We start from the raw sequence: 72,089 nt of genomic DNA on the forward strand, positions 1-72,089 counted from the left end.
GATAATCCCACCTGTTGAAAGTATTTCTCACATCATTTGTCAGAGTATATGATGATTGCACTAGTTTGACATTTATAATCATTTCCAGGTCTCCCATTTAGTGTTAAATGTTCTATAGGAAAATTGTGCCTAACCAGTAAACTTAAATTAAAATAAATAAATAAACAAACATTCAATTCAACCATTCTTAGCACAATTATGATACACAATGAGGCAAGATTTAACTGTGTGAATGTCTTAATCCTTTCATCCTCACAGTCTCTAACACAGAATTGGTGATGCGTCCTGTCAGCGGCTTATTGTCTGGGAAGGTAACCCTTCCATGTCACTTCTCCATCAACCCCACTGTTGCTCCATTCAACAACACAGCCCCAGGAACAGATTACTTGCGCATCAAATGGACCAAAATTGAGAGGGAAGTGGAGTCGACTGTTCTTGTTGCCCAAAATGGCGTCATTAAGATTGGTTCGGGTTACAGAAGTCGCGTATCAGTACCTAGTCACCCGGAAGATATTGGGGATGCTTCTCTGACAGTGGCGAAGCTAAGGGCAAGTGATGCTGGAATTTACCATTGTGAAGTCATGTATGGGATTGAGGACACACAAGACACAGTCAATTTGGATGTTGATGGTAAGATTTGTTGGTGTTATTTAGGTCCTGGGTCCTTCTAAGTTTAGCTTCCAATTACATTTCTTTCTGAAATTTTCACAATTTTGGCTCTCTTAATTTCTTCCCTCTGCGTGGATACGCTATGATGCTGGGACACAACTGGCTTTGGGAGGCTGATTTATATATAGGCCACGTGAAAGGATGTGATGGGTCAACCTTGAACTGGAAACACAGCACCACCCTGCTTTCAGCTTAGACACACTGCCATTTTAATGAGATCCATAACTCATTTAACTTCTTTCAAAGAGACAATTATGGGGATGGATGGAATGTACCCTCATCCGAATGAATGTCCCAACCATTACTTGGTTTATTAATTTGTTTACAAGCAACTTGAAACCACCTTCTGTGTATACAAGGCTAAAGCAGTTTGAGTGGCTACATATCTATGGTAGTCACTGACATCAATGACTGTAATGCATTACGCCCCCATGTAATTAAATTGACATATTTAATGTAAATGGATAGAATGGTGTTTGTACGTTTGTATTCAGGACATATAAATTGTTGTTGTTAATCTTGTTTGTTCTTTTAACAGGCGTGGTGTTTCACTACAGGTCCAGGGTCAGCAGATACACCCTAAACTATGCTAAAGCTGTGCAAACCTGCATTAATGTTGGCGCCACAATTGCTACAGCTGAACAGCTGAGAGCAGCTTATGAGGATGGTTTTGACCAGTGTGATGCTGGCTGGGTAGCAGATCAAACAGTGAGGTAAGAAGCAACACACACACACAGACACAACACAAGACTCACACAAACTGTTCATATACACAAACTGAAGTGGTTGTGCTTCCATTTCTCCTTTTGGCAAACTCTAAACTAAATGAAAGTAAAAGTTCATCCATAATTTATGCACCCTAATGTTTTTCAAAACCTCTTTGACTTTCTTTCTTATGCTGAACACAGAAGCTTAAAAAAGGTCTAATAACAGGGCTGAACGATTTGTACAAAAAGTCATATTGTGATTATTTGTAAACATTTTGCTTTTGAGATTTGAACTGCGATATGGTAAACTAAAAATGTAACCAAAATTTGGTAATGTTTTGTCCATGTTCTACTGCCAATAATAAGACTTTCACTATTATTTAAGGGTTCACACTTGAGTCCTCTTAAAAAGAACCAAACTCAGACCTTTTCACTTTAACCACAAACAAACAAACATATAACATAAATAAATAAAAAAGTAAAACAAAGAAAATAATAATAATAAAAAGAAACCTTTGTATTCAAATTGCACCTATCAACCGTGTACATATTTTGTCTACTTTGTGATAAAGTAGAGAAGAGAGAAAGAACAAGTGAATGTTTGTGGCCTCAACAGGTGCTACTGTTAATGTAGTTTGCACGGAAATAATTTAATAAAGATGTTTGAATTATACCTCATCTTTTATCCTATATTATTATTATGATACCTGTTCACGGTGGAGACTGAGATTTTGCTACGGCAGAGGATATTAAAAACCGTTTCATCCGGGACGTGCCGGTTTCCCTGCTTTGCCTAAAAATAACACACCCAGCACGCGTACGCAAACAAAACCGATCTTGGAGCAAATCTGTTACTCTGAGCAAGAGATGGAGTTGTGGAACACAACGCCGCTCTGAAAACACTGTATTAATGCACTAACATAATACAAACAGGATACAGCATCGCAAATATAGTTTGAGGTAAGCGCCACATGCAAACTATTTATTTATTTCATTAAATCGTATGTTTAATAATCACACAAGGTCATTTCGCAATTTCGATTTAAATTCAATTAATTGTACTGCCCTAACTAATAAGTATCATAAAATGAGTCAATGCGATTCGTATGTCATAAGTCTTCTAAAGGCATGCAATAGGTTTTGGTTAGAAACAACCAAAAATATAAGTTTTTCATTGTGCCACTGTGAATGAGCTTCTCTCATGCACTCATGAATGTACAATGGAAATGATTTTCACAGCAAAATTACTTCAATTTATTTTATTAAATTTTTTAACCAAAACCTATAGTATTGTAGGCTGTAAAATTATGCACATACCACATGGACTATTTTGTGTGTGTGTGTTTAAGCTTTAAAGTGAGGCATTGTCCACTGTCTTTGTATTGCAAAGAAAGACCGAGATATTCAATAAAACGTCCCCATTTGTGTTCTGCATAAGACAAATACATACTGGTTTGGAATTAAATGATGGTGAGTAAATTATGATAGAATTAAACATTTTCGTGAACTATTCCTTTAACAATTAGTACTAAACAATACATCAACATGTTAATATAAATATGAAAATGCAAAAGCTTTACAAATTATAATTTTGTATGTTTTTTAACACTTGGGCAATGAGAAAATTCTCCTCATGAGTATTACAGTGTTGATAGTGTCAATCTATCTGTAGATATCCAATCACTAGACCAAGGCCTGGTTGCTTTGGAAATTTACCTGGAAAGCCTGGTGTCAGGTCATATGGCAAACGCAATCCCACGGAGACTTTCGATGTATACTGCTATGTGGACAAGCTTGATGGTATGTGTTTCACTATGTAATTTCTTACAACTTTACTCATATAAATGCAAAGATTTTTAAAAACATTGTTGAAGGCTGTACATTTGGTGGTGTTATCTGTTGTATTTGCTCTGTGTTGACATATTTAATGTCGTTTCAGACCAAATATGCATATCAGTCATATTGGCCATGATCATCTGTGGTATTAAGCATTGAAGGGGACGCATTCAATACTTCTGCTGCCACAGAATAGAAGTTTAAGCTCTGCTATTTATTAGCCAACCATTTTCTTTCTTTCTTTATTCTTTTTTTAATTTGAGTTTAATGTTAATTAAAAATAATTAAAAAAAACGAGAGAGAGAGAGAGAGAAAAGGTGCCATTTGGTCTTTGTTGCTTGTTTGACTTGTCTACCTACATTCCCCCAAAATACTGTTTAGAATATTCTCATTTTAAAAATGGCATTCCTATATGTAATGCATAAAAAAACAGCTAACATCAGAAACAGCTGGCAAATGGATTTCTGAAATAAAAATTATTTTGTATGTTGTGGTGTTTAATATGCCTCATTCCCTCATGAAAGAAGATTTGAGGATGTCTTTACTGTTTTACTGTTGTAAATGACTAAGACGTCATGAAAACCTCAGCACTATTTTTGAAAGCAACACCCAGTGTTGGGTAAAAACTCTCTTTTTACCTCAGTGTGGTAATGGTGATGAATTTTTTTCTTAAATAAATAAAAATGTTTTAATGAATATGCAGTAATCATGTTATTTCAGGATTTTCAGGAACTCCTACCCACATATAAAATCTGGATTTTGTTAAAGTGTTGTTTTTATGAATATCAAAATTTAGCTCATTTCAGATATTATTATAATACTAAATCTGTCTTTTTTGTTTTTGCTTCAGGTAATGTTTATTTTGCCTCTACAATGCGTAAGATGACCTTTGATGAGGCCAAGGCTGAGTGTGAAAGTAGAAATGCAGTGCTAGCCTCACCCGGACAACTCCATGCTGCCTGGAGACGCGGCCTGGACCGATGCGATTATGGATGGCTGTCTGATGGTAGTGCCCGTCACCCTGTCTCAATACCCAGAATTCAGTGTGGTAGTGGTCTGCTGGGTGTCCGCACCATGTACCGCTACCGAAACCAGACAGGCTTCCCAGATCTCAATACGAAGCTAGGAGCATACTGTTTCAAAGGTAAAGTCTATACACTGTGCTTATGTTGTGTTTATGGTGCTATAAATGAGTGGTTGAGAGCGTAGAATAGCAGTCATTTTGCCAGCTCCTCTGCACGTTGAAGCCATTTTTTTCAATGTGTGCATTATCAAGCCCCCACCCCATGACACACATAGCTATTAACAGTCCCTGGGTTACTGTGATTTTTACGAGCAGTAAATCAAAGCAGGATATTTGTATGTGCACCACTACACACAGTTGAATTATTTTTATAGTGTGCTACTTTTTGTTAATTTAAGTTTCTTTAAGTTGTGAGGCAGAGTATGGAAAAGTTTACATGAGTGGAGCTCATTCTCTAGTGATTCACTGACCTCACTCGTTTCTACAGAAACCAAATTGTGCTTGGCTAACAAGAGGGTTTAAAAACTAAGTTCACTTAGCCACTGTTGTGTTTTGTGGCTAAAAGGCCATTTAATAAAATTACAGATGCTTGTCAAACTTTCTGTGTGGTTTTACAGGTACTTGCACTTCAAAAAGACTGAGACCATGTTCCAGTATTGCCATCAACTTAGATGATCTCATCATAATAAAATTATGCAAACTGGCAGCCGGGTAAAAAGAATATGCTGTGCTTGTGTCCCCTACCATTGACAAGCATCTTAATAAACTTAACTTGCAAAACTTCCTTGGTCAACAAGCATCACCAGAGAGCTCACTGGTCAACCAGCTACTTCACCTAAAGTTTGCTGGTCCACTAGCTGGTCCACTAGCTAGTCCACCAGCGCTAAACAGCATAAACTAGCCTGGAAGAGTATGGAAATTCATACTGGTCTGAGTTATTCTTTTCAGCAGGGACCAGTATAAGCTAAATGTAGTATTAAGATGAGTTTTAAATTCACAGAATATTCCTTTCTTTTTATAACATTTTGTTAAATAATGCTCATTTGCAGCAACTCAGATGCAAAGAGCAGATCTATAGCAATCAACAAACATACAAAAGTGCTTAGGTGTTACCTGACACTTTTTCTTGTTTGCCTCTTTCCGCTGTCAGACTCCCCACTTCCTGTCATTTGCACCAGCGCTTATCTGAACAGACATGTAGATAAAGGAGAGAGCTACTACTAGAGCTCTAAAATCAGTGGGTCTCGCTAACCCCTGACCTGGGGGGGGGTTTATCTTTTCAACTGGGGCTAATTTAGATGACCTACTCCCTGCCAGGCAGGGCACACACCTAGAATGACAGCCATCGACTGCTGTGATAAGTAATGGACCTGGGGTTCACCCTGAACTGGATACTGTGACCTCTCTGTTTGTTTGGCCTGTTTCAACTCTGTCAATACTATCTGATCCATGTAAGATTGCTGTTCAAGTGTCTGCTCTTACGTGGTGGGTTTCTCTCACATGTGTCTGCCTTGTAACGCCTATGAATGTTAGACGACAGTGACAGATATGCATAGAATCACATCGAATCCATGAAATATGATGACACATGTTGTTTTTTGCACATCTCACTACACCTTGTTTCTAAATTAGGTTCTACCTAAAGGAAAAAATTAAGACATTCACACATTCTAACATCCCATGGACAGTCAGACAATGCATCACATGGATGAGGGGGATTTTTCTTAAAAGGAAAAAGTACTTCATGACTGACAACACACATAGCTGAATAGAGAGGACCTGTAGATAATGCAGAACAGCTTGAGTGTTGGCTTTTGGCCTGTGGTTTTAAATAAATGATGACGTTTAAAGATGTGTGTGTTTTCCCTGTGAACCTATAGGCTAATTGAAAGGGCTAAGCTGTCATTAAGACCATGTAAGCTGTTCAATATGAATGAAATTAAATTTACTAAGTAATGGTTAGTTTTTTAGAACTATTCTGACATTTTTCAGATAAAAGTAGTCTGAATAGCTTGAGATATACAGATGAGTTAATCTGATGTGCCATTCACTGTTAACATTTAAATATTTAAACCCAGACACTGCATACATTGGGATGTTAGATGAGCTGTCTGTATCTCAAATCATTTTATTGCTACTCAACCATATACACAAGCATTACAGTGGGTGAAAGACTTGTGTGCAGTTCCGAGCAACATAGCAGTCATGACAGTGATGAGACATATACCAATCTACAATAAACATCACATTTACACAACACAATTTACAAAACTAATATACACATAATTACACAAGACAAGTTACATATAATAATATACAATGTACAGTATACTATACACACAATATAGAATACACAATATACAGTACAATAAAAATATAAAGTAGGTTGTATAGTGTTGTATTGACATTGAGGCTGTCGGTTTAAACATCTACAGTAGAAAGCTTGTAAAAAGGACAAAAATATGTGGACGTCAATGGTTTAAAAACCTTTTACAACCATAGTAAGGAATATAGGCTGCAAGAGCACTGCCTTGTTTGAGGAATACTAGGATGATGTTTCATAATAATTTAATTATAATATTTAGAAATTATAAAATGAAGCATAATGTTTCATTAGATTAACTAACAGTGCAAGCTGCTGTGACAAATGTCCCTAGTAAATATTTATCTGGAGATGCTGTTTATATAATCTTGGAAATATACACTTAAGTAATTAATGATTGTAGATAGTCCCAAGTAGTCCATTTAGCAAATCTGTGTTATTATTTACTTGGCCTTTTCTTTTTGACATAAGAAGTTAAACAATTTAATGTTTTTCTATACTAGAGAAATCAGATTTTCTGATTCTTAGTCTTAGTGGATAGTGGTGTTTTATACTAGCTGATCACTTTGGGACATCTTTGTTGTATGGAAAACCAAAAACAATTTCTACATTGCAATAGGAAGTGCATATTGGATTTATTTTACTCAAATCTACTAATCAAAAGGGGAAGGTGTCTGTAATACAAAATGCTGAGGAAACATTATACATAAATACTGACAGAATATTCTGTTTGTTTCTTTTAGGTTATAAGCTTTTAATCAAACAGTCTTCTTGGGTGGATGCCACAATCATGGATAGTACTACTACAGCACCCACCAACAAATTCTCCACCACAGCCCAGACTCATTTTCCTGACTCTAGCCTCTCTCAAGTGCCTGGAGTGTCACAGGCCACCTCTGATGATGACCAGCACCTTAAAAATACTTTTGAAAGTCAGGCCCCAACAGCAAACGTTCGAGGAGATGTAGTCCATGGAGAACCTGCTACCTCAGAGGCACCAATGGAAGAAGATAAGAATATAATTGAAATGGGCACCTTTCTACCTGACAATGTTCTCTCAGACTCTTCAAGCACAGAACCCATGTTTGCAGTTGGGAAAACAGAGGAAGCTATCCTGGTAGGGGTTACAATAGACAGAGTTTCTGACCTTGAGGACACTGAAGTCGTCTCTACTGTAGAACTAATGGTGACCAGTATCCCTCCAGACTCAAGACTCCAGACAATGAAAGTGTCAAAGCCCAATACTGAACAGACAATGGGAACGACTCAGCCAGTAACATCAGTTAACATTAATGAATCATCTTCCCTCAGCAAATCCATCACCCAAAGTTATGATGATAAATTCCCAACCCAGATTTTGACTCAAACAACTAGTGAGGCCAATACCGGCAAAAATGAAACTGAATCACCTGTTTCCACACTGTCATCATTCACAGCAGCGACAAAGGGTACTTTTCTAGAGAGTGCTAAATCTACTGTGTTCTCTGAGTATGATGATGAGATTATCAATGAAGGTGTTATTATGGCAGAACCTCCAATTCTGTTTACAGAAAGTTCCACCAGCCCAGAACCAGAACTTTCAGAGACCTCCAATGGAGTGACAAGCACTACAATCACTGACTCTACTATTACATCAACGGTTTATATGTGTCACACACAACCTGGAGAAACATCAACTACAGAAACCTCTAAACCAACACAAAAAGAGTTACAATCATCCACTAGCTATTCAGAAAGTGGAACAGTTGAATTGACAGGCCATGTTACCAAGTCACCAGGTCGGACTAAGCCCAGTTCAAGCACAGTTGCTGCAGGAATAGCTTCAATTACTTTAGAGGCACCCAAGGAGACACTAACAGATGGCAAGGACATCACCACATATGTTAATGCCAAATATCTCCCATCAGGTACATTTTCCTCTACTTTGATGTTCACATGTTGTCTGAATAGAGACCTCAAATGACATTTGAGTCCAGTTGCTCATTGTTAAGGTTAAAGGAATGTTCCGAGTTCAAAACAATTTAAGCTCAGTCCACAGCATTTGTGGCATAATATTGATTACCATGAAAATTTTAATTAACTCATCCCTCCTTTTCTTGAAAAACTAAAAAAATCTGGGTTTCAGTGAGGCACTTACAATGGAAGTGAATCGGGGCCAATTTTTTAAAGTTAAAATACTCACTGTTTCAAAAGAATAGTAACAAGACATAAACAATATGTGTATAAACATGATTTTAGTGTGATCAAATCACTTACTAACCTTTTCTGGGTAAAGTTATAGTACATTTTACAACTTCGTTACCATGACGATGTAATGTCAACAAAATGACAATTTAAACACCTTTACAGCTCAAATAATACACAAGTTTTCACAGAAGAATGAATGAAAGTGCTTTTATGAAATTATAAGCTTCACATTCCTTTTTAAATCCTCCAAAAATTGGCCACATTCATGTTCACCATCACTTCCATTGTAAGGACCTCTCTGTAACCTCGATTTTTGCTTCTTTTTTTTTTTTTTCAAATAAAAGGAGGGACGAGTCAAATTTTTTTTTTTTGCTGTAATCAAAATTATGCCACAAATAATGTCAATTGAGCCTAACTTATATTGAACCCAGAACGTTCCGTTAATAAACAGCTGTCTGTTGCAATACACACCTTATTAAAACTCTTAGTGGAAATACACTTACATTTAGGGCAGCACAATAATTATTAATCACAATTATTCTATCATTTGAAAACACTTTCTTTTTTACAGGACTGGACAATTTGAACAAAAAAAAATATTGTTACAGCTGCTTAGCTATTAATTCATAAAGAACAAAAAACAAACAAACAAACAATACCCCATAAAAGTACATTAAACAGTAGCTCTCATGTTGAACAAGGTTTTAAAACTAAAAACTAGTAAATGATTCCTTTTGACCAAAAGTAAGTAATGTTTTGTGCATGCTTTACTGCCATTAAATATTGTTAATCTGTAGGGTGTTCACACTTGAATCTATTATTAATAATAATAATGATAACAACAACATTATTATATTCCAATAGACAACAGTAATATACAATAGTGATACAGTTCTGTAATGATATAACATGCAACATTTCTATTCAGTCACAAGCCTTTATTTTGGCAGAAGCCTAATTATTTGATCAAGTTTTATTTTGAAGGAAGCCTGTGTTGTTTCTGGGTGTTAGCAGAGGTGATAGTGACAACAGTTTTGTGCTTCTCCTTCCATTCACGGTGAAATAATCTCATCTCCTCCTCGGTCCACAAAACCCAGGTGCCATGTAGTTATTTTAGATTTGTTTAGACTCTTGTAATGGCCAATATTACACAAACGTGTAACTGAAGTAAATTTGTAGCGCTTTCAATATTACGTTAGCAACGTGCACAAACTGAAACAAACTCAGAGTAGGTCTGTTCTGCATAACACACATGGCAGAGTACAACATGGAATCATTTAATGTGATTCGAGCACAGAACCGCTTTGAAACCGCTTTACCATCGTATCTTTATATAGAGCAGAGGCGGAGCTAGGGGGTGGCCGCCATGCACTGAAGCCTGTCCACCCCAATGGCCACCCCACTTGCAATTGCCGTTTTTGATCACTGGCCCCTGCCCGGCCACCCCTGAGAAAAACAGCTGTCTCCGCCCCTGGTCCCGAGTATGTGTAATACACTACAAATCAGAGCAGTGCACATACAATACTTGTAAACACCTGCAGTTCTTTATTTCAGAGTGTGATTTAGTATATCATCTGTAGACACAGCCTATAATGAAAATAAACAGCAATTTTCTTTACCTGGCTGATCATTTTGCATGCTTGCTCACTAATACTGTGGTCGGTTATGCATTTACTGTGAGAGGCAGAAACTATGATTGCAGTAAAAATGATTAATTGTGCAGCCCTTCTTACAAGTAGGGGTTTCTTGCCAGAAGAGCTGCTTCATCATAACCACAATTTTATCATGATAATAGTTTTATTATCAATAGATCTATCTTATATGTAAAGAGAAACATAACAAATGTTTCTTTTCATTCGTGGTTTTCAGTAACATCATCTACATTTACCAACATTTCAAGAGCTTGAGGATAATTTTCCGAATTATTGAGAGGCTAGGATAACTATCAAGGGATCTATCTTAAAGACCTATGATTCAGAAATGCCCAGGAAGTCAGGAGTTTAACAGGACGGTTAAAGGCAAATCATCTTCCATGGTTCCAAAAGTTAGAATGCACCTTTGCAGCCCAGAAAGAATATTGGTCATAGTTTATCACTATAATTCTTAATACTCTTAATACTTCATAGTACTGCTAACAGTGCTGTCCAGGGTCCTGAAAACAATTGACTCTATTCATTGCAAATGTGTAGATAAAAGTAATGTGCTATCCACAAAAAAAAAAAAATGTATGTTGCTCTTTAATGCATCTAGAGCTCAGTCAATGCTTAATTATATGTACACAAAATTATTCATGAAATTGCATGAAAGAGATTAAAAAAGATTTTTGTTTGACATTTATAACCATTCGTTATACAAACAGTAGTCCTTTCCTCTCAAAGTTCAGTGGTAGTTATTTTAATTTTTAACATATTAATTTTCATTGTCCCCATTCACTTTGATGCCTCACTGTAACCTCAATTTTTTTTTAAGAAAAGGAAGGATGAGTCTAAATACATTTTTGTTGTAATCAGCATTATGCCACAAATGCTATCAGTTAACATTAACTTACATTGAACCCTGAACATTCCTTTGATGAACAGCTGCTGGTTGCAAGAAACACCTTGTTAAAACTCTTAGTGGAAATACAAAAATATATTATTGCAGCACAATAATAGTGAAAATTATTAATTGAAATGCTAAAATGAAATTGCATGAAAGAGATTCAAAAATAATTTTATATGACACTTGTAACCTTTTAGGTTACATTAGTTATACAAACAGTAGTCCTTTCCTCTCAAAGTTCTGTTGTAGTTATGAGAGGCACTCATACAAACTGCATCTGTTTATGTATCTGTTGTTTGAGTCATACACAAAGGTCTTCAACAAGGTGCTACCACATACATTTCTTTCAAGTTTGTCTTGCATACTCTGAAATGTATTGAAAGTTATTAATTAAGTTCAATTTCAAAATCTTCTTATGTTACCAGTCTGTCTGAAATTGCTCTCAATACTTCAAAAACAGGCTTGTCTACATTTCACACAGGTAAAGCCTTTGTCAAATATTCAACACTTGGCTATCATATAGCTCTAGATAGACATTGCTCACATTTTTTTTTTATTGACATTTACTTTTAATGAAAGTGATGATGGCAGTTAAACAAGTTAAACTCAAAATTATTTATTCATGCTGGAATTAACTAAATATACCTTTTAAGCTCAAGGTAGAAAACATTATCTACAGTATACTACAGGTAGAGTATTAGCTCGCTAATGTGATCTAATGACAGGCTATTTAACATCTGGCAGAGATGGTCCCAGCACATATGATATGAATCCATTTAGGTTTTGAGACCTGTTTCTTAGGGGATACCTTAACAAATCTGTTCTCTAAGCTTGACAAAGGGAGACCTTGAACCCTTACCAGCATAAAAATAGAGGTATGTTGGGACACTGAAGTCTAGATACTACAACATGGCTGATGTCATCTCTACAGCAAAGTCTACTCTGTGTAGAGACAGCTAAGCAGCCAGAAGCTGGCAGTGCAGACAGTGCAACTGTGACTTTCTTCAGTTGGCCATGCCTGTTTGGTTAAAAAAAAAATGTGTTTAGGACCAAAGGACTGTAAGAATGTAATATTGAAAAATGACACATTTCATGTTAAAATATTATGAAATAAAGAGTAAACAAATATGTTCGGGCTTGCTGTTGCCAAGGATGCTTAGTGCAGAGAGGTAATTATTTAGGCACAAAAGCACATTTGTAACTGCATTCAGCCCTCTGCACTGCTCCCCTTTTTGAGCACACTCCAGCATGTTTTTACATGACTGCAATTTTTTATTTACAGCAGCAAAAAATTATGCTAGGAACTTTAGCTTTGGCCATTACCTTGTGTCTGTAAATAGGGCTATAGGGAAATGACTAATGAGAAAGAGAGGAGGAGGGGTTCTGTCTCTCCAGTCTCCTGTTGGCTTAACCAGGCATATATAAACCTCTGTCCCTGCAGGTGTTCCAACCTTCATCCACTTAATTCAGCTTATGGGGAATTTTGGTCTCTTTTCAATTTTTAAACAGGCATGCTTGAATACCAGCAGTTATGTATATCAGTAGTATCAAGTGTATATTGGTAGTTGTGGGGGATGTTTATATGAAGGCTAATGTTATCTGAAGGCTAATGTTGCTGTAAGGAGATATCTGTAGAATTTGTAGAACTGGTGGATCTTTAGGGCTTTGTTTTGTGGCAGTCTGTCCTGTTTACTGAGTGAGGTTGGAACAGGATGTCTGTCTTTGCTCTGGGATGTGATGATGCAGTCACAATCAGGACATTTAGTGGACAGGACCAATTCTAGAGAAGTCTGTTGCAGAATGTTTGCCATGAAAAGACCTATGGTGTTGTACAATGATTGCTTTCAGTGTAGTTCTGAGATATGTCAAAAGTATTGTTACTTTGGTACCAAGCCGATATATATATAAAAACAATACCAGTGTTTCTGCAATATCGGTAGTACTGAGCCCCAACTCAATTCAGTTCCTGTGCGGTGTCTAACTGGCACAAGGCTGCTTTCAAAATTATGCAATTAATCTGCATGATCTGCATGTGCTGCATGCTTCAAAGTGAATGTGTTGAGCTGCTCATATGCTGAGAACACATTTTGTGAGCATTGCAAGCTATGCTTTTTGTAGTTGATGACAAAAGAGTGCTCACATTCACTGTGAAATGCGTAGCACCTGCAGACTAAATATTTGTATAATTAAATTGCAGCATTTTACACTGTAGTAATCGCACTGGGCCATTGTAAGGGGGGTTAAGGGAAAGGCCAGATCCAGCTTGGCAATATAAATAATAGTTTAATGAAGAAATAAACCAAAAACACACAAAAATAAACACAGAGCAGATGCCTGTAAATTCTCACTCTCTCTAACCATCGTCCCGGCCGCCTTTATCCTGGGGTGCGTTGTTCCAGCCCGGCCCCGCCCACCTCCCTCCCGGTGTTGCCTCAGGCCAGAAAGGCCCCGGCATGACGTACACCACCACCCCCCACCACCCCACCCCCCATCTCCGGGGGGGCGTGACTTGCGCCCCATCTGCCAGCGAAAAACGAAAAAGCTTTCACATCAAAATAAAACCCTAAACACATCAAATAAAATAAATCACAACAGAAGTATTTTACTACACTATAACATAATGCAATATTTATTGTAATAATAATAATAATCATTATATTTAAGCAATATCTCACAAGCAAGAGCACTGTACGTACTGAATATAATTTTTCATCAATGTTTACATTTATATTGTGATGCTCTGCCCTTAATAAGACCAATATTGTGTTTTAGATAATGCTGTGATGATATTTACAGAATAACGTTATTTGATATAAATGCAATGGTATGTTGGAAAGTAAGCAAACTTTAAGCAATGTTTACCTAATTGAGAAACACTTCAAGAAAACATGCAATTGCTTTAATTGATTATTTATATTGATACGTTTGTTCAATAGCATATCACATGTCATTTTGTGGTATTGAAATTGTTATCAAAATAACATTTCTGTGAATTAATAATGGATAGTCAAGTCTTTAGTCCAATTACTGTGTGTTACAAGTTACATGTGTACAATTACAGAAGTATCCATTTCAGACTGTGTAATAAATGTATCTTTAGTATGGGGGTTTTATTTAGATTTTAGGATGCAAAAAGCTATATATAGGTGCACACTGTACAATTTCTACAGTCCTTTATGATTGGTCAGCTTTAAGTCAGACTGTATGATACATAATGAAGCCAAAACTTTGGTCTCAATCATCCCAATTGACAGCATTGAGTGTTTTACATCATCTGTCCATTGTAGGAGCAGTTATTCAGCATGATTGTGACTCCAAATTTCGGCCACTGCCAGAACTTTTATCAGAGGCTAAGATTAATTGTAAAAGCAATTAACAGACCATCTGTCAAAACGACACACCAAGCGATCAATGACTGCCAATTTTGCCTCGCGACAAGAGATTTCTTTGCGGTTCTCTGGAATTTGTCTCAGATGGCAAAATCATGGCCAAAATCATACAGTGTGCATCTGGCTTATGAATGGAAAGTGCATAAAAACACAATTAGTTATTCACAGACTACTTTGCTTACTTTACAAAACAGTTTATTTTTTCAACAGATAGTCGAAGTCTGATTCCTTTTGAGGTGCCACAGTCTCACACTTCACAGCTGGCAGTCATCCATGAGGTACCTGATGAGTATGTTCCTTCATTTGATAGTGAGCCTATTGTTGCAAGTGGGGACTCCGATATCTTTCCCCCTCAAGTGATTACCATGTCCCAAACACTGAGCTTCAAAAATGGCAAGCATGAGGTGACACTTCAGCCCAAACATGTTTCGTCAGAAGTTAGAGGAGATACGTTTGGAAGTGAGTCACACACTACACACAACTACACACAAATCATTAAACATAGAGAAACATTTTTTGAATTTGATGGTTCATTAGTCGAAGATGGCAGAACACCACATGAATCACTGGTGTCAGGATCGTTAATGATATCCCCCTTGTTCTCCACCACCCTTGATCCAGACAATGAATTTGGCCAAGGATCAATAGCAGTTGAGTCCACTCCACCATCACCCCATATGGCAGTCAGTGAAGAGGAGGCTCTGATAGCTGAAGGAACCATTATGCAAAGCATTTTGTACTCTGCCACAACTGAAAAACTATCCTCTTTAAAAACAGTGCATCCAGCTAAGGAATCAACACTTATTCCATTAGAGACCACTGTGGATCATCATGACACCACTGAGTCATCTATAGCTCCAACCACATTAGTGCATAACAACAAAAGTCCATCTGAAACAAATGCTACTGATATAGTTAGCAAAGAGTTAACAACAAGTTCTTCATTGTACACTAAAACCATATCAGACCAGGAGCTTCCCAAAACACCTTCTGATAAAACTGACACAATGTCAGTGTTTAGAACAACAGATGCTGAGATTGGCTCAACACTTGACTCCATTGTAACTAGCACAGTGCATACATCTGGATCGTTGAGCACTGAATACTCAACAGGAAGCACAGTCACAAGTCAATATATTACATCACACAGAGAAACAACCACAGAGGGTGTGACAGAGGCCAAAGTGCTGTCAAAAAGGCCAACCAAGCTTAACATCATTGACGCGTCAGAGACACTGTTCTTTTCTGCACAGACAGAGAAGACAGAGACAGAACATTCAGGTGATACATTTTATGAAAGCACTGTCACAAGCACAATGTCACCAAAGAAGACAACACTCAAAGATATGCTGATACCATCAAGTTTTACATCTTCAAAATCTGATGGTTCAAGAGACAAGACATCTGATATGTATAATAAAGAATTTGCAAGGTCTTCATCGTTTACCACAACCACATCAGACCTAGAACTCACAAAAACTGATTTTTTTACAGCCAAAACAATCACAATGGCTATCTCAACTGATGCTGAGATTATAGAACCCATTTCAACTCCTGACTCTACTGTAACAAACACAGTACCTCCAAGTCAAGATAATAGATCACACAGGGCAACAACCACAGTGAGTGTTACAGAGGAACAAGAGCTATCAGCAAAGCCATCTGAGTCCACCATCATTGATGCATCAGAGGCTCTGTACTCCTCTACACAAACAGAACATTTAGATGATAAGTTATCTGATAGCACTGCCACAGGCACATTGATATCAGAGAACACAACAGCACAATATGTCCTGTCACCATCAAGTTTTACATCAGCTTTGATATCTTCAGAATCTGATGGTTCAGGAGATGATACCTCTGATATGTTTACCCAAGAACTCACAAGTTCTTCATTGTTCATTACAACCACATCAGAGAATGACCTCACCAAATCTCCTTCTGATCAAACAGCAACCATTTCAGTGCCTAGCTTACAAGTTGCTGAGACACATAGCAAAGAACCTGTAAAAACTCCCAACTGGACTATAACTAGCCAGAACAAAAATCCTGTTTTCACTGTTGACTCCTCTGTAACTAACAGATTACAAACAAGTCAAGCAATTACATCAGACAGGGAAACAACAATGACAGCAACTGTGACAGAGGAAAAAGAGACATTGGAAAAAGCATCTGAATCCAACATCACTGATGTGTCTGGGATTCCATTCTCAGCTGTGGCGATAGAACACTTAGTTGCTAAACTAACTGAAAGTGCTCCCACAAGTACAACTTCACCAGGGAGGACAACAACCAAAAATATGTTGTCACCAAGTTTTACATCAGCATTAGTATCTTCAGAATCTGCTGGTTCAGGAGATGAGACCTCTGATATGTTTACCAAAGAGTTTACAAAAGGGATTTCATTGCACACCACAACCAAATCAGACAAAGAACTCACAAAGACAGAATCTGATACAACAGAAACATTTTCAGTGCCTAACTCAAAAGTTGCTGAGACTGCTAAACATCAATCAATTGAGACACATAGCAAAGAACCTGTTTCAGCGCTCAAATCTACAATAACAAGCAGAGTGCATACATTTGGATCCTTGAGCACTGAGTACTCAATAGAAGGCACTGTCACAATGACATCAAAGGCAACAGCCAAAGATGTGCTGTCACAATTAGTTTCTACATCAGTTTTGCCATCGTCTTTGTTCACCACAACAACATCAGATCAAGATTGGATCACTGAAACAGCATCTGAAACAACAGGAAAAATGTCAGTACCAAGGACACATAGCAAAGAACCTGTTAGCACTATTGACTCCGCTATAACTAGCACAGTGCATACATCTGGATCATTGATCACAGTAACAAGTCAAGATGATATTTCATCACAGAGCACAACTACAGTGCGTGTTACAGAGGATAAAGAGCTATCTGTAAAGCCATCAGAGTCCACCATCATTGATGCATCAGATGCTCTATTCTCTTCTGCAACAACAGAACAATTAGATCATACATTATCTGAAACCGCTGTCACAAGCCAAACAACATCAAAGAAGACAACAGCCAAAGATGTGCTGTCGCCGTCGAGTTTTACATCAGTTGTGATATCTTCAGAATCTGATGGTTCGAGAGATGATACCTCTGAATTCACAAGTTCTTTATTGTATGCAACAAACAAATCAGACCAAGATCTCACCAAAACAACATCCAATTCAACTAAAACAATTTCAGTTGCTAGCTCAACAGATGTGGAGATTGAAAAAGATCAGACAAGTGAAGCACATATCAAAGAACCTATTTCCACTGTCGACTCTAGTGTAGCTAGCACAGCATTCACAATTCAAGGTACTACATCACACAGGGCAACAACAACCACAGCGAGTGTGACAGAGGAAAAATTTACCTTGACAAATCCATTTGATTCCATCATCACTGATGTGTCAGAGACTCTGCTCTCTTTTGTGACAACAGAACATTTCGATGATAAATTATCTGAAAGCCCTGTCACGAGCACAATTACACCAGGAAAAACAACCAAAGGTGTCCTGCCACCATCACGTTTTACATCAGTTTTGACATCTTCAGAATCTGATAGTTCAGGAGATGGGATTACGGAAGTGTTTAGCAAAGAGTTTACAACAAGAACTGCATTGTACACCAAAACCAAATCAGACCAGGAACTCACTGCTATCTCAATGCTTAACTCTACAGATGCTGACGTTGCAAGGAATCAGACAACTAAGAAACATAGCAAAGAACCTGTTTCTGTGCTTGACTATAAAGTGAATAGCACAGCGCATGCATCTGGATCAATGAGCAATGAGAACTCAAAAACAAGCAGATTCACAAGTCAGGATATCACATCACAGAACACAACAACAACAACAAATGAGGAAAAAGAGCTATCAGCAAAGCCGTCAAAGTCCACCATCATTGATGTAACACAGACACTGTTATCTACACAGAAAGAAAATGTATATTATAAATTATCTGAAATCACAATGACATCAGAGAAATTAAAAGCCACAGATGTGCTATCACTGTCAGGTTTTACATCAGTGTTGCCATCTACAGAATCTGATGGTTCAGGAGATGAGACCTCTGATATGTTTAGCAAAGAGTTTATAACACATTCTTCATTGTTCACAACAACCACATCGGACCAACTCACCAAAGCAACATTTGATAAAATCGGTAAAATTTCAGTGCCAAGCTCACAATTTGCTGTGACTGCAGGACATCAGAGAAATGAGACACATAGCAAAGAGCCTTTTACCACTCTTGACTTGACTGTAATTAGCACAGTGGATACATTAGGATCCTTGAGCACAGATGATATCACATCACCCAGCACTACCACAGCGAGCATGACAGAGGAAAAAGAGCTATCAGCAAAGCCATCAGAGTCCAGCATTATTGATGCAACAGAGACTTTGGTCCCCATTACACAGAAAGAACATTTAGATGATGTACCATATGAAAGCACTGGTATAAGCACAATGGCATCAGGGAAGACAACAGCCAAAGATTTGCTGTCACTGTCAAGTTTTACAACTGTTTTGGCATCTTCCGAATCTGATGGTTCAGGAGATGAGACCTCTGATATATTTATCAAAGAATATACAACAAGTTCTTCATTTACCTCAACCAAATTAGACCAAGACCTCACCAAAATATCATCTGATAGAACAGGAACACTTTCAGTGCCTAGCTCACAAGTTGTTGAGACTAAAAGTTATCTGACAGCTGAGACACATCCCAAAGAACCTGTCACCCCTTTTGACTCTACTGTAACAGCAAAAGTGCATACAGTTGGATCCTTGAGTAAAGCAACTACAGTCACAAGGGAAGATGATATTACATCACACAGCACAACAACCACAGTCACAGAAAAGCCATCCGAGTCCACCATCATTGATATGTCAGACTCTCTTTTCTTTAATAAAAGCACTGTCACAAGCACTATCAAAGCAGTGAGGACACCTCCCAAAAGTGTTTTATCACAGTCAAGATTTAGATCAGTTTTTCCATCTTCAGAATCTGATGGTTCAGGAGATGAGAACTCTGACATGTTTAGCAAAGAATCCACAACAGTTTCTTCATTGCTCTCCTTAACGACAGCAGACAAAGAACTAACTAAAACATCATCTGACACAGTAGAACCAATTTTAGTGCATAGCTTACAATTTGCTGAGACTGCAAAACATCAGACTGAGACATACAGCAAAGACACTGTTACCACTCTTGACTCCACTGTAACTAGCACAGTGCATACATTTAGATCTTTGGGTTCTAGGAACATAGTCTCTAGTTCTGAACATGATGATGGCTCTAGTGGTGTAATATCCCCTGCTATTGTAGAAGCAATTCCTCCCCAAGTTACATCATCAGAAAAAAGGACAACAACATCAGTGGCTACCGTGGATGCACTTGATAACATAATTAGAACAACTTTGAAGAGTGGAGAAGGTAGGTCAAGTTCAATTTTTACTGTCACAGAGGAGGAAAGCTCAGGACAGCAGACACACCAGAGTTTTACCACAACACCCTCATCTATGATCAAAACAGTGACAGGCCACGAGGCAATACCACCTCAAAGAGCAGAACAAATTGGACTCTCCATAACAACAGAATCAGTTAGATTAAGCCACACAATACAGTTTCCCCAACCCATGTCAATCTACACAACAAAAGAACCTCTTGGTTCAAGACACATAGAGTCAAATATTGCCACAGTATCAGCTAGACCTAATTACACTACAACAGAATCACACATGATTAGACATACCACAGAATCAATGAGTGCTCTAACTGCTATTGGATCAAGCAAACCTAACTACACTTTAGCAACAACAGTTGAATCTGGCCACACCACACCATCAGAAAAGGTAAGCCAAACAATCACTAATTCTTTTAAGCAAGACCATATATCTACAGTCACTGCCAGTCACACAAGACATATTTTTATGTCATCTTCGCACACAAACCCTAGCAAACACACAGCTTCACCTATAGATGAAGAGGATTACATAACAGATGATGAAGGATCAGGGGAGCAGTTTACAGAGGTGTCCCCTCTCATGCATATTTCATCAGCAACCATCAAATCTCAGGCTGGTTCTCCTACAGTTCTCATGACCAGTGCTTCCTATAGAGCACTTAACAAGGACATTACTATAACACAAAGTCCTATCACACCTGCCTTTGTAGACAAAGAGGGCTCTGGTGTCACAGAAGACGATCAGGAGACCACTCAACTAGATGGTTCTGGTGAGGAGGCTAGAGTGACTACAAAACCTGAAACTTATGATAATTATACTGTGGCCACAGATGAGGCAGAAGTCAGTGACATTAACCACACATCAGATCCCATCATAAGTTTTGAAAGCACCTCCCATTTCACATCCTTCACAACTGAAACTACATTGTTGCCAAGCTCAATCCAAACAGCTGTGACAGTCTTGTCTACTGAGCATAGCAGTGAAATAACAGATGAAAGTGAAATTAATAATGATTATTGGTCTGGTGGTGAAATATCCAAGGACAAAACAACAATAGCCACAATCACACAAACACAGATAACTGCTTCACATTTAACTGAAGCTGCAACATCTGATCCAATACCGTCAAACAAATCTGAGGCTGTATCATATTCAGAGAGACAAAGAAATACCGTACAGCCAAGCACTACGGAAACAGACTTAGAGGGGTCGGCATTTTCAACCATTGTGGATGACCAAGAATTTACCCCACCAGAAGGACCTGCTGGTGAGATATCAGAAACACGAACATCTAAAACATATGAAGACCTGAATGTAAGAACTGATGAAGCAGAAATTGATGAGACAGAGGAGAAAACAGTCACTGGTTCTGCACATTTCATACGTCAGTCATCTTCATCCCCATCTGCTTCATTCCTCAGCTCCACCAAGACAACTGAAACATTTTCAACTTCCCTTTCAGAAGATGGCAGTGGGAATATAACAGAAGACTCAACAGAGGATGATGAAGCAAATGTTGATGGTTCAGGTGATGACACAACTATGATATCATCGCCTTTGCTCTCTAGCTCACAGAGCACCACAACACCTGAAATGTGGAGTGTGTTCTCAAGCACAAATGCTGAAAGGTCCACTTTGGTCACAGTGACAGCACAGACAGAGCAGGAACATTCCGTTGGTTCCAACTCAGCCTCAACAGTCACTAGCTTTACTGCTCTTAAAACATATATTACATCTTCTGATGTTGTAAGCAGCCACACTACATTGCCTACAATACAGACATCTCCAGTTTCTATGTCCACACCTACACCATCTGTGTTCTATGATGATATTACTGATCGGCAAGTTAAAATTGTTACCCCAACAAGCATGATCTTAATATTCACAGAGGATGAGGCGAATGAAGATAAGCTGTTTTCAGCAGTAACAGAGATTATGAGAGATTACAGCATAAAATCAGATGTTATCAATAAAGATGACATAATCATTGATGCAGATACCGTGTCTATGTTAGAGCCTTCTTCACCTTTTGTCCCTACAATTGTTACAGAAGAGGTGGCTGGTGTAACAGCAATTATCATGACACCACAGCCCACAAGCATTACGACAGAAGAATCAGAGGGATCTGGAATATATGGCACTGATTTAAATCAGTTAAATGTGCCTTATGAAACAGCCACAGAAAAAATATCAATTAAACAAACAACATCAGCGCCACACGTCCTGCAGAGCAGATCAACATATGCAGATGAGGAAACACAAGCAATCCAAAAACAAACTGCTAAGACAACCAAAGCTGATATAACTGAACACACACGAGATGGTCCGACCTTGGTTGAATCAACAACATTTACAATGGAGACATTGACTGATTTCTCAGGTGACACTGTATATACTGAAGATTATAATGTGGAAACATTCACTTTAAATCCCAAGCCATCTCATGCATCTACTATGTTTACAGACAAAGTAACAGAAATTGTCCCAACTGAGGAGGACACGTTTGAGGATGTTGTAAATGTTCAGACTATATCAACACTAGCATTCATTACCAAAACTGATATAATGTCACCAACATCCCTAGAAAGAGTTGTTTCCAAATTGACAACACCATTACCTTTGCCTACAATACCTTCTGAGGTGGAAGCTTCAAGTGTCTTTACAGACCAAGATGAACCAATTCAAACAACTTTGTCCAGTTTCAATATGCCATTTACCATTACAGGTAGTTCCCCTTATGTTGATCCTGTTTCACCTGAGGAGGTAAATACATTTACTGTAGATGGCATAATGTCTGCTCCACCACGTCATGTAGAGAGTGTTTTAATAGACAATCCAGATGTGATCACAGACTCTAAACAGTCAGCGGTCTCTACAGTTTCAGATTTATCAAGCACTGAATTATTTCAAACCAGTGCCAGATCAGATCAAACATCTGTAACAGATTCAGTGAGCACACGCATTGGTGAACCTGTTAATATCACTGTGAGGCCATACACCGTAGCAGCAGGAACAGATGACTTAATAGACTTAAAAAATCAAACAAAGGAAACATTAACACACATTAAACTCAGTAGTCCCACATCTGATGAGGTAACTGAGATAAGTGAATTAAAAAGCACAGATAGATCACCCATCTCTGGTATTTTAGAGGACCCTACACATCCATTGTTTTCATCAACAGACGATGGCTTAGGTGATCAAACAACTGAAATGTTTATTGAAGGACTGACTAATTTAAGAGGCTCTCCATTAACGCCAACAGACAAAGATTACACTTTATTGAACCTTTCAGTGTCATCCTCTGTGGAGACAGATTTTGTGATTAATTTAGCAACAACACCTATGTCTAAAGCAATTGCAGTAACTGATAGGGAACCATATCAGCAAGCTTTGTCTGAGATGACACTTACACATAAGCCAGAGATAGATATTAGCACAGATGCAGATGTGCCTTTGCCACAAACAACAATTTCCACACCTCTTATTTCTGAATCAAAATTTAATATAGCTATGGAGACAGCGACTCTGGTGCGATCTCCTTCATCTACACACATACCAAAGGTGACTGACAAAACAGGACTCGCACAGTTAACCAACACCCAAGACAGTTTTGATTATACATCACTTTCACCTGAGAATGATATAGTAGATTATGAAGCTAAAATTAAATCTTTCAGAGTAGAATCCATACCAGAATTCAGTAACAGAACTGAATCAGCAACAGAAGATGAGACAAGCATTGATGACACCACACAACCTGAAGGTGAGGAAAGCTTTGAGACCATGTCACCACCTGATTTTGAGACAAGCTTTGATACCACCTCAGAACCAAACATTTACACTGAAACTGCGACCTTCTCAAGTCATGAGGAAGAAAGTTCAACTAGGATTGATGGCAGCACAGACATAGAAGTTTTGAGTAAAGAGACCAGCACTCAGCCTGGCACTGATACAGGAATCAACACCACCATACAACCAAACATTGAGAGAGAAACTGCTTTTGTGAGTTTATCAAGAACTGAGAGTGAGACTTCCGTCACCAGCTCACCAAATACATTGAGTATAACAAGCATTAATAGTTCAAGTGGTTCTTTTGAGGAGATAAACACCATATCATCCATTAAGCATCACACCACGACAAAACCTTTAAATGTCACAGATGCACCTGTAAATTCTGCTGAAAGAGTTAAGTATACAATGCATCCCAAAGGAAATTATGTGGGACTCAGGTCCACCCTACAACCTAAATATGAAGGTTCTGCAACTACGAGAAGCTCAGTGAGCAGCTCAGAGATTTCAGTCATCATCCCATCATCTGATGAGATTCAGACAGTGATTCTATCCACTGTAACAATTTTACCCATGCTTTTGACACCCGAATCTGAGATGGAGGCTGTTAGTAAGGAAACCTCCTCAAGGAAACAAGAGGTAGCTGGTCAGATTGAGGAAGTTGTATCTACTACGACTGAGATTCCAGTTCAGGGAACAGAAGAATCGTCAGCGTCTACAGCTCAGAGAGAGACTGCATCATTTGCTTCTTATGAAGATGTTTCTGAAGCAACTTTAGTTAAAAACTCTCCCCCAAGTACACAGAAGGAATATAAAACAGCAGAACTTGCATATACAATGATTGAGCAGACATTTTACATTCCAGGTATGATATGTAAAAAAAGGAATTTATATTTTCTATACCAATATACTTCATTTGTATTTGCCCAGTTACATGTCTATATCCTCCGTCTTTTACCACAGGTGTTCACACCTGTTCTGACAATGTTTGCTTGAATGGAGGTTCTTGTGTAAAAGTGGGTGGTGCTAAGATCTGCAGCTGTCCACCTGGATACAGTGGTGAACTTTGTGAAATAGGTATGGAATTTAAATATTAAATGTTACATTTATTTATAAACTACATACTTTTGTGGCGTTAACAGACTGTTGAACCTGCTTCTTCATCTTAAGATTCGCCAGCACATTATTTACTCACAATAATTACCTAATTATTTATATTTTATTAGACATTGATGAATGTCATGCAAACCAATGTCGTAATGGAGGAACATGTATTGATGGCCTGAACTCCTTCTCCTGTCTATGTCTACCAAGTTATGCAGGAAAACTGTGTGAGCAAGGTAAGATTATTAGGGGTCAAGCAACAAAGTGGATCCAATAGTTGCCTGCTGCGTAGGCACCTATTGGATCCGTTATTGTTCTTATTGTTATTGTTCTGCCAATTCTGGCTGGGATTCTTTAACAGTCTATAGAATCATATGGTTAAAAGTTGTGAAATTTGGCTGACTAACAGAGGGGGGGGGGTATGAACATTGCTTGTGGCAAATTCAATAATCAAGCGCCACCAACAACTCAAAGTTGCACTTCTGTTTATGCATTTATACATTTTCCACTGATTCCTTGGCACATACTGAGTTTATTATCTAAATTATCTATGGACACTCATCTAGAATCATTCTCAAAATGTATCAAAAGTTTTTTGATTGACAAAACCGTTCTCATAAAACACTTCAACGAATTCGACAGTGAGCACACCAAATAGGTTGTGAAGTTATATCTTGGCAATGCTTTGGCATATTAAAACAAAACTTGATATATGTTATCACAACCATTACATGACGTTACCTGCAGTTTTGGCACAGCTCCACATACTGGTCAAGTTTTATTTGGCCTAAAATCATGAGACTGGTCTCTTAAGATTCCTTGGACCATACAGTGTCGAATGTAGGTATTGGCCATCTGCCATTTTTAAGTTTGATGTAAAATGCTGTATTTCAGCATTTGAATGTTTTATTTTAGCATGGTGGGCAATACTTTCTCTCTGCCATTTTGAATTTTCATTGAAAACTACATTTTTCAAACTCTTAATACAGCATTCATAGTAATTAGGTCAGATCTTCAGACCATACTAGCAAAACATTATTATTAAAAGCTTTATAATACATCAAAATGTTCTCATGTAACGCATCATTGAATTTGATGGCAATATGCCAACTTTGCATTGGGCCATGCCCTGACAATATACATTTTGTGACAACACCACCTATTGGTCAAAATGTAATAGCAGTTTGTTTTATGTTTTACTGTGAGAAATTCTATGTATGGCTTTTAAACCACCTTAATTATTTCATCTCTAGTAATCATTTTATAATAAAGCTACTGTAGAAACTGTTTTGAGATGCGCTGTGTCTGTCTCTTTATACACAAATACTCAGATGTGCTTAACAGACACAAGCTTGATAAATCTGACAAGATATTAGATAGGTAATAGGCTCTACGTAATAAACTTGGTGTGTTCTAAAAACATTGCATGAGTAAACTGACATAAAATTATCTTTTCAGTTTAAGAGGATACCTTTTTCTCACAGCTCATTTGAGTACACCTGTTAAGAACAAGACTGGAGTGGGCTGAGTCCATGTTGAGACCAAGACCAGTAAAGGCTGAGTCTAAGACAAGAGTTTTTTATGAATGTATTAAATGTATAATTTAAAGAACTATTGACTCTAGGCGCATGTATCAAATAATCCTAATTTATTATTTCCTTAAGCTTATGTTGGTTAAACAATATTACCAGTTTAGAATACAAATGTAATATATGACACGTCCTAGGTTAAGTGAACAAATATGTATTACAATTACGACATGTCAGTGTTAACAAAATGTCAGTGAAAAAATTGAATTAAAGGTTCAATGTGCCTGTATGGCTCAGCATGGCAATACAAATTACCAGCTTGCGTCTGTATACTATTATATTCCATTCAATTAAAGTAAACATTTCTGCTTTACAAAATACAGTATTACTGTACTATAACTTAAATGGGCCTAAAAACCAAACAATAATTTATTGAATATGATGATGTTTACGCAAAAAGTGATTATAAACATTTACATTCAAATTATTAACAATTTCTTCAATTGCACTACTATATTTTATTCATTTCTAATCGCAATTTTGCTTATTTTTGCATGCAAGATTTCATCTCGGGTGATGACACTGAGAGAAGTTTTTTTCATTTTCTTAAGTATTTGTAGCATTCATGTAACTAGTAGCTAAAGCATTTCTACCTAACTAATGGCCGTTCAGACCAACGCAGTGCTACAAACCCAGATAGCACACGTATTTCTCAGAGATGTCGGTTTTAGATCTTTTTATCTGGAAAGTATCTAACATCTGTTAAACATCTTAAAAATATCAGCTGTACAATCATTCTAAATCATAAACGTCTCAAAGACATTTGCAAAATGTCTTATTGACATCCAAGACATACTTATTGACATGCGTCTTATAGATGTATTGCAGAAAAGCAAACAACATAAAATAGACGTCTTCCAGATGTAAACACACATCAAATATATGTCTGGGTGTTGTACGTGTGCTATCAGGGAAAAGAGTATAAAACAAGTGTATTGAGACACGTTATTAACAGTTGATGTTCTTTTCAACTTGACAAAATAACTTACAAGGAGTGGATCTCCTGCACAAGAAGCCAAAAACACAGCGGTACGTAATGCAACGGTCAAAGACATCCGTTTAGCATGTTTACAACGGATACAGAAAAACAACTGAAAAACAGCATGTGTGGATGCAGCAAACCCTTTGGCGTGAACAGCCCCTTATTAGACACAGCACCAATGAAAGTTTCTCAAAGTTACCTCCCAAAAAAGCAGCCTTTTGTTCAGTGTAGGTAAATATTCACTTTATCCAACGATTAGTTTGTTTTCCATTCTCTAAAATATCCTGATGCTTTTTTAGTGAGTGAGAAGCTGCTGCAAATTATTCAGTGAGATAGCAGTCTGAACTAATCGGACTGAATAGCCAATCGATTCAGACCATTTTGCTAATGTGTTTGGCCAATTTGCTGAAATGACTGACTCAATAGAATGATTTATTTGTGAATTGGTCATTTCTGGTTCTGATTTTACACAGCAGACTGAAATGCGGGACACACGTCAAGATCTCTGATATTGTCTGTCAATATTTTTGTCAGATAAATTTAAGCTTTCACTGTATATTTTTTAAAAAGAGACTCGACTGGACTCGGGGTTTAGTCTGAGTCCACGCTTGTTTGACAACGAGTCAAGACTGAGTCAAAAAAAAAAAAAAGACCATGAAATATATGGTCTGGGCTCAAGCACTACAAGACTGGTCTACTGCATTATTGTACCCACACTACACAGAAATATCCAAAACAACAACAACAACAAACTGAATACTACAATACGAAATAGCATCCAAGATCATTTAAGGAATACTTTGGGATTTGTCAAGTCACAAGTCAACTTTGGATCATGTATTTGCATCTTTGATATTTAACTTTTAATAATACGTTTAAAGGGATATTTCACACAAACATGACAGTTTATGACTTAAAATGTTGTTTGAACTGTAGTGACAATGTAACAGTTCAAGGAGGAGGCAGGAACCGGCTGAGCAGTAAACGTAAGGTTTAATGTAAACTCAACTTAAAACAACATAAAACATAAGACAAACAGTCACACACAACCCAGCCGCGTGCGTCTCCGGCTGCCCCTTATCTTGCTCTCCCACTGATCAGCTGATTCAGCGATGGCAGTGTTCCGGCCACAGACATGTTTTGACCTGACTCTTTGTTTCTCCTGTCTTATAAACTGCAGAAGGTTTAGAGATCCCCCCCAATTAGTGGTTCTGTCAGGGCAAGTCTGCTTTAATCACAGTTATTTCAAACAAGCAATCAAAGCTATCAGCCTGACTTAGAGCAATGCAGGGCTGGTCCACTTACAGTTATTGTGACTGATAAGAAACATAATTTGCAAATTTAATGTACTCATAGATTCAAATGCTGATCTTTAAACTCTGCACAAATATTTGATGTTGATACAGTTTGAATACCAGCCATTGTCAACAGAACAAATAGCCCACTTCTATGTCAATATGCTTTGAAGTCCTCCAAAAGGGTTAAAGCCATGTAAATTACTATTTGTTTTACAACCTTCTTTACTCCAATACCTTTCCCTGAACAATGCCTTATATAGCACTTTAATCCTATCCACAGCCCAAAAGCATTGTTATGCTGAATGAATTGGCTACCTGGCACTGTTTGATGGACGAATGGGTGCAGCTTTTGCTCTAAGTGATCTAATTTAACTGATGCGTAATTTGTAATGGTTGAAAGGGAGTTATATCTTATTCCCTCGGATCCAGTTTAAGTGTGAATCATTCTCACTTGAAATTAAAGGCCAGCTGTCCTGTCCCTGAACAAATTGTATTAGCCTTTTTTCTTGATAACAGCAGACTCTCGGCAGAATTTGTAAAACCAACGGTACATTAACATTAACATACATTAAACAACATGTTTTTGTTTTGTTTTGTTTTTTCATTTTTTGCAACAGCATTATCTCATTTTCAGTGTCTCAGTTTAATTCAAGTGTAGTACATCAACAGTAATGTACACATGCATACTTTTTTCACAGACACTGAAACATGCAACTATGGCTGGCACAAGTTCCAGGGCCACTGCTACAAATACTTTCCTTATCGCCGTAACTGGGACACAGCTGAACATGAGTGTCGTCTACAGGGTGCACACCTTGCTAGTATCCTGTCCCATGATGAGCAGCAGTACATCAACCGTGAGTATCCAATGAATCAAGTTATGGTTCCTTTTGATTCTGTGCTGTATAAGAAAATAAATGTCTGACATTTTTAACACTTATAAAGGGTTCCTTATAGCTGAGGAATTTACCTGTGTCTTTCTCCTCTTGTAGGCCTCAGCAATGACTATCAGTGGATTGGTCTGAATGATAAAATGTTTGAGAATGATTTCCGGTGGACAGATGGTAGTGTTGTGGTAAGAGAATTCTTCAAAACTTACACATTCAGCTTCTCAAAATATATTTTCCATAAATGTGAAAGATAATAAATAGCAACAAAAATACAACAGAAATTTCTTAAACACCTGTTTTTCCCCACACATGGGGTAAAAGGATCCCTCACTTTGGGTAAAAGGCCTCTGGGGGTGGGGTATTTTGATTTAGTGTAGATACCAGGGGCAATAATTTTAGGGTGCAATTTGTCAACTTTAAAAACTTTCAAGAGAGCAAGATGCTTTTTAATGCTTATTCAAAATAACCATTTCAGAAAAGGGTGCATAATTCATTTCAATCACATTTGACATTTCTTCACATCTCAAGGATTCTATAAACAAGTGAATCTTCATTTTGTTTGGATCAGTAAATGTGAGCCCACTTTGAACATTCTTCATATCAAATCTTTCCCCTCCACTTACGAAAAACAATGTGTTTTATAGGGACCATTAACCCCTGCAACAAGGGGCTTTTTACCACAAATACTATCCTATCTCTTATTGGACATGTTGTATTCATTTATTTGTTCATATAATAACCTTAAACAAAATTGAAAATGACAAATTCAGGGATTTTGATTAGCTATATAAATTTGCAATATTTAAAACAATTCTTAAATATTAGATCAAATTGCCTGACAATCAACCTTTAGACATCACAAAGTGATCTCATATAACAGGACAATTTTGCAGTGCATAGTTACAAACAGGTGTTTAGGAAAGTGCTGTGGGTGTTTTTGTGGGTATTTAGTGTTTTGTCAAAGGAGCCTTTAACCCCAGAGAGACTTTAGCCCTGCTGTACCCTATAATCAAATAATATATAACGTAGATCTTTTGTTTATTGGTACTTTACATGATGTTTGAAGGACACATCATGTTCTTTGGAGACATTTGCATATTATCTTTGAAAAACTATCCATTAAAAAGGATTTTTAGCTGGTGTGTAAATATACATTCAATATGTTTACATGCACAGTTATAATTGAGCTACAGCAGGTCTTTGCGTAGTTGAGCTAGAGTCTTAATCTGTGTAGGAAATTTGGTAGTATAAATGTACACAGTATGGATTAAAGTGCCACAATTATCCACCATTTTATGTAGGAACAGTATGTGTGAGCTAGGAATTAAAGTAAACTGTCCTTATTCAACATTATTATGTAATGAAATATATAATGGAATTAGTCCTGTTCGCCAACCATTAAAAATGAGATAAATTACAAATAACTAAATTAGTCAAATTCTCCACCATTAAAATCTCGTTGTATCCACTCACAATTTCTATTGTAATTAATTAGCTTTAATAAGGGAATTATGATTAATTCACTTATTGGAGTGATATTATTCTCATGGCTTATTGAAAATAACAGTACTCATATTTAGGTATAGTTTTGAAGCTAAATCTTTCATAAACAGGGATGAGACTGTTTATCAAAATATACCAAATTATCTTTGAATACAGACTTTATTACTATTCTAAACATAAAACGAATCTAACACATACAACATGAAACAGGTTGGTGAGTAGTGACAGAATGTGAAGTAAATTATTAATACAGAAAAAATTAACTTGTTGAATATTTTACCCCAGCAATCAGGTTTCTCATAACATGTAATGAATTATCCATGTTGTAAAACCAATGACAATAGGACACACATGCTCCCTGGTCATTCTCATGTCTTCCTCCATTGAACAAGAAAAAGGCTAATTACACCTTGAAGTCATTTGGTTCTGACTGGGCTCTAACTTCAAAGATAACAGCAACACTTTGGAGGGAAGCACTAGAAAAATCCTTGAAGGCAGAAGATAAGAGTTTTCATCTGTGGAAGTACTCTCAGGGCTGAAGTATAAAATGAGTGAAGAAGGGGAGAGAAAGCTGACAGGTGTGGACAGGCAATGGAAGAGAATATATGAGCAGCACTTGGGGCGAGGTGCACTACAGATAATTCAGTTCTAATATGAGCGTGTGTCTGTGACCAAGTGGCTATAAACACTCATACCCACTGGAGTTTGCAACCATTAATGTCCTCTGTATACAGACAAGTTCCTGTATTTGGGGGTGTTTATGCTTGTGTTCATATACTTAAGTATGTGCAATGGGAGTTGTCCAGAGGGACAAAAACTGCATTACTTTAGTTGTTAAGCAGAAAACGCACATTCCTTTTGCTAGATTATAATAACAGGACATGTTGTTGGGCAAAGCATGCTTTGAGCATAGAACAACTTCCACAGGATTTCATGGGAGATTGCAACCACATAAACCCCATTAAAGATGTTTTTTCATGCCACACCGCTCAGCTGACATATCGAAACACAGAGGGCACTGCTATTCAAACTTTGCCCTCACCACAGGCTCTAAATTTGGCATTTACATACAACAAGAACTATATCAGGAACACTATGGTCCTAATAAAGTGCCTAACATGGTCTTCTGCTGTTGTAGCCCATCCACCTCATGGTTTGTCATGTTGTGCATTCTAAGAAGCATATTTTTATGTACATATCCCTGTTCGTATATTATTTTATAGTCTGTGCTTTTTTTGTCATCTACTCCTTGGTAAACAGCGCAGGTTTCATGAAGGCACGAGCTTCACATTTAAGAGCAAGCGCTCAAGGGGCTCACAAGCACACCATTTCATGTTTCAAGTCCATTTTCATTTGGACTGTAACAAAAAGTGCTATTGTCCGTGTCGGTTAGTTGTTTTCTGTGCAAATAGTTTCACCACTTACTTCATTTTGTCCAAATTCATAGCGATCTGCGGATACGAGCAAGAGAGGTGGGGTTTAGCGAATTGATTGATTGACAACGTATTAGACATATGACTTTTACAGTGAGCTGAAGGGAGGCTTGAGAGACGCTGCAACTCATGAAACTCATCCACTGGGTGCCGCTTTTTCACAGAGTAACTTAAAAAATATGACATTTTCTGAGCTCATATCTCGCATTATTTATTTGTTTTATTATGTACAGTCGTTAATTTGTTTTGAGGAAACACTGCCTCCTTGCGTACTCCCAGGAAACGCTAGTGGTGTACAGGTGTTCATAGTTTTAATTTCAGAATTATATATCATGGATAAAAACATCACAGTTAGACATTAAAATTAAGAAGTAATATTAATACCCTTAAAGTAATACACTGTCAGAATTATACACAACCGTGTAAGAGTCTGAGTCCAACATAGGATCTGGAAAAGTTCCACAATAGTTTAAAGCTATATAGCTGCTGTGTGCTTTAGTGGGTTTATTAGTTCCTTTCTTCATAGGTTGGTCTTTTTCTATTGCTGTTTCCTCTCTGAGAGCATTCTTTTAAAGCAGATAAAGATGGCAGGTGCATTCATACCTGGGCCATGTGGTGCTCTGGGATAGAATAGTTTGGAACAAAGGATGTCAATGAAAAAAGTTTGTCGTGTTGGTTTGGCTGGTTATGGAATATTTGTGTGTTACCTTGGCTTGAAATGGTAAACTGGTTAATAGCCCTGGTTAGACTGTTTCGAACTGGGTGGGTTCCATGAAGTGTTGGGGAAGGGGTTTGGGTGAGATAGGCTTGTGACATAATGTTGACTGTAAAACTATGAAAGTTTTTAAATAAAGCACACCTAAATTTGCGATGCAGAAGGAAGAATGTGGCTGCATTTCCGTCAGTTGTGACAAAGTTCTGCTGTCATTGACAGCAAAGTAAAGAGCGTGAAGATGCAGGTTTTTAATGTCTGCATGTAAACATCTATTCATATTTATCTGCAAATTCTCTGATGTTGCCTTTTTTATTTATTCATTTATTTCAAAAGTTGATCAGCGCCTGATCTCACATTCATTTTGTCTGTGCAACAGTGTGTGATGAAACGATATAAAAATGGGATAAACAGTAAAACTATTTGCGCTACAAACCAATGTGTTTTTAAAATAATAATTAATGTTAATAATATGATGACATATATTGTAAGATGCAATATCGAGCAACATAATAGCTGGCAGTGGCTTATACCAGAAGAGGTCTACATTCAGAGAGGATAATGGCAGTGTCCTTGTCATGCTGAAAAATAAGGCAAAGATTCCAGGGGGGATGGGGGGAGGTAACCCACCCCTATAATCAAAACAAGCAAGTTCCACCCCCCAATATTTATACATATAAATATAAACATAAATATATAAACATATATGTAAACATGTAAATGCTTCATGTTGCATTTTAGTCGACATTTAGTAAAACTAAAACTGAAATGCTGAAATCCATACTTAGAGAAAGTAGCTAGTTACACTACTGGCAAACATAGCTTGCTTCACCTAAGCTACTACATATTATTTATAAATTTGAAAAGTTAACACAGATAGTTATATGCAATTTTAAAACAAAAACATTGCTGAAAAGTTGTACCAAAAATATACTGTCAATTATTGTGTTAACTGATGTTACCATGGTGCAGTTATTGTAGCCTATCATATGTTAATTCAAGGCTATTTTAGCAACTGATATGCCTTGGTACTGAACTACCAACTTCAATTCAAGACTTTATTTTCATGTTACTCCAAGTTTCTTCAAAAAGTACTGTAGTACTACCATGGTACAAGTAAAGAGAATAAATGGCACATCATGGCACTTTTTTGTGACCGTTTTCATACACTTCTGGGCTGGAATGTGTTTACCTGCAGAGCCGTTTACAAGTTGCATAGTAAAAATTTGGTGGCATGACTATGATAAATCAAATATGACCACTAAATCAAATATTTGTTTTGGAGTATTCTGTGAGACTGAGTTGCAAGTTGCTCCTCCAAACTATTGCATGATGATGTAAGGAGATAGCGCTCCCTTCTGGATGGTGACTTTATCATTGTATTGACTCCATTGCAAATCGTTCTGAACACATGATGGCTTTAGTAATTCACACAGTGCACTACAAATGTTCAATATATTGAACACATAATATATCACTTATATGAACACAAAGTTGCCAAGTGTACAATATATTTAAATGGTGCAGCCATGATAAAGTGTCAAATAAATTTTATGCCACAGCAAACTGTCCAGGAGTATACTCTATTGTGTATGATTTCTTGTTACATACTACCACTTTCAGCTATATTTATAATCTTCTCCTACAGCAATATGAGAACTGGAGACCAAGCCAGCCAGACAGTTTCTTCTCCTCGGGGGAGGACTGTGTGGTTATGATCTGGCACGAGGACGGTCAGTGGAATGACGTACCCTGCAACTACTACCTTACCTTCACCTGTAAGAAAGGCACAGGTGAGCTTTCAGCACCTGGATGAGGAACATTTATAGAAAAATGGGTCATGAATAGTTAGTATTACATTTATTTTCAGTCTAAAATCCCCCAATGGTATTTGGACAAAACAGTTCATTTTTGTAGCTGTAAGTTTTTGATTATATCCTTTAAATTCAGAATGAAATGAAAATCCACCCTATCTATTTTCTAAATACATGTTATTGATCTTATTGTGAATGATTCATCCATGCATATGTTTTATTGTTTTAATATTTTTTTGACCTCGTAATCTTTAATAAGTTTCATAACTCAACTTCTCTGGTAATGTATGCAGGATTTCTCGAATCATTTAGTTCGCTTAAACCCTGCCCCTTTCTTATAAATACAAAAATCTGTGGCCTGGGTGGCTCAGCAAGTAAAGACGCGGACTACCACACCTGGAGTCGCAAGTTCGAATCCAGGATGTGCTGAGTGACTCCAGTCAGGCCTCTTAACAACCAATTGGCCCACTTGCTAGGGTGGGTAGAGTCACGGTGGGTTAGCCTCCTTGTGGTCAATATAATATGGTTCGCGCTCGGTGGGGCACGTAGTGAGTTGTGTGTGGATGCCACGGAGAATAGAGTGAAGCTTCCACATGCGCTAAGATATTTGCGGTAACACACTCAACATTTAAGATGCGCGGATTGACAGTCTCAGACATGGAGGCAACTGAGATTCGACCTTGCCACCTGGATTGAGGCGAGTCACTACGCCACCACAAGGATCTAGAATTGGGAATTTGGCATGCCAAATTGGGGAGGAAAACAGAAGAAAATCAAAAAAATTGATAAATAAATACCACAACCTTGCGTAAAGTTGAACAAAGCATCAATTGCATATTGGTGAAAATGTTGTTTGGCAATGTGTATTTTCAGCTGTTAACCTTCAAAACTATCATTCCTTAACCAAAACTTCCTTGGTTACGGGTCAACTAGCTTGAATTTACATTTCGAATGAGGAAGAATAATGGAGAATTCGTGGTTGTGTTTGAGACATTTCACGCCTGAAATGCTGAGGTGATCACTAATGAATAAAACACTTCGGATGCCTCTAGAGTTTATTTCTATTTTTAATGCAGCTATCTTGGGATGCACAGCGCAAGTAAGTGTTTTATTTTTCCTTTATACTTAACCTAGTGTATTGTGATTCAAAACGTTATGGTTTTATTTAACTCACTCGTTTTTGAACGGCTACCGCCTCTTCATAAGCAAATACCGCAATGTGCATGTTCATTTATGTTGTCAGTTTGATCATAAATGTGTTGAGATTACTGCTCAATTTCACTGATAACTGGCTCTGGTCAAGGTGGTAGAGGTGTGTGTGTCCACTGCAAACTCGCATTCAGATCTGCCTCTGTTCACTATGCAACATTCATATTTTCATAATCCAATCAACATCCAATGGATAAACTCAAATCGCTGCCCCATAATTTTTTCTTGTTCGATGAGCTGTTTCACTCAGAAATACATCACAATATGGAAGTCAGTCACAACTTTTATGCTGACTCTAAACTTTGGATGATTGCACCCAAGGCAAGGTGCAGTGGAGTTTAAAATGTCTGAGCTAGCTTGTGAAAGATGTTTTTTTAATGTATTTGTTTAATTTTGTTTACCTATATTATCTGCATAAAAGTTGGATTAAACAAAATTCATAATTTCTTAGTATTTGTTAAGTCCTCCTTTTTCTTTTATGACAGCGTGCACTCAAGCTGGCATGAACTCCACAAGTTTGTTCAAAACGTGATGATCCAAGTTATCCCAGCATGATTTGAGAATGTTCCAAAGAGCATCTTGTGTGCTTCAGTGGAACATGGAAATCTGGCCTTTCTTATAAAAAAAAATGAACAAGGTCAATTGTACAAATATGGTTATTTGATTTGTGACCTAGAAATAGTGCAGAATCTTAAATATTTGTAATGTATTTTATGTCATAACTTTTATTGATTTTTTAATAATAATACTTACTTTCTGCTTATCTCCAGATATGAATCAGATTTTGAATTCTAGATTTTCAGTGTTGACATTTAAGCCCCACTGTATATCCATGGCAGTTGATATAATAAACTGATTAAAAGTAGTTGTTTAGTACATGTCTGAAATGCTTTAACTGTTAAAAGTTAAAACTGTTAAAATGTATACGTTTCAAATTCTGTACTACATTACTAATGGTACTTCTTGTCATTCTTAACAGTATCCTGCAGTCAGCCTCCTCTTGTCCATAATGCACGCACATTTGGGCTGCGTCCACGCTATGAGATCAACTCCCTGATCAGGTACCAGTGCATAGATGGCTTCATCCAAAGACATGTTCCGACCATTCGCTGCAGAGGAGATGGCTCATGGGATTTACCCAGGATTTCCTGCATGAGTCGTAAGTATTGTGTGAAAATCCTACACAACCCTACAAAAGAAGTTAGTTGCATTTTATTTTACAGTATGTGTACTTACCCAAGAAAGTTATATGAGAGAGTAATATGAATAACTACATGTACTTAGTATGAGTTACGTTTAGGGCTGGGATTAGATTTAGGGTTTGTACATAGTAATTAATGTAGTTGTTGTAATTATATAGTATTTCAAATTAGAATAGTGATGAAAAAAGTGCTACCAAAAAGTTTAATGAAGAAACAACCCTAACAGAGCTTTGAATGATCATTCTGACCAACATATTTTAAAGAATATTATTTTGTGGGTCCATAATAGCTCATATTAAATTGATACCTGTGCAACTGGAATATAATTATATATGCAACATACAGCACATGTCTTCAACATAAGAGTCCCCCTAGGGGGTCTTTGGTGGTATTGCGGGGGTCTGCCAATTAGTGTTTGATAAAAAATATATTTTTTTAGATAATTATAACACATTTTTGTGTTAACTTAAGAAGCTAAAGTTTCATTGTCCCTACCAATGTTCAAGCATATGGCTCTGAACATCATCAATGTATAGTATAGTATAGCATAGCATAGCATATTATAGTATAGTATACAATGTAATAGGGTCCCTGGTATGTCACTCTATCTTCAAAGGGATCCTTGGCCAGAAAAATGTTGAATACCACTGATAAAGAGGTTAACAGTTCATAATTTGACATACATTTTTTGTATTCTGATCATTCATATGGCTTAATTATAACATAATGAACCTGTATTTCCTTTCCAGCCTCTGACTTCCAAAGAACATATACAAAAATATATCAGACATATGGAGTTTTTCACAGCCATCGGAGGAGGTCTGCAGAAAAGTATGTTGACATACCCAGACGACACCATCGCCATGGTGTAAAAGACAATTGGACACCGCAACAGTAACACAACCCTATTGCAAAGGCGCTCCTAATGTGTTTTGATATCATGTGGTGGACCTGCCTGATGGCTGAAAGATTATCAAAAGGACAAGAAAAAAATGTCAACATTTAGTGGAATATCATTTTTAATGTTTTTTTTCAGTATTTGTTAGGAATTTTTTTAAAGAGATGGTTTTGCCAGAACTACATAAAGGACACATTCACCTGGTCTCTGAAAAAGCAAAAAGACTATCTGACATACCCTCCACCATACCCTTTCTGCTTACTTGGGAATACATAGTGCCTTCATAAACTGTAACCCAATATCCATATACAAATGTAAATGAGCTTTAATAGTGTAATTAGTACTGACATATCGCAAACTTTGCTCTTTGAATCTGATTCATGGTCTTCTACATTTCTGATTCACACTTTGCCGTATGTTTCTTTTCATAGCAGGTCCACACAAATGTTCTGCTGCTTACTGAACAAAAGAAAAATAATATACACTACTGCTGAAACACTTGACTGAAATGTTTCTCATGATCTTAATAATCTTTTGATCTGAAGGCGTATGCTTAAATGTTTGAAATTTGTTTTGTAGACAAAATTATTGTGCCAACATATTAATTTATTTAATTATAAAAATACAATTTAATTAAATAAAGTTTTTGAAATTGATGACTTGGACAAAATAATTAAGAAAAGCAGCCAATAAGTGACCAACATAGATGCAAACTCCTTCAATACTGTTTAAAAAGCGTCCCAGGGTGATACCTCAAGAAGTTGCTTGAGAAAATGTCAAGAGCGCATGTCTGCAAAATCTAGTTGTAACTTAAGTATTACAAACCATTTCAGCCATGAAGTTTTTCTTGGAGAATTCAAACTACTTTAAAGAGAATATACTTGAGAATGTACTTTAAAGAGAATGCGTTTTTACCAAGATGCCTATAGCCTATAACGTATTCCTTGAGCTGCTATTTGTCTTTTGTTTTACTAAAATATAACATGCAGAAAATGATCTGAACATTGTCAGAATTCAACACATCACTACAAAGGACAGTTTGTGTCAATAGCTTTGTTGATGTGACTAATATAAGTAATATGGAACTTGCAAATTTGAGATGCAGATTTAATTATGACATTTGGGGCACATTGATGGACCAAAAGAAGAGGATTCACATTAACAGCTTTAACTCACAGCAATTTGTTGTTTCATGACTTATTAATGACGCTCATACGTTTGTTTAGTCCCAAGCATTTGTTCTTTAAAATGTTTTCGTGCGTTGTCTTGTTTTGTCAGTTGCTTTTTGAAAGTGCACATATCTTTTTTATATTTAAAGTATAACTTGTTTATTGTAAAAGAATGTTTGGTAAAAAAGAAAAACATGTAAAGAATGTGCTTTTGATGTGTTACCATAGATACAAACAATGTTTATTATATTGTATTGCATTCCTGATATTTTTCTCTTCTAAATTGGAGTAACGTTTTGGTTTCTGTGGTGGGGAAAAAGGCTTAATGATACACCAAAAATTGACACTTTGAGGCATGTTAGTATTGTTCATGCAATGTCAGTGGAACTTTTTTAAATTGAAAAACAAATGTAATATAATAGCAATAAAATACACTGTCTCATGAATAAATTACACTGTAGGTACAAAACTTCACTGGATGTAACATTTTAATGTTTTTAGTGAAAGCAAGTTTAACTGTACAGTTCATAAGTAGTAATGCCTAAAAAAGACCACCAGATGGTGTAATTTCACTAACAAAAGAACATTCAAAACATCTGCCAGATGAACGGGTTTGATATACAATTATAATGTTTTGTGCAGCTGTATTTTAAATGCTAATGGATTTCACTCAAAAATTAATTGTGCCATTGTTAAAAGAGCTAAAATAAACAAGATATGCATGTTTCATATGCAATCTCGAACATGGTTGCAGGAAATAAAGAGTTATACCATCTTTTAGTTGAATGCAACAGAGAGGCAACATGAAAATGTAGGCTCCGCACATTGTCACAGCATGTTGGGGGTTAATAGCAGGACTCAACCACCAACCTTTGTGTTAGCAGCTTAGATCCTGAACCATAGGACACCACCTCTCCATCTATAAGCAGATGTTTAGTCATCTGTGCAAATATCACAATTAATGAGCATGTCTGCACCCAGAGAGCAAGTTATCTAAAAAGAGAGTTTTTCCAGTTAGCAAACTACATTGGGAAGAATCACCATGATGAGACAGAAAGTAGATTAGTACATTGTAGATGACTATTGAATTTGCGTTTAAGAACATTGGCAGTTTTAGAAAAAAATATGAAATAATCAAAAGTGATGATCAGCATTTTATCATGTTATATAGTTCTGGTATACTATGTTTTTTAGTTCATTGTTTGAAAGGTGCAATACAATATGTACTGTAGGGTGTAAAACTGCTTTTTTGAATACATTGTGAGAGAAAGTGCCTTTCTCTCATAATTTAGAACATATTACTCTAAAGCATTTGAATTTAAGTCAACCACTCAAAAGTGTAGTCTGTAATCAAAACAAGCTTAGGGCAAATCTGCTATTTTTTTAGAATTAATTTCTAGACGAAAAGATCAGGGTAGAATACAACCGTGAGGAACCCTGTGAGGTTTGTTCTCTGCTGTTTGTTTTATATTCCACACACACACACACAATGTTGGTTTTATGGGGAATTTCCATAATGATTTTTATACTGTATTTTCTATCCCCTAAACCTATCCATCACTTAAATGTGGTATGTATGATATACAAGGTGTTTTTCTGGTATTATAGTGTACACACACACACACACACACACACACACACACACACACACACACACACACACACACACTTTGTGTCTACAAGTGTTGAACATCCTAAATATTTTCAGAAAATAAAGCTTAAGTACCAAGGAGACAAGATACAGTAGCATATGTCTGTTACATTAAATGCTGAGTTTAGTTACAAAAAACTCACATTTACAAAAAAAATACATAAAATAATTTCACACAGTACTTACAGAGATGAAAGAATTTACAAATGTTTATATGTGTTAAACATCTCCTGGCAGTTCTGGCTCACTGCCTTTCTCAGAAAAAGGGGTCTCTGTGTCATCCCTTGATACATCTTTTTATAACACAAGAACAATTCAGGTGTGAAGTTAGCAGGGGTTGGAATGAAAACTGCAGGATCACAGTTTTGCTTGGATTATGTGACATGGTTAATTTCCATTTTTCATCAAAATGGTGTTTAAATAAATGAATGCATCAAAACTTTAATCAAATAAAAATATAACAAATAATTTTCAACATAATATTGTATTATTATAAAACATTTTTTTTAATCAAATTAAGTAGGCTACGTATATTCAGAACCTCACAGCACAATCAAAAAACAAACACTGGAGAAATATTTTGTCAAATAAAGTGCTGCATCACAGAGCATCACAGATGTTAGAAACTGCTTTAGTATAATAAAATAATTACTTATTTATCATTATTATTATTATTATTATTATTAGTAGTAGTAGTAGTAGTAGTAGTAGTAGTAGAAGTAGTAGTAGTAGTAGTAGTAGTAGTACAGTGAATATTACATAAATGTACAGTGGCGATATTTGATGGAGCTTTTATTTTGAAGTGTTTCTGTGTTGTTTTGAGTTCGTGACGCAAAGCAATTATTAAACTGCAAAAGGTTGCTATTTAATTAAATAAGTATGTCCTCTATATGTGCCACACGCTACAACGTGAATTTGCACTCTGTTTACTGTCATCTGCTACCAACAGAGCTCGCAATGCTTATGACGGTGTTTTCCATGAATGAGCCAAGGAGGCGTTTTAAAAGGAACGAGCAGCGGGCGTCAGCACAACACTGTCTCACACAAGCGCCCACTTTTGAATAACATGCAAACTATATATTCATCTCATTAAATCACATTTTGCGGTTAAATAATCTCACTAGGACATAACGTGATTTTAATATGTGGGCTGAATGTTAAAGTATGGACATTCGTAGGTCAGATGGTATTGGTTTTTGGTATCAGTGCATTTTTATGAGTAGGAGTAGCCATGAGCATAGTATCATAGTATCATTACATCCCTAACCATAACCTATTTTTTAAAATTTTTATACACCATTTATTAGTTTTGGTTAATGTTATTTATAAACATACTATTGGTCACTGTTAGTTCATAATGCATTACATAATGTTAACTTAATTGAATGTTAATGTTAAAAAAAATTATTAGTTTAAGTATAAATTATAATTAATCTATGTTAATAAATTTGGTTAAATTATTGTTAACTCCTGCATTAACTAATTTTTACATATACAGCCTTATATATATATATATATATATATATATATATATATATATATATATATATATATATATATATATATCTTGTTACGTTGCACTGAAAAAATGGGTCGTCAAGTTGCACTATGTGAATTATAGTTTTGGAAGTACAATGAGTTCAGAAAGAAAAACAGAGCCATGGACATTTGAAGTGCTTTGCGTTTTTAATAGTCTCAATACGACATTTTAATTTGATACAAATGTACCGCTGTGTCATTGTTCTTACTCATGTTTTTCTCATTTATAACTTGGAAGATGGTTTGCAGTTTTCCATTGCAGAATTTGAGCATACATCCTTCATTAAACTGAAACTGATTTGCATGTCAATAAAGTTTGAATTGGTCACAGAACATTTTATAATTATACCAAGCTTTTCCTGCAAATGTTTCCTAGAGCTCTTGTTCAGATAGGTCTATCACTGGTTCTGATAGACCTCAATAATGGGATATTCTAAAAAACAAATAAACAAACAAAAAAACACTATTATAAAACTATTAAATATCCTCACAGATCTTAGAAATGATCCATCATAGTGATGTATACATTCAAACACAAATGAGATCTGTATGATGATCGCATTTTAAATTATGTTTCTATTTTTTTAAGTTTATGTTATGTATTTATATTTATCTGAGTTTATCAGGAACTCACAACAGAAACTCTCTGCCCCCAAAAGCAGTGGAATGTAAGATAATATTCATGCAATTCATTTTAAGTAATTTCAACCAAATATGTTTTGCATTGGGGAATTTAAGCCAGGCAGAGCCCATCTGGCTCACTGTAACAAAGATTGCATACTTAGAAACAATCTGTTTTTATAGGCACTGTAGAATTACAACCAAAGATTAGTGGAGAATAAAACCAAAGTAATTTCATTTGTATGCTATATTTTTATTAATATTGTTAATTTGAATTTAAAAAGAAAGAAAACATTATATTTTGTGCAGAAAAACAACAACAAAATGAAGCATATTTTCACATATGTGCACTGTGGCTTTTGCAGTTAAAAGCTGAGTTGTAAGCGGAGCATCTTTTCTCCTTTCATAAAACAAACAAATAAAACAACAACAACAACAACATCGATACAAAGTGGCTGGTAATAGATGCAGCATTTAGTAAACACAGTTCTCTCTTTTGTGAAGTCACAAAACTGTGAATTCATGTTAGTTTTAGAAACAGCTTGAATGGAGTGAAATTTAAGACATATACTTAGCAAATATATGGCTTTTAGTGTTGTTCCTCTCTCTTTCTCTTAGAAAGCAGTGGCAATAAAATAAATCAGAAGTGAGAGGTTTACTCACATCTACACTTAGCAAATATTCACCGATCAGCCACAACATTAAAACCACCTGCCTAATATTGTTTAGGTCCCCCTTGTGCTGCCAAAACAGCACCAAATCTGCATTTTAGATGATATTCTTCTCTCCACAATTGTACAGAGTGGTTATCTGAGTTACTGTAGACGTTGTCAATTCAAACAAGTCTGGCCATTCTCTGTTGATCTCTCTCATCAACAAGGCATTTCCATCCACATTACTACCCATCACTGGATGTTTTTTGTTTTTGGCACTATTCTGACTAAATTACGCCCAGAGACTGTTGTGCGTAAAAATCCCAGCAGATCAGCAGTTACAGAAATACTCAAACTAGCCCATTGGCACCAACAATCATACCACAGTCCAAATCATTGAGATCAAATGTTTTCCACATTCTGATGCTTGATGTGAACATTAACTGACACTCCTGCAGGATTTTATGCACTGCACTGCTGCCACACGATTGGCTGATTAGATAATCGCATGTATTATTATGCCAGATGGGCTGGTTTGAGAATTCGAGTAACTGCTGATCTCCTGGGATTTTCACACACAACAGTCTCTAGAATGTACTCCAAATGGTGCCATAAACATCCAGTGAGTCGCAGTTCTGTGGATGGAAATGCTTTGTAGATTAGACTGGTCAACAGAGAATGGCCAGACTGGTTCAAACTGACAAAGTCTATGGTAACTCAGATAACCACCCTGTACAATTGTGATGAGAAGAATATATTCTCAGAATGTTATTCTAAGATGTGGGTTACTACACAATATTAGGTAGGTGGTTTGAATGTTGTGGCTGATTGGTGCATGGCTCAAGCTAGTCTTGAAATGTTGTTGCAGATATACAACATATAGAATCTCACATGCCTCTCATGCCTCTCTACAACAAAGTCCAATGCATCACATGCTGTAGTTTGTAAAATTCTGTCACTTTCTGTGATTAGATACTTGTCAAATTGTATGCAGAAAGGAACACATTTAAAGATCTTCACAGAGTAAAAGAAAATCAAACAAAAAAACTCTTCAAGGACAAGAATTGAGGAATAATGTGCCTCTAAAGATAAAAACAATAGCAGAACAAGTAATGGGTGAGGAAATCACAAATAGCGAAGAGGGAAGACAATAAGTGATGAGCCTTACAATAAAACAATGCAATTATGTGTGACTTAGTTATGAAAATTAAGTCTGTTGACACTCACATTCAATATGTTAAGCAGATAGGTAAAATAAGTTCACAGTACAGTCATGTACAACCCCCCAACCGGCCTCTGTATTGTTGCTCTTTGGTTGGTGATATAAGAGATAGTTCACTACTGAGTTTTGTAGCAGTAAACACCATACAGCTTTTGCTTTTTGTCAGGGAAACCAATAAAGCGAACGGCTGCCTCTGTGGGACTGCAGTTCCTCCTGGGCCTGGAGATCGGGTAACGGACGCTACCATCGGCCAGCCAGCCGGCATCACAACGGTCGTATCCCAGCAGCTTCCAGGCAGAGTAGATGTGGCCCACCTTTGCAATCTCAGCTCCATCATTCTTGCATGCCTGGACAGCCTCATCATACGACTGCTTTTTTGGTAGGATCAAGTAGTAGAAGCGTCCTGTGATTTCAAAGGAATAGATTGAGGGTTTCAGGGTTGTGGAAACAGACACTACGAAAAGTGGTGTGAAAATTCAGTCAAAAGACATTCAGAGTAGATCATTATGTCAGTTTGTAAATTTCAGTTATACTAAAGCAATAACTCATATTTTTACAAAGTCATGTAAGTAATTTCCAATTTTTGCAAAGTCAGACTAACAGATATAAACAATATGATTTTCGCTTGACTTTGTCAACTTGGAATGTAATGCACAAGTCGTATGTGCTTTTTTTTGTGCTGTTCTGAAGCTTTCGAGGCATGGCCACTATGAACTGTGGTACGGAAAAGACCTGTGTGAAGATTATTAAAAATGTCTCCTTTTGTTTTCCATGGAAAAATAATAGCAAATGAGTTTGGAATGAAATTAGGATTAGTAAATAATGGCAGCATTCATTTTTGGGAGAACTATACATTTAACTTACCTTTAAGGGCAGATGTGAAGCAGAAAACATCATAACGACTGTTAGACTTGTCCCGTTGACCATAGTTTCTCAGTCCAGCTGAGGCCCTTGCGCCTCCGCAGGGCTCTCTGGGGTTGTTGATTGGATACTGCACAGTTCCATCATTCAGCCAGCCAGCATTGCACCAATCCAGGCCACCTTTCCATGCCTCAAACAGCTGCTCAAAGGAGGCAACCACCGCATCCTGCTCCAGGCATGCAGCCTCGGCATCATGGAAGTTAAGGTTGTAACGCCCCCGACGAGGGGAGTATGGGAAAACAACCCCTGTGAATAAAAGTGAATCTTCCCCTAAGGAAAAGTTCAACTAAGTATAATGTAAGATTATTTTGGTGAAGGAATTTTATGACTACACCAATGAACGAATGAGAACAATATTAACTGCAAGATATTACTGGAGATTGAGCAAATAATAAGTTGCACATAACAAGTGTTGAAATTAGTGTGAGAGATCATCTTCTTCACATTTAAAGTGTGAATGTACAGCTCTGGGTATAGTATGTACAGTAGATGACTGTTCTCTGAAATGAACAGCTGAAAATTCAATTTAGGAACTGTGCTTTAAAGGAATTATGCTTATTACAGGCAGTGCATTTAAGATTTATGTTTCATAACATCATGTAAAAACAAATGCATGGAAAATTTCTACTGTGTTAATTACATTGCAATCTTAAAACTGATGTGTGTAATTTTGTGATGTAAAAATTATTTCTAATTCAACTGTAAGTAACCAATATTTAGGTTGTTTTGACCAAAAAGTTTAACTTTGTGGCACTGTGGCACTGTCAAAACATTCCTCTGTTTGTTTGAGCACATTTATCCCAACACAGCAACATTTGCTCAACCAATGTTTTGAGTTTCTGATGGGACTGTTTGAACAACCAATGGAAGACAGGTGAATTTTCTGTAATCAGTTTGAAAACAATGATTATGTTTGGAAATTTGCTTGGTGACACTAGTGGCGCAGAAATTACACACTTCAGCTTTAAGGTTTAATTTTCATTTGTAAGTCATCTGCTAATTGGCTAAAAGTAAATGCTCTGCACATAATTGAAATGATTGAATCAAATAGCTACTATATCTTGCTTATAATACATCATGACAAAAAAGCTACCTTGCAGTTCAAGGTCCACTTCGATGATCTTGTCATTCAAGCCAACAATGACCTCACATCTGTAGGTGCCATAATCTTTCAGATTTATGTCAGTCAGAACCAAGGTGGCATCATTTTCATTTGCCTCCAACAAGTAAACACGATTTTGGAAATTCCCATAGGTCTTCTTGTGGAAGCCCATGGAGATAAGCACATTGGTTTCTGTAGAGTCATTTTCCATTTTGGTCCACTTGATTTTGGTTCCGGAAAAATCGGACTGACCCTCGAGGTGACAAGGCAGAGTAATATTGTCACCTCTGTTGGCATACACCTTAATCCTTGAGCCTATATCTGAAAATAAACAGATGGATATACCTCTCACAAGAGTTCACAGAAGATCAAATATGTTTTACATTCACTACATTTACATGCACTTTAAAAGTTTGATTTCAGTCAGCATAAAACATATTGTAGCTTGGCATGTATACACATTATTCGGACCACAATTTTGCTGTGAAACATGCTCTGTTTTTTACTTCCTTAAAATATTTGTTTATGCATTGTGTCATATCACTACAAACAAATCTGCTGTAGCTCTATTATAACTAAACGTGTAAACGTACTGATCGTTAGATTTTTTTTTTTTTTTTTTAGTTCTGACCCAAAACCCTGATTAGACAAAAGCCATGTTCAAAGCTGTTGTAAAATACTAGGACAATTCCTGTGAGAGCACATTCTAAATAAATACTTTGCTTGTAACTACAAATGACTACAGTTTATAATAATGAACTACATTACTTGGTGAATGATTTATTTATTCCAATTATTATTCATGATAAATTTCACTGTCTTTTATCATATTGATTTTGTTTATAGCAATTAACCACTTGCATGGGCACTTGCGGCTTATTGCTCTATTTTACATTTACTGGATAAAGGACAGTTTATTAGATTATTTACGATTCAAGTTGTCATTACACTGAATCATTCTTTGTTGATTTGGTTTTATGGCTATCCATATATTTTGTGATAAGGTTTTGAAGTCTGCGATCTACATAACTGTGGCATCAACACCAAAATGAAAGACACACAGTGCCATACAAACCACAACTGGAGGAAATTATCTAATTATGTTTAATTGGAATCAGATGCTCTGCTTGCAAACACACTGTGCAACAGCAGACAGCTCATCCATTTTCATTAAATGTCTTTTTTTCAAACATTGAAGACAAATGTTCCCCTCATACATCTCAGTTTTTTGCTAGTCGATGATGTGCAACATTTCTGGTAGTAGTTGCTTTGTCTGCTTGTGGTTAAGGGCATAATTGTCTGTTCAGCTCTTCTGGATGTTCCTGATCTCTGCTTGAGTCTTGGAGGCCCCAATTATTCACAGTTCCTTGATGGAACATTTGATGGATATCAAGGAAAATAAACAAGACCATAGAGTTCTGCTTGTCTGGTATACTCTTTTATCAAAGTGTCCACTGCACAACATACTTGATTATATTTAGCTTTAGGCACCATCCAGTCTCCATTTTCTCCATGGTTTTAACGGTCTACTGATGCTTTCTGCCAAATCATTCAACCCGCATCATCATTCAAGTGTAAAATGTTACTAAATGCCTGTATGTGCCACATTATCAAGTAAGATTTATCTTTCATCCACTTCAGTTGATTCATGTCAGCATGGGTTTAGTGGCGTTTCAATCTGACAAAACAAAGACTACTCTACTAAGAACCATGTCGCAAGACCAGGCTGATTTATAATTTAGGATGTGCTACTAATTGCCACTTATACATATATCACATATATATCTTTGGGTGCACATGGACAAAAAATAGACAAAAACTGTTTTTGTCGCACTAATTTTAAAATGGAAAGAGCATATAGTATGAACTGCAGTTCTACCATTTAAAATGATTTACCCCCTAAAAACATTATAAAATCCAGGGAGACAGAAAGTTCAAAGAAAGTTATAAAGCAATTATTTTCAGATAAAAATAATTTATTTGCAAGCATTATACTTCTCAACGATACTTTTAAGAAATAAATTACGATTTAGGCTTGCTTGATTACTGCCTGAGCTGTATTACTGCATACATAATACAATGTTACAAAACAGCAATGTTGAGTTTTGTGATGCTACTTGTTGGAAAAAGGTGCTTGTTACTAGAAAATCTATTGTGAAAATACTTAAACTACTGAAGTTAGTAGTATTAATACTTTTAGTCATCAGGAGAAAATGCATTTGAGTTACAGGACAGACCGATCACACTGTGAATTTGGTGATAGCCATTCAAATGTTCAGCTGCTGAGATTGATCTGTGTTGACTGGAATTCAAATTACTGCCCCTCCCCAGTGGCCAAATCTGGAAGTGCTGTTAAACTTAGTTTGAGGGTGAAATGACCACTGAGTGGTGCCAAAAGTTGTAAAGGATGTAAAACAGTCAGCAGGAATACATGCATCTAACCCTAACCATCAGGAGTAAAAATGTAGTATTAGAGGGGAAAAAAGCAATCTCCAAATCACACACATCTTACGCAATTACTTCCTGGTTCCCAAGGGACCAGAACCCATGTCTCTTAGGTTGCCTGCACAATGTGCTAACAGCAGCATTAGAGGGAACAGTGATATTGTTTGCAATTATGGAAACATGTCTGATGTCATTCTTAATGGCATATGCACAGGCTCTGTCATTCTTCTGACCAGCATGTTCAACAACTAATCTTTACATTGAGAAGCAGTGTAACCGCAGGGTGCCTGAAACACACCAAAGCGTTTCCCACCAGGAAAAGCTTTCCACCTAAGGAAACCTTTCCCACATGTTCAAACCTGAGATGGAAATCATTAGCAGGCACTCATGATTTTTTGCCTTCTGCTTCAAGCCCCTTACCTTACCTAGGCCTTACCCCACTATTACCCCTCACTTAACTGAACCTCCCTAAATAATGAACTATCCCCTGTTCTTACAATGAGTGATCCACCATCTGTATCAATCACCAAAAGCTAAGTTAAAGAAACATGACAATCAATTCATGAACTGATGAGAGAATCCTCTCCTTCCAGATGTAATTAAAACACTAAGCTCCACAGTTTTAAAGAAGCTCTTACATTCATTAACACCATTGTTCAGATCCCTTTTACCACTTTAGTGTGAGTCATGCACTCTCTCTCTCTCTCTCTCACACACACTTTCTTCCTAATAAACTCTCACATAGGAGACAGTGTGCCAATGTTACAAGCTGGAAACAGAGGGAATAGATGAATAATTGCTTCTCAAATTATTAGGCACACCCTAGAAGAATAACAGTAGTTACCAGTTTCTGAAATTTACTGCTAAGCTTTTTGGATTTGGGCTCCACACACAAACAATCTTGAAATAAAGTGTACTTGTTTTGGCATAAAATATTCATACTGATGGGGAGATTTTGCATCAGTTTTGCACAATTTTAAGTTCTCAAATTTCAACCCAAACCCAGACCTTCTTCATATACCCAATTCCAACCAATCCCCAAGGCACCCCATCCCCCTATTTCCACCCTCCCATTATCCCCGCTCTTATAAGCAAATAGAAGGAAAATGTTTACTCTTGCCTTGCAGAATGGAAGCACTGCGGTGGTTTAAATATTTAAAAGTGCCTCTTTCATGACCAGCAAAGGATAGATTAGGAAATGTAAATTGATATATTTTTAGATGACAATGCTAAAATGGACACAAACTGAGATAGACCATATGGGAAATTAATATTGTATATTGTAGAGAAAAAAAATATATTTCAATGCACACACAAAAAAGACAAATAAAATATAGAGAAAAAAGGTCAAAACTCACATCAGATCAAAAAGCGGTTGGGAAATATCCTCTATAAACTGCAACAGAAACAGTGAGGGTGAGATAAATTTACATTAACTCTATTATTCAATGTGGTAACTTAATAAATATGTCCGGTGCCCATTGGCAACTTGAATGCATCTGCTGTAAACTATAAACTGTGGCTTTGGAGCCCTTTAAGATGCAACAAAATCCTCTTTGAGATGTATACAATCCTAAATGCATGGAAATACACTGATTTGGCCTCCACATCTGTGTATACATGCATCACATGGAAACACTGCCACATATGAGTCTTGCAGTCCTAATGGCAACACTTTACTTCCTACTCTTTGCTGAGTAAATGAGGTAAGCATGAGCCGAGTTATTGCACACAGCTTGGATGGGACCATAACCATCCTACTTGTGCATTGACATGTAGGCTTTCTCACTGTCTATGTAAGTGTTATAGTCCGTTTATTTGAAAGCATCTCTCTCGCTCCCTCACAATTTCTCGTTTTCTCTCCCCCCTCACACACGTGAGCCATTCTTTTTCTAAATCACACACCCCCCTACTCAGCCATCCTTGACTAATGGCTGCATTATGCCTTGAACAGAGCGCCCATGAATCACGCCTGTCTTAAGCAGCCGCTCAGAGCTCTTAACCATACAAAACTTTCGCTCCTGCCTCCCGGTCCCCACCTCTTCTCCTTGTGCCCCAGCCCAGACCCAGCCCAATCTAAACAAACCCACTGTTTTTACAAACCATTACCTCAGAGGGAAAAAAAGAGAGTAATTTGGATTCTGTTCAGCAAGGGGCTACATACATTTTTAGGGGCTGTTAATTTTGCTGTGGTTCCTGTCAGATTACATACTCAGTGGCTTCAATTTACATAAAGTAATTGTGTGAAATCAGAGGCAACGCCTGTAGTCTCAAACACGCAGCTGCAGATGGGACATAAAAAGGTCCACTGTGTGGCTCCTTATCACAAGCTGCCATAACTAAGCTCTTGACATCATTTGCCAACAGGAGCAAACAAAAAGGTATTACATCTGCACACAGATGTAATCTGAAGGACCAATGTTCATGCTCAGTTCAGTGATACTTCTCCTCCCCCAATAACTGTCAACTGCTAAATACCATTAAACAGCTGTTACATTTCCTTTGTCAGATGGTATAGACCAGTACTAATGGGTCGCGACCCGAATATTGTTTGCAGGTCTGTTGTATTAGGGCTACAAACAATAGGGAAAATCAATGCTACTGCAAATGAAAATAATAAACTGCAACTAAATGTATACAGTAATTGTACACAGTTAGGGAAGCAAAATAAATGGGCTTATACATTTTCAAAAGCGAAGGGAAAATGCTTCCCAAATCTTTTGTTGCTGACCTCAAAGGCTGTGCATGAGATAAATTGTGGAGAAGCAAATCCAAAAGACCTTATGAAGGGCTGAGTCTTGGAAGTATTTCTTGAGATGAATAGTGGAATATAATAATTCAAACCCATTCATTAAGATGCATTGTAGAAGCAATCACATTGAGGAAATTAGTACATTCATCCATGGCAAATATTATTTTCTTAAAAACATAAAATAATAGTAATAATATATAAATATATATCACAATATATATTTTGTCATTCATTCTCATAAGACTTTTACTCAAAATTACCTACTTTATTTTTTGAGCAGTTTCTGCTGTACAGTTTGGATCTTTGAGTTGTATTACAATCATCCACCACACTCTTATAGACACATATAAACAAATGCGTTCTGAAATTGCAATCCATTTATTCGTTCATTCATGCACAAATGTATGAGAAGTGGTTCCTACCTTGTGCTTCAACATGCAGATTCAGACTGGTAGTAAGTAACACCAAGAAAAGCAGAGCAAGCATCTTTTTTATCTCTTTGCCTAAAGGCCTCTTGACTGAAAAAGCAAATAAAAAAGATATGGGAAAAATAAATGAAATCAGGTAACAAAAATGGAAAGTGCAGGCAAAACACACTTTCTTGCCGTTGTTGTCGATGATGAGGTGAAGGTGTTAGTAATTGTGCCTCAAGAAAATTTGGGCTCCACAGAGGTCCATACAAAAGGCTTATATTGAGCCTTGGCCAATTGTGGCCACACCCCCTACCCTTAGAGATCGAGATGGAGCCCGTAACCCTTCTTTTTTGTGCAGACTCCCTCATTTAAGAACTGCATCCCTTTCTGCCATTCATGATAATCTGCTTAGATTTTAGAGGAGATGTGGCATGTGTGGACTACTATGTGTTGTTTGTGCTGGCTGCATTATGTATATCAAGGTTTATATAGAAATAAATAAAACATTTATTTAAAATTAGGAAAAAATCATGTATAAAAGACAGTAAATAGTACTTTCATTAAAATTGTGTGTAAGCTTATATTTCTTCAAAACAAACCTGCCCATAAGTGACCAAATCTAAGATGTTCCCACAAAGACAATATTAATTTAAAATGCCATTGATGTGTTCTGCAAAAGTTGAGTTGAACAGAGTGTAAACAGCTTATGCAACCTCTCCACCTACTTGCAATACATGACCAGTGCAGTGCATTGCAAACCAGATTGAATCTGCTGTGTTATGACATTTTATTTCAAAGCCTGCTAGACAAACACTCAGGCTGTCTGCAGATTTATGATCAACTAACAATCCAGAAAACACCCACAATCCCTTCTCCACCTCTCTTTTTAAACCACTTCTTCACCTAGTGCACCTAGTTTTTTTATTTTCTTAATGTGGGCTTGTATTGAAAAAGCAGGGACATGGTAAAGATAGAACCCACTTGACCTAAAGGAAACAGTCTCTGGGTTCTAAAAATACTTTCTCATTATCACACGACAGATAGGACATTAGGTATGGAGTTGTGCAAGGAGAATGTGTGGTCAATCAAGGATGTTTTCTTAGCATTCCCAATTGGGAGACCTGTAAAGGGAGTAACTTGTTCATGGCAGATGATGTTTAAAGCCCCATCACAGTTATCTCAGCTGTGGTAATTCACAGACTCTAGGTGAGAAAGACACCCTCCATCCCTATAGGGCTGGAATAAAAGCACCAATGAGTCATATGCTGCACACCCAGAAAAAAGTGCACAGTAGACATGGGTTTCTGCAAGCCAAACACCATCAGAGAGAGAGAGACAAAAGAAAGAATGGAAAAAGAGGAAGGGTCTCTGGTTGGGTAACTGGAAATTTCACCTCAGAAGGGATGACTCATTTACATTTTATAGGTTTGCCCTTATGTACCGAATGCTAATAAAATGGGTCTAAAACAGGTATTAATGTTTGATGACCACAGATGATGTAATAAGTTGCTTACTGTTTCGTTCCAAACTGCATTACTTAAACACAAAACAATCATTTTGCTGAAATTTGACTGCTTTTTATGACTGGTTGATTCATGAAAATTAGGCTAATTTAACTGTTAAGGGTGTAAAATAAGGTAGTTGTCATCTTTAAAGGAAACAGGTCCTTTTTCCACTCTGAAATCTTAAAGTATATCTTAACTTGACTAATGGCAAGATCTTAAAGTAAGATTTCACCCCAAAATAAAAATTCTGTCATCATACTTACACTCATGTTGTTTCAAATCTGTATCACTTATTTTCCTCTGTGGAACACAAAATGAGATGTTGAGCAGTTGAGCCTCAGTCACCATTCACTACAGAAAAGTGTGGACCAGGGCAAAAAGTACGTGTTTATAAATGATAATCGATAGTCATTTTACTCTTGATTTGTGAGAAAGGGAATAAAAAGGTATTGTTGTTCCCTTTACAAAAAGCTTCACTATAATGCTGCGCTTTTGCTAAGCGCTATGGGGAACAATCCTAGTTGTGACCGAGCTGAAATAATGTGTGTAACACGTCAATGAACATTGACCGGAATTTATAGCCTCGGCTGATGTAATCATTAGAATCACCTGCGGCCAGGCTATAAATGGATACGTCACCAGGTGTCGCCAGAAACTCTTTTTTCAGAGCGATTCTGTTTCTGTGTGTTTTACAAACCCTGTCAAAACTTTCTTTCCTCTGTTAGGAGTTAGAATTGGTTAGGCAGTGTGCAGTGAACGTTGTTCTCTTTTCTCTGCTGTTTAGAAAATATTATATATATATATATATATATATATATATATATATATATATATATATATATATATATTTAAAAAAAGAAAAGAAAAAAGAGAGAATGACTGAAATCCGCAAACAATGTTTGTTTTTGCTCTGTTTGGGGGTAAGAGCACGCTGCTCTCGCGCTGCAGCAGGGCGGGTGCGAGCACTGTGATTTGGTTTAACAGGCAAAGTGCTTCGCGCTCACCTCGCTTGCTTCCGGGAGTCAGCACTCACAACAAAAAAAAAAAAAGATCGAAAAAAAAGAGTTTGTATGGATTTGGCTGAGGAGCAAGGGACGGGTTGATCCCTTACTCTCACTCTCTCCCCAAACCCAGCTGGTCCTTCACATGATCTCGAAGCGCTTTCCGGTGCTTCTTCGGATCATGAGGAGGATCGCGATTCTCTTCCCGCCTCTGAGCTTTCCGTCCGCGATAAAAATCTACGTAGGAATTGCTAGCAATGTTGTTACTGGTGTGGTTGCCAGATTGGACTGGCCACGCGAAAAGAAACCCCCAAACCCTCCAAATTAGGGGATAGATTGTATCTTCCAGTCTAAGAAAGGGAACGCCTCATGAGTCCCTTCCATTCTTTGATAACCTCCATGAAGAGCTTTTTCGCTCATGGAGGAACCCCTAAAAAAAAAAAAAAAAAAATATATATATATATATATATATATATATATATATATATATATATATATATATATATATATATATATACTCACCTAAAGGATTATTAGCTGATAGAAGAGCAACTTTGCCTGAAATAACCACTCGTTACAACCGAGGTATGCAGCAAAGCATTTGAGAAGCCACAACACGCACAACCTTGAGGCGGATGGGCTACAACAGCAGAAGACCCCACCGGGTACCACTCATCTCCACTACAAATAGGAAAAAAAAGGCTACAATTTGCAAGAGCTCACCAAAATTGGACAGTTGAAGACTGGAAAAATGTTGCCTGGTCTGATGAGTCTCAATTTCTGTTGAGACATTCAGATGGTAGAGTCAGAATTTGGCGTAAACAGAATGAGAACATGGATCCATCATGCCTTGATACCACTGTGCAGGCTGGTGGTGGTGGTGTAATGGTGTGGGGGATGTTTCTTGGCACACTTTAGGCCCCTTAGTGCCAATTGGGCATCGTTTAAATGCCACGGCCTACCTGAGCATTGTTTCTGACCATGTCCATCCCTTTATGGCCACCATGTACCCATCCTCTGATGGCTACTTCCAGCAGGATAATGCACCATGTCACAAAGCTCGAATCATTTCAGATTGGTTTCTTGAACATGACAATGAGTTCACTGTACTAAAATGGCCCCCACAGTCACCAGATCTCAACCCAATAGAGCATCTTTGGGATGTGGTGGAACGGGAGCTTCGTGCCCTGGATGTGCATCCCACAAATCTCCATCAACTGCAAGATGCTATCCTATCAATATGGGCCAACATTTCTAAAGAATGCTTTCAGCACCTTGTTGAATCAATGCCACATAGAATTAAGGCAGTTCTGAAGGCGAAAGGGGGTCAAACACAGTATTAGTATGGTGTTCCTAATAATCCTTTAGGTGAGTGTATATATATATTTTCTTCCCGTGTTCACATACCCTCGACGTCATTATATTCGACTATCGTGGGTGCTGAGGCACGGGGGTATGCAGTGATGCTGCCGGTCGGAGAGACGCTTGCGGGCTATCTCTCGCCGGGCTCGGCATCGTCACTTAAGAAGCCCTCTCTCCCCTCAAAGCCTTCTAGGACAACCTCCACTTTAGTGGGAAGGGCTTATCAAGCAGCAGGTCAGGCTGGTGCTGCTCTGCACACTATGCTGTTTTACAGGAGTACCAGGCTGACCTCCTGGACGACCTGAATGTGGGTTCTGCGCTTGACGAGCAAGCCTCAGACCCGCCTCGGTCCTGTCTGAAGGGAGGCTCAAAAGCAAAGCATCAAAAGAGGCTAGAGGTCTCCCTCTGCAGCAATTTGTGACGCGGCAGGTTGTCCTCTCCGCTCACATTCATCAGTTTTTATGACAAGTTTGTGTTGCGATAGGGTTCTCTTCGCACACATTCATCGAACTTTATGGGTTAGATGCTTTGCTACTCCGGACTCTTTATGTCCTTGAGTCGACATCTCAGCCCATGCCTAAACAAGTTTGTGATGCGGCAGGTTGTCCTCTCCGCACACATTCATTGGACTTTTATAGTTTGGATGTTCTGCACTCCGGGCTCTTATGCCCTTGAGTCGACATCTCAGCACATGCCTGAACAAGTTTGTGATGCGGCAGGCTGGTCCTCTCCGCACACATTCATAAAAATGTAATGGTTTAGATGTTTATACTATTCCAGGCTCTTATGCCCTTGAGTCGACATCTCAAGCTCATGTCTGAGACCTCTCGCATTTTTGTGAGACCGTAGGGGTCCGGACAGCCCCCAGTGCGGCGGCATGTGTATTGCGTTCCCCATAGCGCTTTGCTGCGCTTTTTGTAAAGGGAACGTCTCGGGTTACACGTGAAACCCTTGTACCCTGAAAAAAGCGGACCGAGATGCTGCGCTTCTTTGCCACACTGGGACATCCCAGGACTGCTCTTCAAAAAGAAGTTGACACCTGGTGACGTATCCATTTATATCTGGCCGCAGGTGCATCTAATGATTACATCAGCCAAGGCTATAAATTCCGGTCAATGTTCATTGACGTGTTACACACATTATTTCAGCTCGGTCACAACTAGGATTGTTCCCCATAGCGCTTAGCAAAAGCGCGGCATCTCGTTCCGCTTTTTTTAGAGAACAAGGGTTACACATGTAACCTGAGACGTTTTAGGGCTTCTGGTGTACATTTCACCAGGAAGGTGCTGTGATGTCAAAAGACAAGCCACATAAAAATATTTTTATTTATTTATTATTATTACTTTTTTATGTTGATATACTGTATAGTTGGTATGTTCCAGGTTCAAAACAAGTTAAGCTCAATCGACAGCATTTGTAGAATAATGTTGATTACCACAAAAAGTACACATTTTGACTTGCCCCTCCATTTCTTTTAAAAAAGCAAACATCTTGGTTGCGTTGAGGCACTTACAATGAAAGTGAATGGGGACCGATTTTTGAATGTTAAAATACTCACTGTTTCAAAAGTTTAGCCACAAGACATACATAATATGTGTGTAAACATGATTTTAGTTAGATAAAATCACTTATTAACCTTTTCTGTGTAAAGTTGTAGCAAATTTCTACAATTCTGTTGACATGACATGTAATGTCACAAACTCTAAAATGACTGTAAAAATTACAATTTAAACAACTTTACAGCTAAAAAAATTACTTGCAATGCATGTAAATTGTGACTGAGGCTAACATTCTGCCTAACATCTCCTTTTGTGTTACACAGAAGGAAGAAAATCATATTGGGTTATACTAGCAAATGAGGTATATAAAAGTAATTTAATGTATTATAAATATTGAAGAAACAACAGAACAATGACGTTTGGCTTTGAAATCCCTCTGTTCAATTTCATTAGTTACCCAAAGACATATTTGTAGCCAAAATAAGGGTTGGGAGTTGAAACCATGTGTTGATGTATGTGCCATAGTACACATCTGGAACAGCTATGGCATATGTAGCCATACAGTTCAATCAGGTTCAGTTCAGTAAGCAGAGCCATGGTCTGCAGCAAGAACTCATTTTAGACTTAAAATTACCCTAATTCTGTCTAGTGATGGCAACCTAATAAAAACACAAGTCTTCTCAGTAACACCTGTCAAACAAACTTCACAGTGTTTAATGGATGACGCATGAAGGTACTCACCTCATTTTAATTCAGCAACACAGTAAACACAACAGCACTGACTGCACAGTAACAGATCTCAGAGAAATAAAAATGTGCTGCTACTTTACATTTATCAAAAATTTAGTTAATGCCAAATTTGGGTCTCTTAGACTATGATCGTTACTGTGACAGGAGAGTTTGGCTCAGCAACACTCAGATTCAGAGGAAATGTGTGAAAATTAGTGTGAAAATTGCCATAAACACCAAAGAGGATGCTACGGCACTCTAGCTTATCATCTCTGAGTTATACACTGTATATTGCTATACAACACACTGACACATTCCAGGGAATCATAAATCTGACACATTCCAGGGAAATTGGAAATTGATGGTCAAGCTGCCACTAAAAATGCAAATTCTTTCAATAATAAGGTAAACTACTAACACTAACAAATTTCAGGATAACTTTATTCTGATTGGTCAATGGCACAATTTAGTGGTCAGATATATCTAAGTAATAACCACACATCCAAGTATCAGACCGCTCAACTGGGTATTGCAAGCCATTGTTCCTGCTTCTCGGAACACTGTGCAATCTCTTCAAGTAAGATATTTCAATACAACAATAATAAAACAATTTCAGCTTTAATCAATGTTTCATGTCCATTTATTTGTTTATTTGCAAAGCAGTCCTGTAAAATCTGAAGAATGAGTATGAAGGTTATTTGCACAAAATAAACACCAGCAGAACTTAAATAGGAGGTGGCTTTCAACTGTTCAGGGATTTCTTCCATGTCACATATGTATATAATTTAAATGCAAATCAACATGTTATGTCCATGTATTTATACATTTGTTTGGTTAGTAGCCATGTAATAAGTGGGATAATATACAATCAGCCCGTTATTGTAAAATAAACCCCTTCAGGGTTTAAACTTCTTCGCGTTTGTCATGTTCACTGTTGTCTTTTGTTTTTGTGCTTTTATGTTGAAGTTTAGTTTAGTTCCTGTTTGGTTTTGTAGTCCCTTTGTAGTTTCATTTTATGATTGGTTTTCCCCTGATTAATTCTCATTCCCTAATTGTTTCCCCAGGTGTTCCTCATTCCCTTGTTTGTTCCTTTTTTGTATATAAGCCCTTTTAGTTTCCTTTTTTCCTTGTTAGTTCTTGCATGTGTTATTATGCTCTGTGCCAGGTTTCCTTTGTTTTTCTTTGTCCTGAGTTTTTCCTGTTTTTACTAATAAAAGCTGCACTTTGATCCGCATTCTCTGCCTGCTTTGTCACAGCGTTGGGTTCCTGATCACCCTCTCAGAATTATTTTGCGATAACAACCGGTGACTAGCTGACTAGCAATATCAGTCTTTAGAGAATATTCTTAGCTGGAGCTTCCTCGGCAGCTGTGCTATGTAGCTAGCTCTCTGGTTAGTAAACAATTTGACAAATTAGACTATTTACCTGCTCCTATTGATCCCCACATCTAAGATATCCCATTGATAGGACTATTTGATAATCAACATTTGGCTGGACAGTCCAAAAACTTTAAAGCCAACGAACATGGAAGCTTTTTATTTATTTTATTATTTATATTCATTAGTTTCTGCCACAAGAGTTACTGAATATTGCTGTGGTAGGGGAGTACAGTTAAGTTACAATTACAGTCCTTCTCCTCATATGTTATTTTTTCAGCAACAACACAAAATTACATGCTTGTGAAATAAGGTTGCATTTGAGCTATCTTATTTTTCAAAGAAAACCCAAACTGGCCCCATTTCCCATAAAAAGCAAGGATCTCCTTATGTTTAAATGGACTTTGTGCACAGATTAATATTGATTAGAAATGGCAAGAGATCCTGATTTGATATGCTGCATGGTGCTTTGCAATGAGAAATATTCGAAAACAAACATGGCGCTCGAGTGTAGGGCAGTCGCAGTGGAGGAAAGTCTTCTAACTTTCCCATGTAACCTGTTAGACTTTTTATTGCAACCTACATCCCAAAACATAAGTATAATTGTTAACATAATAATTTATGGATTAGTTGTTCTGACTAAGTAAGTGGGTATGTGTATAAGTGAGCCAAACCAAACATACAGTATGTGTAGCTGTGGTGGTACTGTGAATAATGAAGCAATCAACATCTGTGAGCTAAATCTCTTCTACCGCACCACAGGATCCTTCCCAAAATGAGCAATATTTCAGAGCCAAGTGTCTGAGGCCCTGAGCAGATTATCAGCTGTCCAGCAGTTTCCATATAATACAGATGCTCTGTGCTTCCTGCATTTGGCAGGGTGGTACAGTTCCCATCATCATCTTGCTGTTTTCTGGTTGCCAGCCAACAAGGCTTTAGGAGCACAGCCAAGAGAGCTAAAAAATTTACAAACAGTGCAATGGCATGCTTGATCATATACAAAGCTTGTGTAAATTCTTAAGATGCTGCACGATTGTGTGCATTAAATTATCATTTTATACAAAACGATTTCGCCATACAGTGTGCTTACCATGATGTTCTAAAATGTTATGACTTTATTTATTCTGTGGAACACAGAAGGTGATGTTAAGTACGTTAGCCTTAGGCACCATTCACTTTCTCTGAATCTTTTTTCCATACAATAAAAGTGAACAATGACTGAGGCTGTCATTCTGCTGAACATCTCCTTTACAAAGCTGGTGGACATGGAAATACACCGTAAGATGAGTGCACAGTAAAGGAAAAGTTCACCCCCAAATTTTTATTCTGCCATTTCTATACTGTCAAGGATGAGACCAGAGATCCAAGTGCAGAGGCGAAGTTAGCAGAATTTATTAACAATAATCAATCACAGCTGAGCTGGCGAAGCGTGAGGGAACCCGACACTGACTGCAGCGTGGAGATGGAGAGTTTGTTCATAGGGTTGTATGTTGTGGTAATGTGGAGCCTAGATCCACAAGGAATACTCTGGATGAGAATGTGTTCATAGGCGTGAATGCATTATAGTAGTGTGGAGCGCAGAACTGCAAGGAATCCTCTGGAGAAAGGTGTGTTCGTAGAAGTGAGTGCGTCATGGCAGTGTAGATGAAAAACCGATGAGGAATTCTCAGATGAAGAGTCGAGGTGAGTAAATAAACAAACAGGATAACCACAATATGGGAACTGCGGCAATGACTGGCAACCAATAGAGAAAACATGTAAAAGGACCGACTAGGGCAGAGAGAGCGAGGTGAGTAACTACACACTCAAGAACAATCTAGCAATGAACATTAAGTAGTGGTGTTAATATAGGCAGGAAACAAACAAGGGGCAGGTGCCAATAGCCAACTGAAAATTGCCACGATCAGCATTCCCATGGAAACTTCTCGGGTTACATGTGTAACCCTTGTTCCCTGAAAAAGGCGGAACGAGATGTTGCGCTGCTAAGCGCTACGGGGGAACAGCTTTCGCTGTGAGCCGAGCTGAAATATTGTGTGAAACACGTCAATGAACATTGACCGGAATTTATAGCCTCGGCTGATGTAATCATTAGATGCACCTGAGGCCAGGCTATAAATGGATACGTCACCAGGTGTCATCAGATACTTCTTTTTGAAGAGCAGTCCTGGGACGTCCCAGTGCGGCAAAGCAGCGCAACATCTCGTTCCGCCTTTTTCAGGGAACAAGGGTTACACATGTAACCCGAGACATTCCCTTTACAAAAGGCTTCACTACGATGTTGCGCTGCTAAGCGCTACGGGGAACGCAATACCCACGCCGCCGCACTTGGGGCTGTCCGGACCCCTACGGTTGTGCAGTGTACTCACAAAAACGCGAGAGGTCTCAGACATGAGCTTGAGATGTCGACTCAAGGGCATAAGAGCCCGGAGTAGCATAAACATCTAAACCATAAATTTTTTGATGAATGTGTGCGGAGAGGACCAGTCTGCCGCATCACAAACCTGTTCAGGCATGAGCTGAGATGTCGACTCAAGGGCATAAGAGCCCACAGTAGCAAAGCATCTAACCCATAAAGTTCGATGAATGTGTGCGAAGAGAACCCTATCGCAACACAAACTTGTCATAACAACTGATGAATGTGAGCGGAGAGGACCAGCCTGCCGCATCACAAACTTGTTTAGGCATGGGCTGAGATGTCGACTCAAGGACATAAGAGTCCGGAGTAGCAAAGCATCTAAACCATAAAATGTGATTAGTGTGTGCGGAGAGTGCCAACCTGCCGCACCACAAACTTGTTCGGTGTCAACTCAAGGGCGTAAGAGCCAAGAGTGGCAAGAACATCCAAACTATAAAAGTTTAATGAATGTGCGCGGAGAGGACCAACATGCCGCACCACAAACTTGCTGCAGAGGGAGACCTCTAGCCAAGGCTTTAGAGGAGGAGAGCCCTCTGGAAGAGTGCGCCCTAAAACCTACTGGCGAAGCTTGAACGCTGCCTCGTAGGCCCGGGCAGTAAGGTCCCTCACCCAAAATGACAACCCGGTCACGGCTTCAAAGTGAAGAACTGCTGCCCTGACTTTACGCCACTAGCAAATGCGGTGGACATAATTCTGAAGGGCACAGACTGGACAAAATCTGAGTAGTCTTTAGCTGCTCCGGCATTACAAACGGCAGGGAGCAGAAGGCTTAGAGAATGACTGGCCAAGGGTCGAGAAAGGCACCTTGGGCAGGTAGTCAGGGTGAGGGTGCAAAGAATGCTCTTGGTCCTACCTGGGGCAACTCAAAACAGGCCAGCAAAAGAGACAGAGCCTGTAGGTACCCAAGTCTCCTTAGAGACGTAATTGCCATATGAAAAACCATCTTGAGAGTCAGAAGTCTAACAAACGCTGACTCTAGAGGTTTTAAAAAGGGGGGTCTTACCCTATGAAGAGGTCCTAGCAAGGATGCCTCTTAGAGGGCACCCCGCCCACCAAGGCGTGGCAAGCCGAAGTGGGAGCCACATAGAACCTGGCAGTGGCAAGGCAAGTGCCCGCTGACAGTTCTTTCCACAGAAAATCCAGAACTGAAGCAAACTGGCAGTTAGCTGGTTCTGTAATTTGAACTGATTAGAAGGAAACGCATGCAGGAGCATTTGTGCCATGTATGCGCCACCACGATCAGCACCCCAGAGGGGGGGGACTGGGTGACTCGGGGAGAAGTAGAGGAGACATTGCGCTATCAACAGAGGCGAAGAGGTCCTCTTCTGCCCTGTAAAATCTACCCAGATCAGTTCCAAGGGAGGGAGCCCTAGCACTTGAAATGGTCTCGATAACTTCAGGAGAAAGCCCTGTGAACCTCAGTTGGTACCCTACAGGGGCCAAGCATGAAAGGTTTCACAATTCGGGCTGGGGATGAATATGTCCCCCGAGCCTGAGAAAGAAGGTCCTACCTGTTCGGAATCGCCCAAGGCGAGCCGTTGAGGAGAGATATTAACTCCGAGAACCATATCCTGTTCAGCCAGCGCAGCGCCATTAATAGGAGGCAAGACCCTTGCTGGTGAACATTACCAAGACTCCCGAGAGCAGAGAAACCGGGGAGAGAAACGCATATAGACGCATTCTGGGTCATGTATGTGTCTTAACGTCCAGACCCAAGGGGGCTGGGTGATTTCAGGGAGAAGTAGAGGAGACATTGCGCTATTCATAGAGGCGAAGAGGTCCTCTTCTGCCCTAAGATCTCACCCAAACTTGTTCCAAGTGGAAAAAGCCCGGCATTTAAAAAGGTCTTGATAACCTCAGGAGAGAGCCCTGTGTCCTTCAGTTGGTACCCTTAGGGGCCAAACATGAAAGATTCCACAATTTGGGGCAGGGATGAAATATTGCCCTGTGCCTGAGACAGAAGATCCTTCCTGTTCGGTATCGCCAAAGGCGAGCCGTCGAGGGAAGAGATTAGCTCCGAGAACCAATCCCTGTTCGGCCAGCACGGTGCTATCAGTAAGAGGCAAAAACCCTTGCTGGCGAACTCTGGGCAACTACTACCTTAGGGTGGAGTTCTTAACTCCCCCGTTGGTATTTTCTGTCTGGACCGTAAATCTGCTCCCATATACGGGCATCCAGGGATATAACTGACCTGAGTGACAGGAGCTTGCCCTGGGCCCTAAGGAGAACCCAACGTGTCAGAAATACAGCTGACAAGAACGTGGGTCTCCTTGATGATTTATGTAAGAGGCTACCGCTGCATTGTCCACCCGCACCAAGACATGGCAGCCTCAGGAGGAGGTATTTCAGGGCCAGAAATACAGCCATCAACCCGAGACAGTGACTGTGACAACCGAGCTGATGACCCTCCTATCCCCTTAAGCTGGATGACCACTTAAGGCCGCTACCCCGCCCATCAGGGAGGCGTCTGTCGTTAGCAGCCTGCGACAACAAGACGCACCTAGAGTGGGACCCAAGGCAGAAAACCGGGGTCTGAACCACATAGAAAGGGAATGAAGCTTGAGGCGCATAACCCTATTTAGCCTAGGGGTTTTGGCCCTTGGAAGAATCCCCTGGCTTTTGGCCACAACAAAAACGGTCTCATGAGCAGAAGGTCCAGAGGGATCACTGTGGACGCATGCGCCCTGAGACCTGGAAATCATTGATACTGATAACAGTGCAACCTTGACCTAGCCTGACTTTGCTCAGGGTGATCTAAATGGACTCAATCCTAGCGGGAGACAGTTGTGCCCGCATTGAGATTGAACTCCATGCAATGCCCCGATAGACAGTGTTCTGAGTGGGAGAGAGGACGCTTTTCTTGGCGTTGAGCCTCAACCCCAGAGAAACAGATGAGCTAAGACGATGTCCATGTGCTGAACTGCCAGTTCCTGGAACTGCGCTAGGATCAGCCAGTCGTCTACATAATTCAGAATGCAGATGCCCCGGAGTCGCAAGGAGCCAGCGCTACATCATGCATTGTGAATGTTCGGGTAAAAATGGCTAGGCTGATTGAAAGAACCTGACCCTGGAAGACTTCGCCCCCGGAAGTGAACCTCAGGAACTTTCCATGTTGTGGCAGAACTTCTAAATGAAGTACAGAATTGCGTCATAAGATCGATGGTGACCAGCCAAACGAGTTGTAGGGCTTGAGACACGACCGTCTTGACAGGCATCATCTTGGACTTGAACACCCACGGGTAGTTCAAGCTTTAAGATCTAAGCCAGACGCCACTCCTCACCCTCCATGGGTAACGGGAAGTATTTAGTGTAATAACCTAACTCTCTCTCTGGAAGAGGAACACATACCGTGGCCCCTTTAACCAGGAGAATGAGTTTTCATTTTTACAAAAAAAAAGAAATCCGGTTTACGGTAGTGAGAACACGCCGTTGAAACACGGAAAAACGGCAAGTGAATTAAATCCTGACGCCCTTATAAGACCCACAAAAAGAATATATCCGGCAGGAGTTTCCACGCTGCCAGGATCTCTGAGATGGGTATTATATTTTAACACTTCCTGTTGAGGGGTTGTCGGGTGCTTCGTGTCCTGAATAAGATGCAGGATCAGCGAAAACACCCAATTTTGGTGGAAGCCTCTGCAACCCGAAACACCAAGAGGTGGCGGGAATGGGGGGCTTCGAGGAGGTACCGGGAGGGGTGAAGTGAAGCACGCGCCCTGTCCCGAGGGGAGCTACCCCCTAATCTAGGTGCAAGACCGTCAGGGTTTTCTCTTGGGTCTTGCTTTGGGGCTGGCGAGGGCGGCGAGACTGTCCCCAATCCCTGGGAGGAGGAGCACGACTCGCCATGCTTTGTTTTTGAGCCTCCCTTCAGTCAGGACCGAGGCGGGTCTGCAGCTTGCTCGTCAAGCGCAGAACCCACACTCAGGTCGCCCAGGGGGTCAGCCTGGTACGCCTGTAAAACAGCATAGTGTGCAGAGCAGCACCAGCCTGACCTGCTGCTTGATAAGCCCTTCCCACTTAAGTGGAGGTTGTCCTACAAGGCTTTGAGGGAAGAGAGGGCTACTTAAGTGACGATGCCGAGCCCGGCGAGAGATAGCCCGCAAGCGTCTCTTCGACCGGCGGCATCACTGAATACTGCCGTGCCTCAGCACCCACGACAGTCGGATATAATGACGTCGAGGGTATGTGAACACGGGAAGAAAATGTACATTGTTTTTTTTTTTTTTTTTTTTTAGGGGTTCTCCATGAGCGAAAAAGCTCTTAATGGAGGTTTATCAAAGAAGGGAAGGAACCCATGAGGCGTTCCCTGTCTTAGACTGGAAGATACAATCTATCCCCTAATTTGGAGCGTTTGGGGGTCTCTTTTTCGCATGGCCAGACCAATCTAGCAACCGCACGAGTAACAACATCGAGCAATTCCTCCGTAGATTTTTTTATCGCGGACGGAAAGCTCGGAGGCGGGAAGAGAATAGCGATCCACCTCATGATCTGAGAAGCGTCGAGATCATGTGAAGAAACAGCTGGGTTTGGGGAGAGAGTGAGAGAAAGGGATCAACCCATCTCTTGCTCCTCAGCCAAAACCATGCAAGAGCCCCACGAACGATCTTCTTTTCGAGAGTGCTGACTCCCGGAAGCAAGCGAGGCGAGTACGACGCACTCTGCCTGTTAAAGCAAATCGCTGTGCTCGCACCCGCCCCTGCTGCAACGCGAGAGCAGCGTGCTCCCAAACAAACAGCAAAAACTGATGTGTGTCGTCTTCAGCTATAGAGCGAGAAGAGGGGAGCACGCACCGTTTGCGGCTTTCAGTCATTCTCTCTTTTTTAGAAATATATATATATAATATTTTCTAAACAGAAGAGAAAAGAGAACAAAGAACAAAGTTCACTGCACACTGTTTAACTGATTCTAACGCCTAACAGAGGAAAGAAAGTTTTGACAGGGTGTGTGAAACACACAGAAACAGAATCGCTCTGAAAAAAGAGTTTCTGACGACACCTGGTGACGTATCCATTTATAGCCTGGCCTTAGGTGCATCTAATGATTACATCAGCCGAGGCTATAAATTCCGGTCAATGTTCATTGACGTGTTTCACCCAATATTTCAGCTCGGCTCACAGCGAAAGCTGTTCCCCCGTAGCGCTTAGCAGCACAACATCGTAGTGAAGCCTTTTGTAAAGGGAACAATCAAGATTCCTATGGATATGAACAACAAACCGGCAGACTCATAGAGACCATTACAAGACCCCCCCCCAGAAGAGTTGTCATGACGAAGATGGAACTAATCAATGAGGCTGGGACCCAGAATCTCTCCTCAGGCCAATAACCCTACCAGTCCTCCAGATACTGGACACCTCTGACCCTGCAACTGACGTTGAACAACAGCTTGATGGAATAAGCCAGTGTGCCCTCCACTAGGCGAGGTGGAAGTGGGACGGGTGTGGAGGGCTGCAAATTGGGCATAATGACAGGTTTAATTCTGGAGATGAGAAACACGGTATGAATGTGACTAGCTCGGTGACGGTCCATCTCAAATTGCCCTCCTTCCTCAATGACCTTCACAATGGGAAAAGGTCAGATGAATTTGAGTGATAGCACAGTAGACGACGATGGTAAGGAATTGTGGTCATACTTGACCCAGACTAAATGAGAGCCCCAAGAAGACAGATTAAGGGAGGCAATGCAACACAGGGTCTTTTAAATCTCTTGATTGGATCGCTCCGCATGCCTATTCATCAAATGACAAACTCAAAGTAGCCCTCAGCTGTCAACAGAAGTCTTCCCAAAACCATGACACGAATTGGTGTCCCTTGTCAGAAACCACATCAACCGAGAGGCCATGAATGCAGGAAATGTGATTAAAGACTTCAACCACCATCTCCCTCATTGAAGATTATTTGGGGAGGGAAATTTGAGAACCAGTACCCAATGGTCATGATGACAGTGTTGCCATGGGATGGGGGAGACCGGTAAAATTCAGGCCTATGTGGGACCAGGGTCTCGAAGGGACTGACAGTGGTTGGAAGAGCCCTCCCGGAGGCTGAATTGAGGTCTTACTAGATGCACAAATAGGGCAAGTGGACACAAATCTGTGAATGTCCTGTGCTAGCGAAGGTCACCAGAATCTCTGCCTAATTAGCACCTGGGTACGAGCACCCCCTGGATGGCAGGCAATGTTGGATGAGTGACCCCACCAGAGGGCGTATGAACAGACCCGTTGGACACTTGGCGGGCGAGGTGGCATTGCGTAACGCAAAGTGGACTTTAGCCTCCACGTCCAAGGACATCATGCCCACCACCCAAGAGGCAGGTAGAATGGTGTCCAGAGCGGCGGTGGAGGTTTCAACTTCAAAACATCAAGCATCAAGATTAACTCCCATTCAAGGGGACGAAATCTAAGCACGTAAAAAATAGTGCCCAATGAGCTGGTCTAGAATTTAGATGCTTTGCTCCGCCAATATACTCTACGTTTTTATGGTCAGTCCAGACCTTGAAAGGTACTCCCGAACCAACAAACCAGTGGCACCACTCACCCAAGGCCAATCTGACAGCCAACAATTCTCTATTACCGGCATCATAGTTCCGTTCTGCTGGGGTGAGGTGGTGTGTGACAAATGCACATGGATGCATCTTCCCATCCAAGAGCACTTCAACAGAACAGCCCTGAACTCTGACGCATCCAGCTCCACCACGAACTGACATGAAGGGTAAGGAGTGTTAAGGATGGGAGCGGTAGTCAACATTTCTTGTTGGGGGACCAACAAACCTCAGTACAGGTGGAGGTGAAGTCCATCAGTGGTGTAGTAAGCTGACTGTAGTTTCGAATGAAAGGGCGAAAAAAAATGGCAAACCCCAGAAACCTTTGCAAGAATTTGTCGGAATCTGGGGTCGGCCAATCGGAGACTGCTCTGACCTTAACCGGGTCCATGTACACTCCCATGGATGAGACGGTGAACCGAATAGCCCATGCAGGAACTGATATCACTGCACTGGATCATTCCATTTGCAGGATGTGGCGAGGGTGTGGAACTCGATGGCATAGTCCGCAACTGACGGTTATCCTAGAACAAACTGGCCAGAAACCTTGCTGCCTCATAACCCTGAATGGGCTGAATGGTCGAAAACTCGGCGGAGCAGGAGGAATGGCCATTATCCCACATAGTGGTTCCCCACTCGCTGGCCCTCCTGGAGAGTAGCGTAATGACAAAAGCCACCTTAGCTGTCTCTGACGGGAATGCGGAGGGCTGCTGTGAGAATAATAGTGAGCTCTGTGAGAGGAATGTGCAGCATGACCCCACCTCAACTGAGTACGGAGCAGGAGGGTTGAGACTGATTTCCGATGCTGGGGGTAACTGCTGGGGCTAGTGTGTGAGCTTCTGGAGTGGGACCAATATCGGGAGGCTGGTGAAGATGTTTGACCAAGGACGAGCGCTCAGTAAGCTGTGACGCCATCATCTCCATGGTGAGGTTGGAGGCAGAGATCTTTTCATGCTGGTGACCCAACAAAGCTCCCTGCTGAGCAAGTGTTGACCGCAGGTTAATGTCCTCCACTGGATCCATCATGGCTAGATTGTTCTGTCAAGGTTAAGACCAGAGATCCATGTGCAGAGGCAAAGTTAACAGAATTTATTAACAATATCCAAACACAGCTGAGCTGGCAAAGCGTGAGGGAACCCAGCAGAGACTGCAGCATGAAGATGGAGAGTGTGTTAGTGGGCTTGTATGCGTTGTGGTAGTGTGGAGCACAGATCATCAAGGCATATTCTGCAGGAGAGGGTGTGGCAGAGACACACACAGCAAAAATCTAGCAATAAACACTAAAAATAATGGGGTTAATATAGGCAAGAAACAAACAAGGGGCAGGTGCTGACAGCCAGGTGAAAGTTGGCATGATCAGTGTTCTCATTGAAACAATCAAGGTTCCCATGGAAATGCTGATTCCGTGTGCTAGCGGCACCTGAAACACATGAAGAAGAGAACAAACACAATAGAACAAACCAGCAGACTCACAGAGACCATGGGCCCGTTCTTCGTACGTCGCTAACTCACTTAGCTGGATTTGATTGTTGGCGATTTGGCATGATCTTGGATTGTTTGGTTCTTCGACGCTCATCCTGGACTTGCTGTCATAGCAACAGGTGTGCAAGCTTGAACCTGCTCGCAAGCAGGCTTATTTCATGTAAACAGGATTAGATTGCGGCTTTATAAGCGGAGGAGATAGGGAAGTCTGTCGTAGCCATGTCCATTTTTACGACAGCAACCTGTTGCGGAAGGTGCAAGAATAATTCACCGAAATTTTCGAATTAATCACATATTGCAGGATAGACAGGATCCTTTAGCGCAGCGCGACAGTGTAATTGTTGAGAGATATCGTTTTTCTCGTGAGGGTGTTATTTACATCATTAATTTGTTGGAACCACACATTAAGTGTTCAACACGGAGGAGTCAGGCTTTGACAACTGCACAGTCTGTGTGCATTGCCCTGAGATTCTTTGCGAGCGGCACGTTCCTTTACACTATTGGAGATGCAGAGAACTTAGTGAAAAGTGCTGTCTGTCGTGCCATTCGCAAAGTTTACCTGGCACTCAAGCAGTTCCCTGTCTGTCACTCAGTCGACGTTGTGTCGCTGAGTTGACACTAGGGGTCGCTCTTGCGGAGCACGGCCATCTCTGATTTTGAGAAAAGGCCAATGAGAATTGGCGTGTGGAATTTGCATGCCACTCCCCCGGACATACGAGTATAAAAGGAGTGACGCTGCAAATACACATCAGATATCTTTTTTGGAGCCGAGAGAGCAGTCATAGAGCTGAACTCCTCTGCTGTTCCACTCATCTCTGCAAGCTGTTGGCTTTACGGCGCTTTCCAGCGGTCCTCCCCTCGCATACTACGTTGTGCTGAGCATACACCCTGGAGCTTCAGCAGCTGATAAAAGAGTTACGGAGTGAATAACTTCGTTTATATATACATTTATACTCTCGTATACATATATATACATAAAATTAAAAAAAAAAAACATTAAAAGAGTGGCACAAATGGTGAAGCGTCTTTTTCAAGATGTCTTTCCGTTTGTGTGTGTTTCCTGGTTGCGGTCCTTCTCTCTCCCCGTCTGATGGCCACGA

At 38.9% G+C, this 72,089-nt stretch overlaps 2 protein-coding genes across 3 annotated transcripts; one reads left to right on the forward strand and one right to left on the reverse strand.

The window, feature by feature from the left end:
- Nucleotides 1–266: 266 nt before the first annotated feature.
- Nucleotides 267–40,221, forward strand: LOC127643044 (versican core protein-like). The gene is made up of 11 exons (XM_052125581.1): nucleotides 267–630; nucleotides 1,208–1,382; nucleotides 3,049–3,176; nucleotides 4,063–4,356; nucleotides 24,927–25,040; nucleotides 25,190–25,303; nucleotides 29,635–29,793; nucleotides 29,929–30,011; nucleotides 35,123–35,267; nucleotides 37,477–37,656; nucleotides 38,449–40,221. The coding sequence occupies exons 1-11, from the start codon at nucleotides 279–281 to the stop codon at nucleotides 38,595–38,597; spliced, it is 1,893 nt and encodes a 630-aa protein (XP_051981541.1). The 5' UTR covers nucleotides 267–278; the 3' UTR covers nucleotides 38,598–40,221.
- A 2,863-nt stretch (nucleotides 40,222–43,084) lies between these two features.
- LOC127642373 (hyaluronan and proteoglycan link protein 1-like) lies at nucleotides 43,085–53,344 on the reverse strand. Of its 2 annotated transcripts, none has more exons than XM_052124995.1 (4): nucleotides 53,095–53,344; nucleotides 47,467–47,796; nucleotides 46,317–46,619; nucleotides 43,085–45,855 (listed from the first exon to the last, which is right to left on the reverse strand). In XM_052124995.1, exons 1-4 carry the CDS (start codon nucleotides 53,156–53,158, stop codon nucleotides 45,569–45,571), a joined length of 984 nt encoding a protein of 327 aa, XP_051980955.1. In that variant the 5' UTR covers nucleotides 53,159–53,344; the 3' UTR covers nucleotides 43,085–45,568. The 2 variants fall into 2 exon arrangements, with proteins under 2 accessions (XP_051980955.1, XP_051980949.1); XM_052124989.1 differs by having other exon boundaries at nucleotides 46,317–46,643.
- Between the last annotated feature and the right edge of the window lie 18,745 nt (nucleotides 53,345–72,089).

Source organism: Xyrauchen texanus, chromosome 4 (genome assembly GCF_025860055.1).
Source record: "Xyrauchen texanus isolate HMW12.3.18 chromosome 4, RBS_HiC_50CHRs, whole genome shotgun sequence".
Classification (NCBI taxonomy): Eukaryota; Metazoa; Chordata; class Actinopteri; order Cypriniformes; family Catostomidae; genus Xyrauchen; species Xyrauchen texanus.

Bases quoted from the DNA above. Each gene is read 5' to 3' on its own strand.
- LOC127643044 (XM_052125581.1), top strand. From the start codon at position 279: ATGCGTCCTGTCAGCGGCTTATTGTCTGGGAAGGTAACCCTTCCATGT. The intron at 4,357-24,926 runs GTAAAGTCTATA...CTTTTACCACAG, and splicing joins AGGAGCATACTGTTTCAAAG to GTGTTCACACCTGTTCTGAC. The intron at 25,041-25,189 runs GTATGGAATTTA...ATATTTTATTAG, and splicing joins TGGTGAACTTTGTGAAATAG to ACATTGATGAATGTCATGCA.
- LOC127642373 (XM_052124989.1), bottom strand. From the start codon at position 53,158: ATGCTTGCTCTGCTTTTCTTGGTGTTACTTACTACCAGTCTGAATCTG. The intron at 47,797-53,094 runs GTAGGAACCACT...GTTTATTTTCAG, and splicing joins TCTGCATGTTGAAGCACAAG to ATATAGGCTCAAGGATTAAG. The intron at 46,644-47,466 runs GTAGCTTTTTTG...ACTTTTCCTTAG, and splicing joins AGTGGACCTTGAACTGCAAG to GGGAAGATTCACTTTTATTC.